Source organism: Rattus norvegicus, chromosome 7 (assembly GCF_021556685.1).
Source record: "Rattus norvegicus strain SHRSP/BbbUtx chromosome 7, alternate assembly SHRSP_T2T, whole genome shotgun sequence".
Lineage (NCBI taxonomy): Eukaryota > Metazoa > Chordata > Mammalia > Rodentia > Muridae > Rattus > Rattus norvegicus.
Genome location: NC_141540.1, coordinates 95,155,303 through 95,227,391, shown reverse-complemented (window position 1 = coordinate 95,227,391; position 72,089 = coordinate 95,155,303). Strand labels below are relative to the sequence as shown.

Below are 72,089 nucleotides of genomic sequence, written 5' to 3'. Positions count from 1 at the left end.
ATTTTTTTTTTGCACAAGGTTTTGTTAAAGTTAAATTTTCTTAAAATTTTTTCAATCAATTTTAATTATGTTTTGTCCATTCCCTGATTGCCCCTTTACTTACCATCCTAATTTTATGTTCTCTATCCTTTTTTAAACATGTGCGCGCACGCGCACGCACAAACACACACACACACACACACACATGCACGCACACACACACTCACAAATGAAAATCAAAAGAAACAAGCAGAAAACCAGTAAGACAAAAACAGTCAAAATACAAGTATCCACAAACAAACAAACAAAGACATTGAGCTTATTTTGTGCTAGCCAGCTACTACTTCTGGGCATGAGACGTCTTCTGAAGTATGACTGATATACCCAGTGACATTCCATTGAAGAAAATTGATTTTTAATTTACCATCAGCTACAAATAACATCCTGATTAGGGATGAGAGCCCGTGTCTTTTTCCTTCTCTCAGTGATGGGACTCCATGTGCAATGAAGCTGTACAGGTCTTGAGCATGTTGCCACATGTCTGAGTTCATATGTATGTCAGTCCTGTTGTGTCTAGAAGACACTCTTTCCTTAGTTTCGTTTATCCCGTCTGGTTCTTACAATATTTCCACCTCCTCTTCTGCATAGATCTCTACGTCATGTTAGGAAGAGTAGAAGTAAGTCCTTCTGAAATCAAGCTCCTGTTACAATTTTAACCAGGCCATATTATCATAGTCATATATGAAGTATGTGGGTGGGAGGTAAGAAAGGGGGAAGTGAAGGGGGGAGGGGGAAGGGAGGGAGACTGAGAATTCTTTTGTCTCTTCCTCTTCATTTTTCTTCTTTATGGCTAGCTACAGGCCAAAAAAATGGGAGATAAACATGAAACTTAGACAATATAACTGCATTTTCCAAATTGAATGTCACATATATAAGCACATTTACAAATGTTCATATGAAAAGAAAGAACAAGAAAATGAAGAGGGTAATCATGGAGGTCACAGAAAGTTTCTTTTCTCCTCTTTTGTTTTCAAATGTAACAAATTTTAAGCTAATGATTAAAAATGCATTATGAGAAGACATTGGCAAGATCATTAGAAAAGAACATGAAATATGACCATCTCAAGTAATAAATTAGGAACATAATTAAATAACTGACTTCTCACTTCCTCAACCTTTAAGCCAAATGCTATAATCTGGGATTTAAAATTAATAAGGAAACCATAGAAACAGATACTGAGGAACACTTCCAAAGAAACCTTGCTTCATTTCACTGTAATCTTAAAAAGTAGAGATTTGAGTGGGCAGTGAATCAGATAAGTACTCTGAAACATGACTTTAATTTATTACCAACCAGAATTAAATAAGCTCTTAAGGAGTATATTACAAGAAATTGAAAGTTGGAACCAATTAGAGATGTTCCTAGCTCAAGGTTACCCAATTCCCCTAGAGGACCTATAAACCATCAGGCAACATTGTGTTCTACAATGTGTCAAATCAAAATGGAAATATAACTGGATATTGTGGAACACCTTTGGAAAAATGCTTTATGAAAATGCACCTCAGTTGTAGGCCAAATCCTCTATTAAGCAAAAAATCTATTTGTATCTTTCAGCAATGGTTTGACTCAAATTTATAGATTCTTTCCTGGGTCCGAAGAAAAAGCTATCACCATGAAAGGAGCTTTAAGAAAGGCTTTACTCCTAGCATAAAAAGTGACCTACTTCCTTAAGTTCAGATCTTACTCTATTCTTAGAACATCATTTACACATAATTGTTGTTAGAGATAGATATTATGAAGATAGATATAAATATTCTATATGTATCTGTGTATATGTGTTTGTAAACATATGTTTGCACGAGAGCAAGAGATAAAAAGAGAAAGGCAGAGAGCAGAAAAGAATTAAAAGTGAATTCCCTCAGGTTGGGGATTTAGCTCAGTGGTAGAGCGCTTGCCTAGGAAGCGCAAGGCCCTGGGTTCGGTCCCCAGCTCCGGAAAAAAAAGAACCAAAAAAAAAAAAGTGAATTCCCAATTGAGATGTAACTCACGGTCATGGAATAGACATTATACCTAATCCCTGCTTTCATGAATCTACTTGACTTTATTTCTATACCCTTATACTGTTCAAGAACACTTGCTCAGAAAAATGGTGGCACCCAGAGTGCTGGGTCTTGCCAGTGACTGGCCCAACTTGAGACCAGCTCCATGAGAAAGAGCCAACCCCTGACACTATTAATGATACTCTGCTATGCTTGCAGACAGGAGCCTAGCATAATTGTCTTCTGAGAGGCTTCATTCAGCAGCTGATGAAAACAGATGCAGAGACCCACAGTCAAACAATAGGTGAAGCTCGGGAAGAATTATGAAAGAGTAGGGGAAGGATTGAGGAAGCCAGGGACATCAAGGACAAGACCTACAGAGTAAACTAACCTGGTTCATGGGGCTCACAGAGACTGAACCACTAACCAAACAGCATCCATGGGCTGGACTTAGACACCTTATACATATGTAACAGACATGCAGCTTGTTCTTCTTGTGAGTCCTTTAACAATGATATCAGGGCCTGTCTCTGACTCTGTTGCTTGTCTTTGGATCCCTTTCCCATAGTTGAGCTACCTTGCCTGGTCTCAGTGGAAGAGGATGCACTTAATCCGGCTTCGACTTGATTGATGTTCCAGGGTGGGTTGGTACTCATGAGTGGGTCTCACCTTCTCTGAGGAAAAGGGAAATGGGGAAGAGGGTGTAAGGTTGGAAGTGGGAGGAGAGGAGGGGTGTGTGTGTGTGTGTGTGTGTGTGTGTGTGTGTGTGTGTGTGTGTTGATCAGGCTGTTAATTAATTAATTAAGGGAAAAGTTTTAAAAAGAATCAGGATAATCCTCTATAAGCATTGTCATGAGCCTATTTAATCTAGTTACTATAGTTTTAATATTTTCTTCCCAAGTGTTTCTCAGTTATGTTGACAGTTAACTAGGACACCAGTTACCTTTCACTGAATCAGTGAGCAAATCTCCTAGCTGCTGGGAGCTTGGCTGCTAAAAACTTTCTCACAGAATTATCATTGAATAAGAGGGGCCCAAGTATGACTGAGAGGGGAGTACTCTCCATTGAGAATTGATTTAAGGCCATGAAGACCTAGATTCTTGACTGCAGAGGGTAAAAGCTGTAAGGTTGTTCACAATCTACAACTTCTCCTGGAGGTGAAAGTGAAGTTAGACTTAGACAAATCCACATTTTTCGTTTTGTTTTGTGTTTTTTTCCACCCTAAGCTGCTTCCTTAAAGTTCTGTTGACCCATATCTTCCAATTCAGGCTGTGATTTTAAGAGATTTGATTTGATCTCAGTCATAGCTCTAAGTGCACTGACTCCTCTAGAACATATATCTGAATTCCCGTACAAAACTAGGAGATACATAAGAATAGAATGAAGACACCCAATGCTAGATATAGAACATTAACTTTAGTTCCAGATAGCAAACAGCCAAAATATGTTTGTAAATGTGAGTTAGTATGTGAGTACATTTCCTCGCTCATTTTGTACTCAGTAGACGAATACTTAAGGAAGAAAGGGCTGGATCTAGATATTTCTGTTATCCTTATCACCTAATACCACCTTCTCCAAGACCAATACACCATAAGTCATTGGTTGAAGTCATCACATCACAGTGGGCAGTGAAAGTGCACCTCCCTGGCCCCTTCTGTCCCACAGTGATGGAGATAATTAAACGGCAGCTCATCTTTGAAGGAATGCTTCTTTTCTAACAGTTATCAGAAGTTCATAACTGTCTCACCAAACACAGTTTCTCCTTTTCCTCTAACTTTTAGCTTTCCACAAGAACACTTTCTATTCCTCTCTTTCCTCCTATACCCATAGTAAATCAGCATTAGGCTGGTGAACAGCAAGCTAGCTCTAGGAAATGAAGATAGGACATTTTCCCAGTTGCTGCAGTTTATCACCAGAGATTAAAACAAATGTGAGTCTCAGCTCTCTGTTGTATCCCTCACAAATGATCCCATTGCTCTTCTTTAAGGAAGATATATGCATATCAGATTCCACCAAATGAATTAACAAATTCATCTAGAAGGACAAGGACACTTACATTATTCAAAAGCATGTGATATATCTAAATTACTCTAAAGGCACAAGTTTTTTTTTTTTTTCTTTCTGCATCAGCCCATGTCTTCCTAAAGAAGTTTCAGGACTTTGATGATTTAAAGAATGATACAGTTCCCTCACTGTTCTGATTATCCTCCCATTAATGAGTGATCATTTAATGTTGGGTCAAGAAAGCGGAAAGACAATCAACTCCCCACAAACACAGTCTTTTTAGGATAGACATAACCTTTTGATGAGAGAAGGCTCATTAGGTTTCTATTACTCAAACTCTTGTCGAGTGAGTGAGATCCACTCTTAACAAAATAACGTCACTCTATTACCATTTCTAACGGGATTAAATATTTAGCGAATGTTCATATTTGATCATTTGTTCTGGCATCTTGCAGGCTTCATTGGAATCTCGGTTACAAGGCTATGAGCTCAATCAAATATATCACAAAATTGACAATGGGCAATGGGGACACAGTACAAAGAAATGTCTTATGTTGAATCTGTTTTCCATTTAATCCAAGTTAGGTCATTGGAATGTTGCGTAATCTCAATATGTGTCCTGTCTGTTCAGCTGACTACAACAACGTGCTGAAGCCTAGGTGTCTCTGAAGCTTAGTGCTGTCAATTTGGCACAGTGGTGAACCACCTGGGAAGGAAATCTCAATTAAAATTTGTCTAGATTAGATTGTCCTGTGGATATGTCTATGGGAAATTATGTTGATTACTTTAATTGGTGTGGGAAGATGCTTCCCACTGTGGCTCACTGTGTTCTAGACAGAAGATTCTAGACTGTTTCAGAGTGAAGAAAACAAGCTGAGCATTGGCATGCAATGCACATGCCATTTCTAATCTCAGATGGGGAGTAGGGTTGCAACACTATTTGGGGAAAATCACTAATATTTAGTCTATTACACAATATTAAGATGAATACTTTTGGCTGGGGATTTAGCTCAGTGGTAGAGCGCTTACCTAGGAAGCACAAGGCCCTGGGTTCGGTCCCCAGCTCCGAAACAAAAAAAAAAAGAACCAAAAAAAAAAAGATGAATACTTTTTATCATTTTCTACATATGGTAAATGGTTTTTTTCAACATTAAGTAAATACCAGTTACATGGCTACTAAATGGTAGAGTAGAATTCCCCACAAGGATTGGGAGATCCATTGTACTCCATAACCGCATTCAACTAGGTGCTATTTACTAAGGGTTTGGTTTTGCTAATATGAGACCTAGAAGAGGTGTATTGTTTTTGATTGATGATTTTTCTAAATTTTTTTCCATTCCTTGTAGTTTATGTTCCTCAAATCCTCTGCATTGGTGAGCCACATTCCTAGCCCTTAAGCTGGGATCTGAATTCCCAATGCAGAAAGAGTTGAAAGGTGGAACTTTAAAAAAGTAATTGACTGACAGATTACTGCTTCTTTCACAGAAGAGGGGTTATTAATAGGGCGAGTTTGCCTTCCATTCTCCCAATCTCTTTTGCTCTGACCTTCACTTTTGAGCTTCTAGCTCTTGAAGTGGGATGATGCAGACAGAATGCATGAGACTGATGCTGGGTCCTGAATGCTCTTAGACTAGCTAGTCTCCAGAACTAGAAGGCAAATGCATTTCTGCTCTTAAACTATATCTCAAATGTTCTGTTCCAACATCTGAAAAAGGTGTAAACACCCTAAATATTTACAATACCATCACCTCCCTAATATATTACCTACAAACTACTAACTAATAAAAAATTTATCTTAAAGTCTATCTGTACCCTAAGGGTGCATGCCATGTTAAAATTATATTAAATATATGTTGAAATCAATAGTAAAGGTTGTAAAAATATCATAGATAGGTTGAAGATATGCTAAAGTGTTGGCATATATCGATAAATAAAGACATTGGGTTTAAGCAAACTACCAGTCAATCTCAATGCAGCAGCAAGCTTAAATGTCCAAAACCAATTTAGGTCAATGGGGGAAGTTCGAACATTACTGTGTAGACCTCTGAGAACACAAGCGAGAAAATCTGAGTTCCACTTTCCTCAGAAGTGAGGGTTGCAGTATTAGTCTCTTTTCTGTATCTTATAAATACATTCTGTAGTTATAAGAGTGAAGGGTAAGAAACAAAGATAGGAGAGTATAAAATGAGTTTTAAAAATTAAAATAGAATTGGACCAACTTTCATGAGAAAATGATTAATAGAATTTGGTTTATTAGAAAATCATAAAGTTATGTCATTCAAGCCACTGTGGTGTCTTATTCAATTAGGAGGCAGAAGCAGGAAGACTGACATAAGGTTGAGGCCATTGTGTGATACAGGGTGAAACTATGAAAGAGAGGAAGCTGTGGAGGTGGGCAGGGAGAAAAGAAATGACCTGTCTCCCCCCCCTCTGCTTTTAGTGGGCACATAGTAGGTACTCTACAGATAATGATGAATTGGAAACCTCAGAAGAAATTCTAGTGACCATTTTATAGTGGGAGCATCCACAATACAATTTGGAAAATAAATTAAATTTTATGAGCAGAATTGAAAAGAAATTTACTAACGCCTCATATCTTCTCACAGAGCTTCTACTCTCTGACCTATCTTCTCCTGACGGGACTTCTTTCAAGATGAGAGAAAGTCATCCCATTTTCCCACCAATTACTGCCCACCAGCTTCAAATTATTTTGCAGAAAACTCTATTATTGTAGAGTATTCTGGGCAGCAGCAAGATGGGAGATTACAGGTCCTCACTAGTCAGGTACATAGTGGCATCATGCTAATTTTAAAGCCTGGGAATCTACCTTTTCTTTGGGCCCTCATCCTATTCCTCTTCATGAAGATGGTTGTTCTGTGTTTGGCTCCTTTTCCTGTCACGTACAAGCAGAAAGAAAAGGGAAAAACAATGTGCCATGTTGGTCAAGCCTAAACTTTCAACCTTAGTTTGAAAATCTCCACATAGGAACCAGTGTTTCATGCAGAAACATACTAAATCTATTACACACACACATACACACACACATTTGGTATATTAGAATGTGAGTGTGTGTGTGTGTGTGGTGTGTGTGTGTGTGTGTGTGTGTGTGTGTTTGCTAAGGACACAATTTTAACATTTTTTTTCAGAGTTGAACCATAGCAGATTGCTTCCATTTTAAATAGTAAATTCACTTTCCCAGTGTGCGGTCTATATCTCAGTAATCCATTTGAGATTTGGGGGATAATACAGATCTGTCTACATTTGCAAAATGAAAGACATAGTTGCAATATAAATTAAGAAAAAGCAAGCAGTGCACTTTAGAATAGCATGGAAAACCATCAAACCAGAATTCATTTTAAACAAGTCACTGCTGGACAGTGGGTTGAGTGTGATTCCTAGTTCAGGGATTCCATTATGAAATAGATAAATTAAACATTGCCCCAGAAAATTGATACATTGAGGCAGATTCATTTATCTATTGAATGGCAAATAAAGTCAATTTTGGTAAAGAGAGTTGGTATATCTGGGGGAAAGACTTTTTTCTAAGGAATAAGTGAGAGCACACTATATTAAAAATTAAAAAGCATAGAGTAGTAATATTAAACAATTATTCAGAATGTTGTAGATAAAGGGTGTGTCTACATAGCTCAATTGGGGGAAAGTTTATTAATTCCTGCTCTGCATTGTTTTTAGTCAACATGAAACATCCACATTCTTTTTGCTCTCTGAAGTTCAAAGCAGACAAAGAGGCTCCCTGCAGGTCTTTCCACATGGCTGGTTATTGTTAGCTTCCTGTGTTGGGGTAGCATCCCTCCCCTACAGTTTCCACAGCCAGATGCTCATCTATCATTGCTGGCTCCTGTGCTAGGTATAGGTTTCGCTTGATGATGAATAGTATTAGGTTTCCCTGCAGGATATCCCACAATCGATGCAGAAAGCCAGTGGGGACTGCCATAGATTTTAGCCTGTCTTCATAAGCTCCAGTCAGCCTTGAAGGCCCTATTTGTTCTGGCTTTAGTCATTTGGCATCCATCCTTCTCAGCATCTTGTGGACTTTGGTCTCTACCCTCAGAGTCAGAGGAAACATCCTTATATAATGGGTTAGCTCTCCCCACAACAGTTTAAATCCAGGAATGCTTTAGTATAAGGTAGGTACGGCATGGCTTTGGTAAGAAGAGAATCGCATGGGTCCTGTCCCAGGGACAGGGCCAGTAGGTATGGGCCTCCATAAGTGTCCATGGCTGCAGTTGGCATAAAGCTTGTTTGCAAAGTAAAGTATGTGTTTTTACACTCCTCTGAGGAATGTCCTCCATTTTAATGTTAATAACTCCATGATAATCAGAGACACAGCATGAGTAAAGAAGGCAAAGGTGTGGCAAAAAGTCTTAGCAAAATGGTAAATGTGGGACACTCAGGACAGCCCTTAAGACTGTGGCAAAGAACTCTAAAATCATGAGTTCAAAATATATATGCAACTATGCAAAAAAAGCATGCATATTATGAATTATATGTGGGGCTTTACAAATCTAAAGGAACAAAAGCAGCTTCATTAATGAGACAGCTTGTCAGAAAGATACAAAGGCAGGCAGATTCCAGAGTTCAAGGTCAGCCTGGGACACAGCAAATGCAGGCCCGGTGGGAATGATAATTTCAGGGCAGGGGACAGGGTCCCACCCAACTAGTTTATCATCTGTGCTTAACAGAGGCAGGCAAATCTCTGAATTCTTTTGCAGTATTAAAAGAAAATGAGTGCTTGCTAAGAATTAAGGGGCTGGAGTCATAGGATGTTGATTCATAGGATAATCAAAAGGAAACTGGGAGTAAATGACTGGATTGATAAGTAAAAGAAAAGACTGGCTTTATGATCTGCAAGAGATGAGCCATCCAGAGGATTCTTTATTTTTCTTGATTTTTATTGGATTTTTTAAAATTTACATTTCCCCTACTCAACCACCCACCCCATATCCCTCCCTCCCTTGACATTCCCCTACACTAGGGAGTTCACTCTTGGCAGGACCAAGGGCTTCTCCTTCCATTGGTGCCCAACAAGGCCATCCTTTGCTACATATGCAGCTGGAACCATGGGTTAGTACATGTATATTCTCTGGGTAGTGGTTTAGTTCCTGGAAGCTCTCATTGGTTGGTATTGTTGTTCTTATGAAGTTGCAAACCCCTTCAGCTCATTGAATCCCTTCTCTAACTCCTCCAACAGAGAATTCTTTAGAATAGAGAGAACTTCTTGAAGAACTGTCTTGAGCAGAAAACAGAGAGAGAGAGAGAGAGAGAGAGAGAGAGAGAGAGAGAGAGAGAGAGAGAGAGAGAGAGAGAGCACGCTGTCTGGAGATCTCCAGAGAAAGCAGAACAGAGTAGTCTGGAAAGCTGCCTTATCCAGAACATAGGCCAGACGAGGCTTGGACCCGTGATTTTATTTCAATTCATTTGTTTTCACCCCTTGCAGACACCCCTTCTCTCAGAACCCCTCTCCAAACTGAGACTAATCCGTCGCAAGTATACTAATACATAGATTAAAATTTGGGTTTCCATGGTCTAGCCTGGACAGAAACACAGAATGTCAGAGTGATGAGAACAACATTTAAAATTCATTCAGAAAGAGTATCTTTCTTTCATTACTCCCCTCCTTAACCCCTTCTTCTCCCTTCTATATTGGTGTTCCCTTCCTGATCCTCCTCCCATTGCTGCCCTCTCCCCAACAATCCCATTCACTAGGGGTCCAGCCTTGGCAGGACCAAGGGCTTCCCAGAAGAAGAACTTTCTTAATCAAGATCTTAGCAGGGCTTTTTGTGGATGTTTGCCACATTGTGACTTTCTCTTCCATTTTTGGTAACCAGATCTTACTGTATTTATTTTATACCACACCTTGACCCTACCCTCAGATTAATTGAAACCCTGTCTTGTTATTCGTTCGATAAAGCACCGAGAGCCCAAATGGGCCAGACATAGTATTAAACATTAAGGCTAATGAATAATACATGGAATCTGTCCACAATGAGGTGATATTTCTAGTACAGGAGATGGTCATGTAAAATAAAATTGCTGCAATACTAATATAATTTGAGAATGTCCAAGGACAGTGGGGAGCAACTCTACTGGGAGAGAAAGTAAGACAGGCTTCATAAAAGCAGCTTCATTGCAGTTAAGACTTGAAGGACAAGCAAGACTTTCCAAGGAGAAAGTCTTGCAATAGAAGTAACAACATGAGCAAAAGAATTGTGACGTAGAGCAGCCTCGTGCTCTGTAAAGATAGTAGTGTGCTTTATTGGAATAAAGAGTAGGATAAATGCCATCACAATCATGCCCAGCAGTTGTTTCAGTTGGACATTGGAAGGTGGACAGTGACAGAAAAAGTTTCGCATCATTTTAGAGTAAACTAAAATTTTTATTAGGGGAAGGAGTGGGTGGTTGAGTAGGGGAAATATAAATTAAAAAATCCAATAAAAATCAAGAAAAATAAAGAATCCTCTGGATGGCTCATCTCTTGCAGATCATAAAGCCAGTCTTTTATTTTACTTATCAATCCAGTCCTATGACTCCAGCCCCTTAATTCTTAGCAAGCACTCATTTTCTTTTAATACTCCAAAAGAATTCAGAGATTCGCCTGCCTTTGTTAAGCACAGATGATAAGCTAGTTGAGTGGGACCCTGTCCCCTGCCCTGAAATTATCATTCCCACTGGGCCTGCATTTTTATCAGGAGGACAATGGATGCTGTTATAATATTTAGATAGGGAAAATGCATCCTTAAAATTTGTCAGTCTGACACCTGTGTGTGAGAAATTACTTTGGAATCAGAACTGGCCCAGAGTGGTTCATGCCTGTCACACACTAGTCTTCCAGTGCACGTACCCTCAGATGGTCCATAAGGTCAGGGTTCCACTCTACCACCTTCATGCTTCCTAGAGCCTTCTGTCTAATGCATTCTCTGTGAAATCGATGTGATGAGCTACCAAATTTCCAATTTTTACATTCTCTGTGAAATCTTTGATTGAAGTCTTTGTTTTACTATTTTCTTTTGTTTGTTTTTTGGGTGGTAAGGGGGTTGTTTTTGTTTCTCAAAATGTCCTGAATTGCCTGATTTGGGTGTCTATTACTTCTTTCTATTTTGATATCTTTTGAATTTCAAAATCAAATTTTGATTAATACCAACCGTTCTTCATTTGGCCCAAGATAGCCTCTCTAAGCCCAAGTTATGTTCAATGGAGTCAGAGAAATGTTTTTCTCCACTCATTTTAGATTCTTAGTGGCAAATTGACAGTAATCTTGGCCTATTTCATATATATATGTATGTATATATATACATATATAGAGAGAACATACACATATACACCTAAACATTTATATATACATATATAATATATACGAATAAATATATGTGTATAAAATTAAAACAATTATGTGAAATCTAAACATAAAATTGCATATATAAAATTATACATATGTAGAATACATGTATGCATGCCCACACACATATATACATACATACACACATACATATATACATACAAAACTAAAGCAGTTGAAGACCTTCTTAAGAATCCATATATAACAGGCAGTTGTAGTTCTGAATATTGTATCACTCTTATTTTGATATTTGATGTGGTCACTAGAACAAAAAAAAGGAATCATTTTCAATTGAAGTGATTTTAAAACCCATATATCAGTTAGTTGTTATTTCTTCGTAATTAAAGGAGAGCTTTAGCCAGACACCATCCTGTTTCTTCAATTCTTCCTTTAAAATGTGTGAAGCTGTACCTAGCTAAAGGGTAAAACTGTAACAAGTTTAGAAACAGAAAACGGTAATAGGTCATATACTAAGGAAATGGTGATGCAGGCCATATCATGCAGCTATTGACAGCTGGGCAGCTGCAGCCCAAAAAAGAGGTGAAAGGTTTCATCTCTCAAGAATATGTGCGTTTGGAGTAATAAACTTTTTATAGTGTAATCCATGTATCTGAAAGTCGAAACCTTTTTTTAACATGTCAGAATAAATAAAAAGGAAAAAAATCAAAAGAATGAATCAAATACTAGGTTGCAAAACTTCCAAGTACTACCCAAGCGCCAGAGAGGAAGTGTGATATTTTAATGCAAAAAATCCCCAATGTACAATACCTAGAATTTTCATTTCAGCAATTAACTCTTCAGTATGAAGACCCTTTGTCTATTCTAAGGTGTTATGACAGGTAGAATTCTACCTAAAATCCCCTCAAGTTTCCAGTTCTCTTGGGCACTTCCTCCTTAAAGTACTGACTGTTGCTAATCAATGGCACCACATTATAGCTTCCGTGGAAGTCTGAACAAAGGATCCATTTCCCAATGGGTTGTAAAAATTAATGAAACATGAAGGAAAGTTATACTTCCCATGATGGTAAAGCCTCAGAATTTTAGTGCCTTGCAAGGTTGGTTCCCTATCTTTTGCAAATAAGTTAACCAAGAAGCAGGGATGTTAGATTGTTCTAATAAGGATCAAAACTAGCCCTGTTTTACAGGGGCATTAAGCTAAAACAATTTGGAACGCCATCTTTAAACATAAGATAAAACTGTATACAGGATTGTGGGCTTGCGAAAGTAAGGCATTAGTAGTCTAAATGTCATAGCTAGATGGAATGAAATCTAACTTGAGCCCATGTGAGCCAAGTCTGTGTTGAATGGTTAGTAAAATAAAGAGGGGCATCAGGCACTTATGAAACCAGAGACATGGCCTCAGTAGAACCACTTCTGACTTTGCCTGGAGGTCTAGAAGTGGCAAGTCATAATGCCTAGTTGGGGCAAAGACACTCTCCCCGGGACAAGCTGAGTTCTGGATAACTACTTCAGATGGTACAGCACAAGTCTATCTTAATATTGCTAAAGGGGTAAAGACAAGAGAAAAATGGAACAAACACTTTCACGCAGTATGGGAAAGGGACTTTGCCCAGGAGAATTGAAATGAAGACCATGCCATAAGGAATTTATTTCACGCTGAACAAGGCAGTGGGTGGATGACTCAGCAGCATAAACTTAAAGGTTCCTTCCTTTCCAGTATTTCTACTTTCGTGTTTTCTTTAAGCATGATAGCAGACATCATTAGCTAATAAGTGTTCTTTTCCTGGCTTAACATTTCTGTCTTTTTGCCACAGAAAATTAACAAAATACAAAAACAAAAACAAGATCAAACAAAATAATCTTAAATTTTTCCAATTCAAGAGCCATTTAAAGTTCTTCTAGAAGATTGTTATATGCATGGATTCTCATTAACTAAAAACCTAGGACATTTTGATTAACCACATGTTTAATATTAATTTGTACTGGGAACTGTCCTTTCCGAGTGCTTTTGTGATTTGGTGGTTTATTATCATACTTTATCTGCATCACACCGACTATGCCGAGATGAATTTATGATGCAATGCCTTGATGTGTAAAGAGCATTGCTACTCCAAGCTATCACTTCTTAAAGACACATTTCCTAAGAACAAGCAGCACATTGCTAATAGTTCAGACTTGAAAGTTCCTGCAGTAGGAAGTTCCTATTGATTTGCATTTCCTACTTAAGTAATTCACTATTGATTTATAATTCTTCACTATAAACAAGTGCTTCAATCATTAGGAATATTAAAATAAGATAAATTGAAGAAAAGAATTTTGACTGACCACATTATAACAGGAAGAAAGGCTTAGACTTTCTTTTTCCTTCTCCCACTCTACTTAGTAGTGTCTTTTATTTTATTTTACTTTATTTTATTTTATTACTTAAACTAAAACATTTCCATTTTCTAGATGGGTTCTGGAAAGTCTTCTTTTTCCAGTTTGAAGAGACTACTGGAAATAATTTACATAGTGCCTAGACTACATAATGAGCTGCTGAAGCAGGGGGGAAAGTTTGGAATTTTCTAAGGGATTTTAGTTTCAGCCATTTCTTGTCTCAACACATGTCTGGATTGGGTCCTTCATACAAACCTGTTGGGGCATGATCATGGCCGCATACTCTAAAATTAAACCTAGTCACCCTCCAACAATTCATGATCACATTTGAATATTTGACAGTCCACCTTCTCACACAACAGCATTACCTTGGGGACATCCTTTTATAATGAAAACCATTTTTCTTCTCTCATAAAAGTATGGTATTTATCACATATATTTATACTTCTGCTTCTTGATTCTTTCAGTTTTCACACTGATATTTTTATATGAATATGATTCAAAATAATGTTTCATTCTATTTACTAGAACCAAATGTTGTCACCTGCCCTTGGCTCCATTTTTTCATTGCACATCTAGTCTCAACCTATGGCCAGGAACAATGACTTCCAGTAGCCGTGTCACCTCAGAACATTGCCTCTAGCTTTTACATGGGTCTAGCTCGTTAGCAGGAGACATCCAACCAGAATCAGAGGAAGAAATAGAGACCAGAGTACTGTTTTCTCTTCTAACTGGGTGATATATCTTTCAGGGGATATTTCTGTAGTGTGAGTGACCAGGTGACCCAGTCCTATTGCTACAGCTCTCCCCAGCTTTCAAAATTGGCCTATGTGTCTTGTACACATTTGTCTAATTCTAGTGACTCTTCTGGGTGCTAGTAATCTCAGAAGGCTTTGGCATCTTTGAAACCTTGAACTTCATGCATGCTTTACCAAAGAGTATGTTTAGATTAGCCTAAATAACTCACACATTTGTTCATCTCTTTTCCTTGTAGGACTCTGAATAATAAAATTGAAAAAGGAGTATCGTTTATTGTAACACTGCATTTGAAGAGCCACATACTTTTTACCATGATGACATGTTGCCAGTGCAAACTACAAGAACAATCCTCTACACACAAATTAGTGTATTGATAGGAAGTAGTGTGTTGCAGCAGATCTCTGTGTGGACTATAAGTTCAAATGCTGTTTCTTCCTCATTGTGTATATTTGAACACAAAGCAAAATCTTTTTAGCGTGTGTGTGTGTGTGTGTGTGTGTGTGTGTGTGTAAAACTCTTGTGTACAGGTGTCTAAGGATGTCAGAAAAGAACATCAGATCCCTGGAACTGGAGCTACAGGCATCTATGAGCTGCCCACCATTGGATCTGGGAATTGAAAGGTGACACTCTCCAGAAACAAGTGCTCTTAACTGTCAGCCATGTCTCCAACCTCTCAGAAATCTTTTTTTAATAAAATGAGTCTAAGAATTTTATTTCCCTTACAGTTGTTGCTGGGATACCCTGAGACAATTTAGATTAAACTTGAAACACAACATGTTCGTTAAAGGATAAGGGGGTAGAAAGATTTTAAGAGCTAAAGGGATTGGGAAGTTTGCTGTGTCTCCTAGTAATGCCAGAAGCTAGACCCATAAAGTCACTGCGACTGCTGAACCATGAGTCAAACAAGGACAACAACAGACATACTAAAGTAGACAAAGGTCCACCATGCCTTGACCCAACACAAACAACTACAGGCAACCACAGAATGCTGAGAATACGAGAAGCAGTCTTCCCCAGGCAAAAGCACACCAATTGGTTATACGATACCAAATATTCAGCCCCCAAAACATGTATAAATGTATCACAATACAGATAGGGCAGGGTGTATTTGTGTATTTGGGAATATTTTGTATATATGTGTATATATATGCATATAACAACAATTAGTAAAAAAGAGACCATGAAATTGATAGAGAACAAGGAGGGGTATGTGGTAGGGTTTGGAAGGAACAAGAGAGATATGATTTAATTATATAGTAATCTCAAAAACTAAAATAAATAGATAAATACCCTTCTATGTGACATCTAATTCTAGCAGCAGTGTTGAAATGATGCTTTGAAGGGTGGACTCTCAAATGAGAATCATCCAAACCCTTAAAGATCACTCTTAGTGACTTAGGCACTAAGAAATTTCACAGCTGCTTTACTTAACCTATAGATGTGCACATCACTATTGTAAGTGTCCAAGAACCATTTAGTAGCATCCTGAATTACTTCCTCAGTTGAACTCAGGGTAGGTGAGTTTTCCAACTTTGAAAGATTTCCCTCTATGAAAGATCATATGGAGATTAAAATGATGATAAACTATGTGGTGGTAATGAGGATAATTTCCTGAGATTAATTAAAGGCTAGAACTAATCTTAGTATTTTATATATTTTAAATATTTAAATATTCAAGACTATCATTTAAGGCACTGTTACTAATGTTACATTTTACAGACATGGAAATTGAACAATGGTTAAGGAAGTTACCCATGGGAATATCTAGTCAATGACAAGAGTGAAAATCGAGGATCCAGCTCTAGGATCCGGGTCCTAATAACCTTGTGTCAAGATAATATACCTTGTCATTTATACTTTATTTTCCCTATTTTTGTGTGCCCTGGACATCTGTGTTTCATTTTTACAAATCCAAGAGCCTTATTTAGAATAATAATATCAAAAAATGTCAAGTAAGTACTTTGCAGAGTGAATATTAGGTCATTTTAATTTATTATTGAATTTTCTATTCAGCATGGCTAAATGATTGCTTTTTATGTTTACTTTATTGAAATTACATTAATCAGTATAATTGTTTTGTAAACTGTGGACTGACTACTGGATTTATTGGATAGTCATTCTGTCTATACCAAATGTGATGAAATGTAACTCAAACCATAGGCCTTTTTTATGGTTATTGTAATTGAATATATTAACATATTATATATCTTATATCATATTATATCATTGCAATAACATGAATGTGAGGCTACCATGTAATTCACATGAATTCAGTCAGGTTGGGTAAATAGTAAAACAAACCTAAGCCTTTCAGGGGTTCTCTATATCCATCTCCATGGATTACCAACTATTAAAATGATTTATGCCTGACAAAACAAGAAATTGGCAGTGATTCCTCTAAGAAGAAATTTAAGAATTAGTGAGGAAGGGGTGTGGATGGGAATCATATTATTAGCCTAATGCCAAAATATCTCTATACGAATTATAATGATAAAATATTCCATTATTTTATACTGTGGTAAAATTAAACAGTGTTACCCAAATGATGACTCAGCTTCCTCAGGTTGACCTACAGGAAAATTGTCCTCAGACGAACAGGAACACATGTCACTCATTTGATAACTCACATAGTACATTCTAACCTGAGTTACATTGTACAGCAGCAGCAGGTGAGAAGGCGTGTATAGAACGAGTGACTTCCCATCTTCCACACCATATCAGTAAGGGAAGACACTAAGCCACCAAGGAATGGGAAAGAAACAGGACAGCATGGAGAGACACATGATAACTAGGTGCGGTCCATCACCCCAAACCAGATCCTGCACTGGAAGATACCTGGTGGACCAGGCCTACGGACAAACCATTCTGACATCCAAAAGAACAACCTCTAAGTAATAAAATCCTCTTAGGAAACATGCCCTAAAATATTAACTGCATTTACATTGAATATATTCAAATATTATATATCTTATAATATATCATATTATATCATTGCAATAACATGAATGTGAGGCTATCAGAATAAAATCTGTGTGTGCCTATCTTTAAAAAAAGATACCATTTTTAAAAACATGGTTATGAGACTTCTTTCAGGTATGATCTGTTTCAGGATCAGAATTTTTATAAGAATATGGCTGGAAAGACTTAGAGAAACTGACTGAAATTGGGAAAATTGCTAAAATCTAATGGAGAAAGAATAATAACGTTACAGCCAGCAATTTGGAATTTCCACCAAATCGTAGAAGTGCTGCAAAAACCCTCCAATTATTTACTTGCTGATAGGAACTGCGTGCTGTGTGTATTATCAACTTAGGCATGCACACTACTGTGCAGAGGCATTTACTAAGTACCTTATACACTGTATTTATGGGCAATTTAAGGATTTTCCATGGTAATTCTTACTATGAACAATTTTCAACTTATTTAAGATCTTAAATCCATTTTCTAAATATCATTCCAGCATACTTCTAGGAAATCCAGTTTGTTTGCTTCTTTGTTTGTTGGGGTTTTTGGTTGTTAAATTTCAAAGATCTAAAACTTTAAGAACACGGGTTATACCACTCTGAGGTGTGTAAATCTGTTTTTATGATCGGAATCTAATGGCTGTAGATGAAGCTTCCACAGCTGGGGACTCTGGATGGAAACAGGTACAGGCAGAACATAGTGGAGATGGGAGGGAAGAGACGCACTCATTCCAGAGCCCACCTCAGTACCTGACAAGAAAAGATTCTGTTCCTTTGTGGCAGTAGCATCTCCTGGGTGACCTTCTACACCTATTGGTTTGCAGCTTACAGTAACTGTGTTTTCAAATGCTGGCTTAGGAAAACGTTTTTTAGAATAATGTAGTAAAAAGGCAAAGCTGGAATACTGTTTCTATCATAACTATAACATTAAGTGTGGTGATTAATCTTCATTGTCAGCAAGATTGGACTAACAAATGCCTAGGATAATAGGGAGACACCCTTTGGAAGTGTGCCTATGAGGGTGTTTCTAGAAATAAACAAGGAAATAGGCCCATAAAATAAATAAGGAAGTAGGCCCACCCTGAGTGTAGGCAACATTATCTAATAGGAGTCCTGGGGTAAATAATAGAGGAAAAGAGAGATGAGCCCAGATCTTGGCATTTCCATTTCTCCTTTCTTGGAGCCATCCAGATATGAGACAGCCATCTCATGATCCTACCACAGTAGCCATGAGTAGCTCCCAGCACCTTGCCTTCCCCACCATAGTGAACTGTGTTTCCCTTTACATTGCAAACCAACTTTAACCCTTCCTCCTTTAACGTGCTTCTTAACAGATATCTTGCCATTGCAACAATACAAGTGACTTAAAAATAGAAAAGAAAAGTAACTAATAGTGCTTGAGTCTTCTCAACATCTCCGTGGAGGCAAGACAGTGACAATTCTATGGATTTGTAGAACTACATAGGATGCATGTTATTTAATGTGTGGTGTGCTAGACTCTTTTTTCACTCTGAGAAATGTTTCTCAAGCCTTTTCAGGGAAGAAAACTATATTTCACTTCTTGCTTTCAGAGATGCTTGCTATTCCTAACACAGGCCTTCACAGATTCTTGGCCTCTATATAGCAAAGCAGAGCATCACAGGGGCAGAAGCACTTGTCACAGTCCACTTACCTCATAGAAGACAGGATGTAGAGAGATCCCATCACCCGTGCTCCTAGAACCTTCATCTTTAAGCTGGATCTCTCACCCTAAAGTATTTTCCACTTTCTAAATTACTGCTACCAGCTAGGAGCAAGACTTTATAAACTTGTGGGAGACAATCGGGGTCAAGAGCTAACATCAGGGCTTGCTTATCACTGAAAAAAGGGTCACAATAAAATAATTTAGGATTGGCGGGTCCAACATGGGGATTTTAAAATCACCTAAGAAAAACGGAACCATTATTTGGTTACCTTCACTGAATCATCTATAATGATAATTTAGATGGTAGGGTTTAGGGATGAATGGGCTTGTAGACAAATTTAAAGCAGGCAATGGAGTATTTGAAACCTCACTTCCTTAGAGAAGAGCAGTCTGAAATAGCAGCCCTGTATGTGCCGTGTAGGCGGTTTCTGTTCTCGGCCTCCATGTTTAGGTCTAGAGATGGTAACAGCTCCTCTTTTTAGCCCAGAGTGCTTGACCATCTGTAGTCGGTTTTCTGTAACTCTGTCTAACTCACTTGTAGACAAAACTTTTCATTAAACTCTTTCCAATAATTCCATAAGAATATGCCATCTGTTTTTTATTGGGAACCTAACTGAAAAGGGTATTTATGAGCTCAGTAGACATTTGTTCTCGTATATGCATTTATTGTTCATATTGGACATCAGCTTTGCTAGTGTGTGATTCATCATCACTGTGCAGACTGAAGACCCTGACTCTTCCTTCAACAAGAAGTGAATCACACAGTGATTTTGTACCTGCACTCTACTTGACATGAAGTGTCTCAGCTTTCATCTCTTGTGGGGGCCCTGTGGGGGCAGACGATGGTGGTGTGTCTGTTGCTCTGGAACTGCAGCACCCAGGAGGGCTAGCTCTATTCTTTTGGCTCTTGCACCCTGGTTCTTAAAACTGCAGTTCTTTGCATTTTCTTTGAGGCTCCATTGCCATAGTAAGAACCTGCCTCGGGGCTCCGAAGTGTTTTATTTTGGCCTGTCTCAACTGCCAAGAACTAGAGACCATAAATACTTGCCAAGTACAAGGGCAGCTAGGAGTTGATTTCTTGTCTGTTGCTGCTGGCACATGCAAATTTCTAGCATAACTCTGAATCTTGAGCTTTGTAGTTACCTTCTGCTGTGAACATGTATGTGCAAGTCTTTTTGTGTGGATGAGTGTGTGTGTGTGTGTGTGTGTGTGTGAGAGAGAGAGAGAGAGAGAGAGAGAGAGAGAGAGAGAGAGAGAGCAAGAGAGAGATGGTGTGTATATGTACATGCCTATGTGCGTGTATGTGTGTGTATATGTGTGTGAGATGATGTGTGTACGTATGTGCATGTGTGTGTGTCTGTGTGTGTGTTGAACCCCAGGATCAGTACTTGCTCACATTAATTTCTGACCACTAAACCAGTCTGTGTGGTATCAATATCCCAGGAATTTAGTAGAGAAAATGAAAGTCATGACCCCTTTAAGATATTCACAAAGGAAAACTTCAGAATAACTAAAGTTTGAACAAAAGATGGAAACCATTGACTTAAAGGCTGGAACTATAGCACAGTGGTATGAGTGCTTGCCTAACATACATGACCCCTGAGATACGTCTGAAGGAAGGAAGGAAGGGAGGGAGGAAGGGAGGGAGGGAGGGAGGGAGGACGAATGAAGGAAAGAGAGACATAACTAAATCTTTAAAAGAAAATTAACCAGAAAAATAACTGCATTTTAAAAATGTATTCTTGAATATTTCTCTAGATTTTCTCCTCTAACTAAGATGCCATCATCTTTTATATAGGGATTGTGAGAACATCTAACAAGTACTATATTGAATTATTTTGTATAATTTAGTGGGGCTGCTTGTTCTGTGTTAAACCTGCTTGGAATTAAATACAGGAAAAGACACAAGGCAGACAAGCAGGAGCACAATGATAAGCCAAGCACACTGGGTTCCATCCCTGGCTTTCATGCCAGGAACTACACACACACACACACACACACACACACACACACACGTACTAGTTAGTTATATATTAGTTAAGGCAGATATAAGACATATATTTATTTCATCTCAATACAGAACTCATGGGACACATATCCTCATACTTTTAGAGAGAAAAGTATATCCAAAGCCTTTTTAACACACAACTGTACCAGCACTTTAAAAAACGACTGTTTTCTGAAGGAGCTGTTGTGAATATCCAACACAGAGGCGGGAAGTGTGCAATCCTGGGACTTCAGATCAGACTCCGCCCTGAGACTGCCGAGGAGCAGAAGGGAATGGTTTCAGTGACTCCCCTGGTTTCTTACAGGATACATGACAGATGCTCAGACTTCCTGCTGAGAACACACATTTACTTCTTATTTAATAAGTTACACACCCCGTCTTATCAGAGGTAGTGACTAAAAGCCTTGGAATTCAACTTACACAAGCCTGGGTGTGAATGCCAGCTCTTAGCCTGGCTATGTTTCTAGCTTTTTGTAAATTATTCATTTCATTAAAACTTGGTTATCTCAGTGGAAAGGGGAATGATGCAAACATCTACTCAAAGTTATTAAAGGAGATAGTGCATGGGAGACACAGTAGTATGTTTCACATGCTCTGTTCCTAATACTGGCTTGCCCTTTGAAACTGCTGTTATCACAGGGGCATGGGAATGCCAGTTTTTCAATTTGACTCTATTATCTTTCTTCAGAGGAGATCAAAGAAATTGTACCTTCAAATCCCTAGTGCTGGCATTAGCCCATATTCAAGAGCCCGCACGGGATTTTCTTGTGGAAATTCAACCAGCACACTCTCTTCTTGATGTATGTGGCCAGCTGAACATGCACTACCTCAAAGGTATTCTCCTTACTTGTGACCATGGAGCTGGAAACACCTGTCTTCATGAAGGCAGCTAGAATAATGATTCTAATTTAAAAAATAAAAAGTAAAGAAACTGCAAACAATAAATGAATCAGACACTGCATTTCTTCAATGTATCTATATAAAATATTCATATGCAAACATCTCCTATTATAAATATAGATAGATCTGTCATGACTATTATTCACTCATAGTTAATGATTATAACTTCTAACATGTGAAGTCAGTGTAAAGTTTTTTAAAAAACAGATCCTGTTTTAGAGCAAACAAATCAGCCTTTTGAGTTTTGACTTTTTAGATTTAACATCCTTCTTCAACTTCTTGGCAGTAACTCAGTTAAGAAAATAAACAAAATGCTTTAAATTTGTTTACTGTCCTAAGATTTACCAACATGTACCATGTATGAGGAGCTTTTCAAAGAGAAAGGAAGGGAAGGTAACATTAATACTCTTGTTTCCTATATAGTAGCAAAGAGATAAAGAACTCAAGTTTATTTTTCCTCATTAAATAACTTTTCTATGATTATGTATCAGATAATTTGAGATCTTGGGACTAAAGGAACAAATGACTCAGGGGAATTATCTTTCTTACATGTTGTCTTTTTTGCCAAAGTAGGTGGTTTAATTTTTATTTTAGAGGTAGTAATATTGTATACTTCTGGGGTATAATTTGATTCCTTGATATACAAACACATGATAGAAAGATTCAATTAAGCTAGCTACTACATCACTTCACTCACTTATTTACTGTTTTGTGGTGAGAACATTAAAACCTGCTTCTCTTTTTCAATGTTTCATTGAGTGTTGGTGTTCTAGAACATTCTCTTAGATCTAGGAGCTGGAGTTTGAATATTCTACCATTAGGAAAAGCACCAATAAAGAGGTATAGCAGAACCTTAAGAGAAGTGAAGAGGCAGCCATCATGTCTGGAAGAAGACACTACAAGGAATGGGGGCAGCAGTGTTTAGCCTGATGTAAAAACTGTCATGCCATGAAGAAATGGTAAAGTTTCATAAGTACAGGATCAGAAGCAGATGGTTGTACCTATAAGATAGGGCCTTGAGGGCAACTGGGAACACTCTGCGATCTTCGCTGCCTTGATAATATTAAGCTGTCTACTGTTAAGTGGCAGACATGCAACACAAACTCAAAGACCTCGGATTGCAAATCTGAGATGATATTACATGAAGACAACTTTGAAGGCAGGCAGAGAAGACCTTGAATGACCTCTTTAAGCCCTATGACAAAAGCAAGGCCATTTTTCTCCTTGGCTGCACCAACCTTCCAGACAAGTACTCTCTGTGTCTGCCTCTAATTCTCCTGCCAAACTAACCCCAATCTCAAACATTCTGGGTGTGTAGTTAAGTTGGATGGTTGAATTTGCTTGGTCTTAGGTTCAGATTCTCATATAATAGCCAAGTCAGGGAGCACAGGCCTGTAATCTTAGCCCCCACAAGACAGAGAGGAAGGAGGATAAGAAGTTTGAGTCACACTTAGCTATATAGTGAGCTGAAGGTCATCATGTGACACATAAGACCTTTTTCTGAGAAAGAAATAATAAAAAATTAAATGTTTCCTCATGAAGCATGAAGGTAGCAGAGGGGCCACAGAATACATTATTTCCTTTGTTTTCTACTGTAGCCTCTCAACAAACCTGTGTTGAGGTTAAACTCTTCCACTTTCTACCATTGTGTTGTGAGACAGGACACTTAGGTAGCTATTTTCCTCTCTCAGCAAAATGAGCTTCTGTTGATATTTTCAGAGACTACTGACAGAAACACCAGCGACTATATATACAACTGTGTTTGCTGCATTTCCCGGACAATGACATGCCAATAATATTAGCTTCAGTTTATGTCACAATTTATGTCAGTACCATGGAACACACACAACATTAAACACTGAAGCCTTGGCCATATTGGAAATCAGAAACTTGTTTAGGCAGAGAATGGACAGCATTAGAGTCCACAGTTCTTAAACATAACTTCCGGGTCCCAGTGAGTCCCCCATACCCTTTTCATGGTAGCTTCCAATGGGGCCCATCAGTTCATTAATATCTGGGTGGGCTTAGGTATCTGGGAATTAATCAGACGCATCAGACTTCATATCCCCCCTCTAGGACACATATGCTTTTGTACCTTTGTTTAAACTTCATCAAGTTTCTAGGAGTAGAGTTTTCTTATCTTGTCAAGGAAATTAGAAATCTGTGGTATTGATGCATTTCTGAGCTGTTCAGCAAATCTGGAGATATGGCTGCTTTCTGGAGGTTATTGAGAGTACCTGACCCACCCAAATCTCCCTCTGCCCCTGCCCAGCCCAGACCAAGAGTCTGTTACATCATCAAGTTGCCATCATGTCACTTCTTTGAAGCAAAGACAGTATGTCCATTGAACCTCCTTCCTCATTAGAATGCAGGTGTGCTGCTTAGAAGTAAGCCATTAACTTACTAAGTAAGTTTAAACTTAGTAAGTAAGTTTAAATGAATTGGGTGCCAATGATATATAATCTATTACTTTGATGCCAAAGATAGGGGTTTTCAGAAAACATCAATATGAAAGGTTTGCAATGTTTGGAAAACCTACAGAAAAAATATCCATACAAAAGACCTACCATTGTTCATGTACAAGCTGAAAATGTATATCTAAGGTGAACTTCTCAGAGGCACCACGGGAGTGGAAGCAAAAAAAGCCCACAGGAACATCTCAGTGGTGCCCCTTCCTAAGGCAGCACTCATTCCTAAAGGAGATAGTGCCAGAAAGGTTCTTTGTAAGGGTATTGAAATTATGATCTAGGATGTGAAAGTGCCCTTCTCAACTCAACCCAGCAGATCAGTGACAGAATACAGGATAAATTGCTAGCTTCTCCACTTTCCACCTGACTTGTTGAATTGAAAAGGGGGATGGAGTGCAGAGAGGAATGTGTTATGGTTGCTCTCAGGATTCCTTAGTTAGGAGCTTTCTGGATTCTATTTTGGAACATTTTTAGTTCTCGAGTTAAAGTTTTTTTAGTTGTCTACTATGAATGTTAGTTTAGGAAAAGGTTTTTCAACAAGGATCAAATTAGAATTTAAATGCAAAAAAACTTGAAACCCTGGCAGAGCATGTGTTAAAACTCAAAACTGGAAACGTCCTGGTAGATCAGAGGTTGGTACACTATGGAGACACGTTTCCTCTTTTCCTCCTACACTCTAGTCTTAAAAATAATACCAGACAGTAGGAGACATCAAAGCCAGCCGGCGGAGACAGGAGGAACTGACTGTTCAAACAGGGAGGGATTCAGCAAGGTAAGTCCCTAACAAATAAATGGGGTGACAAAGGGGACAAAGCCATCAGTGAAGAGATCAATATCTCAGAATAAAAATGTGGATCCAGTCCAGACACCATGAACAGTTTCCTGATCATGCTAGCGATTAACTCAGTTTTGTTAAAGAAAGATTACCTAATGTAAACAGCCAAACATTTTAGGTATTTCTTTTTCTTTTTTTTCTTTTCCTTTCTTTCTTTCTCTCTTTCTTTCTTTTTTTTTTCTTAGTTCAAGAGAAAACAATGGGAAAAGAATAGTGAATAGCATTTCTGTCATTTTGTTTTATTTTTTTTGTTGTTGTTTGTTTGTTTTGCTACAGGATTAAAGAGTCAGTATCAGAAAACACAGCCATGAAAGGGCAGGATTCTGGGGGAGGGGAGATGGAATGGGGGGTTTGCAGAGGAGAAACAGGGAAGGGGGATAACATTTGAAATGTAAATAAATAAAATAATAAACATATAAAAAAGAAAGAGCAGGATTCAATATTCTTGTGTTCTATATATTTATCCAATATTTGTTTTTCAGAGAAAGTGTGGCCCTGTGGTTAACAGAAAAAAACTAAGGAGATGTGGATTCTAAACAGATCTGCTCTATTTGATCCCATTACTGTGGACAATCTAATACCTTTGTCTCTCTTGAAACAGCAACAGTAAGAAATGACTGAGAGGATTGTCACAAGGATTAATTAAAAAAAAACTAAACATGTGTAAAGCATCTAATATAATGTCCAGCATAGAGTGAACATCCAACTTAGTATATATCCCTGTTCTTTCAAATGTTCTCCCAGAAAAATCCATTTCCTATATAAAATATTTATGAAGGCCCAGGCTCCTAAGCATCATTTCAATATTTTCACAGTTGAATGATTTCTACCATAAAAAATTCTTCTGTGATTGAAGAGGTAGCTCAGTAATAAAATGTTTGTCTACAAATTTTATCCCTAATATCACATTCAAAGAGAAAAATAAGACAAATAATACTAATACTCCAAAGCACAACTCAAACATCCTTTAAATTGTTTAATTATTATATTTTTGGTGCATGTGTTTACACCTGTGTGTGTGTGTGTGTGTGTATGTGTGTGTGTGTGTGTTCATGTGTGCCCCGTGCATAGTTGTAGAAGTTGCTTTGCTCCTTCTACTGTGTGAGTCCCAGACACTGGTCTCAAGGTCTCAGGTGAGCTGGATGGCCAGCCGGTGTCATTACCTTCAGAGCTATATCATAGGACCCTTGTAACATTAAACCATATGAAAAATAAGTCATGTATTTGAAAGTGATGGGCATAGAGAGATAGAAACATGAAAATTCTTACCATGAGGACAGATGCTAACAGCAAAATCAACTTACTGGAAGAAAGTATTTGCAGCATAGTGGTCGACAGTCCTGTTTAATTTAGATCAACATAAAAAATATAAAAATCAATTCAAAACTGGTAAAAACAAAATCTGTATAAAGGGGCACTAAACGTATATAATGATGTTCAACTCTATTAGTAATGAAAGGAAAAGACAGGAGCTGTGGAAGTCTAAGTATTATTTGTTTTATTTTTCTTTTTGACTGTGATATTAGGCATAAATTCATTAATGAATACATGGATGACATTGAGATTATTAAGATTAAATAGCAGAAGAAGGTAATTTCTTTGGAGAAACTGTGGTGTTTTCTTTATGACTTTAAATTCCTGAATTCTGTGATTTATAAATACAACTATAAAAGCATTGAGACATATCATCCCTTAAGATTCACACACACACACACACACACACACACACACACACACACACACACACACAACACCACATGAGTGTGTTGTATGTGATACTTGAAATATTAAAACCCAGACTTACTTTCCTCTTTAAAAATCCTATATTTTAGCCCTTAGAGGAGGCTTTGAAACAGAAGAAAACTCCAGGGCACAATCTATAATTTACAGGACAACTGTAGATTTCTGCTTAGAATTCAGGTAGTGAGGAGTCAGTGCACTCTAATTAAAACTCTTAAGGACACACTGAAACATGTGGGAACCGACTTACTATTTTATTTATTGTTGTTGTTGTTTGTAACACTTTACTTTAAAAAACAAACCATGGTTCTGAGAAACTTAAATGACTCTTGTAGCTAAAGAGAATCTTGTAGCCACTTCCTAATATATAATCCAGTGGCTTAACAGACATTTTCAAGGTTTTAGCATGGTCATCGCCACATTGTTTATAGACTTTTTCCTCACCCCAAATGGAAATCGCATACTCATTAAGTAATCACTCTCTGTGTCTTCCCTCAGCCTGTGGCAGCCAAGAAACTGTTTTCTGTCTCTACCAGGTGTCCTGTCCTGGATATGTCATATCAGGGAAATAATATACCACGCGGTCTCTTGAGTCTGGCTTCATAGATCATTTAACTTGAATCTATTAAGCAGCTGTATGCCACTTTATCTGAAACTAGTTTTATTCAGAAAAAGGACTTTCAAAACAATTTTCCTCCATGCAAAGAATCAGAAGCTGCATACCCTTTAGAATGGGCAAACATGTAAATAGATGTTTCTAATAGCACACAACCAGTGGAATGATACATGTTTGCTTGAAGCATGTTGGGATTATGAGGAAATGTAATTATCCTAAACTCAGCTGCCAGAGAGCAATTCCATTGAGGTGATACAGGTTTCTATAACCCTAGTGGTTGAGGCTGAACCTCAACTTGACAGAATCTAGAATTGCCATGGAAACACATTTCTAGGTCTGTCTGTGAGGGATTTTCTAAATTAGATTAACGGAGGTAGGAAGAGCCATCTTAAGTGTAGAGGACACCATCTCATAGGCTGGGGTCCTGGACCGAATAAGAGAAGAGAAGGCAAGTCACAGCATTCATCCTGCTCTGCATCTGGCTTCTCTGTGACTTCCCGGCAACAATACCTGGACCCTCAAACTCTGAGACAAACTATACACCTCCTTCTGCACATTGCTTATTTTCAGGTGTTTTGTTAATCTGTCTGACAATGAGAGTGGAGACTAATGCATTATTAATGGATTACAGCATGTTAGTGAAGCAAAGTGGTCTTGGAAAAGAGAAAAGAAGGCCTTCAGAGGCAGAAGACATTCCATGAAACACAGGTCTTCAGAGGCTTTATGCAAATTGGTACTTCAACAACCCAGTATGTGAATTGCAATTCACACAGGACCACAAAATAAGAGGGACTAGACCCAGGCCAAGGCAATGGAAGAATTCAGTCAGCTGCTCAGGTCTGCATTCAGTTAAATCCCCAAGTCCTCAAAAACTTTGGTAACAACTGATTCACACATATTTTAAGATGTGAGGATATATTGACCCATATTCCTCTTTACTCACATTTTATTTCTGGTTGCCACAATCAGTTACTATCTCATTTAAAGCAGAGACACATGGAAGATGGTGTACTAAGTCATAAGAGAATGCCAACACTCCTCACAGACAAAATACAATAAGCTCATCAAGAAGCCTGTGAGAGGGAAGTATGCTACTTAATAATACAGTAGATCATAGCCAAGAATGAAGGGAGAGATGAACAATAAAATTAAATCACTGTGGTCCATGCCTGAACTGAGTGGGTTCTCATCTCCAGGATTTCTTCTCTCTTTGCTAACTTCAATATGTTTCTACATCCTTCAGTGTCTGCCTTCATTGGCCCAATTCACTCAGGGCTCCCATATTGTCAAGCGAAGATGCACCTAAGCCCAGCTGTCTGCAGTGAAGAGCAGCTTCTGTCAGGGGTCACTTTGGGAACAGCTCAGCATCTTCCTGGGGTTCTCTGGGCAGATGAGAACCTAGGTCCCATTTAAATCTGTGGAGAATATCTGGGTTTGTATCTGCTTCTACAGAAAGGGGTACAGCAGTAGCCAACTCTCCACAGACCTTGGGCAAATAAAAGCCCAAGTCCAGGTTTACCTTACCTCATGACATTAATCCTAACTAACACTTTCTCTCTTGTATGTTCTCTCTTGTATGGAGAAATCTATCTCTTGTTAAAAATACGAGAGAGAGAGAGAGAGAGAGAGAGAGAGAGAGAGAGAGAGACAGACAGAGAGACAGAGAGACAGAGAGACAGAGACAGAGAGACAGAGAGAGACTGAGACAGAGACAGACAGACAGACAGAGACAGACAGACAGACAGACAGACAGAGACAGAGAGATCACTATTGTGTACACCCACTCGCCCACTGAATCAGGGTCATTTTTACTACTGTACACAGAATAATCCTAGATGAGTCATCTTTTAAAAATAATTAATCATTGTACACCACACACATTATACCCAACTGTGGGTTGATGGCTTTTAAGATGAGTGGAATAAGAGAAGACAGACAGGCATTTTTTTTCCTTTCTGAAGAACAAAGAAATTATTCAAGTGGAAAAACAGACCTGAGGAATGTGGACTCTTACCAAATTCTGAGTCTTATAATAGATCTAGGTAGTTCCAGAATAATATTTTCTTTTAAAACATTCGTTATATTGCCTAGAGACCTGAAAAGTACTTCTCTGTTGGCCAAAGAAAGTAGGGGAAGAATGTTGAATTTCATTTGAATCTATTTCCCAATGCATATAGTGTTAGATAACAACAATTAGTTTCAAAACTACCTATCACATTACATTCTTAAGGAAGATAATATACAAACAAATAACCGTCTCCCAGGAGCCCATGCCAGAAGGAGTGTAACATGAGACATCTGGGTTTTATTCTGCCATGAGGAGGAGGAAAGAAGAGGCCTGTGGCAGTTGTGGCCATGCCTCTCCTCACTCCCTCAACAGAAGGTACCACATCTTGGGCACTTTGGCACGTGGAAGTTTGTGCTTCAAGCAGAACAACTAAGGCTGGAGATCAGAGTGAGCAAATTCAGAACTACTGCTGTAACCTAATACCAGACAAGTTTCATGTCCATAAGCTTCGCTTTTTCCATTTGTAAAAGGAGGACCATGGAGTCCTTCCTATTGGATATAGATTCTTCCACAATTTTTTAATTACTTTTATGAGATCAAGAGGCTCATTAACATGCACTAGTTAAAGAAGAATCCTGAACTCAATGCCTTTGCAATCAAATATCAAATACATGGCTTCAGTGATGACTACAATGTCTTAGTCTTATCTATCGAGCCGAAAATTTGAATAAATTCATGGAATATTTTTTTCTTGCTAGTTAGTAAAAAGACAATTTTAGCTTGCCTTTGTCTCTTTACCATTATAAATATTATTACTCTAACATTTTGTCATAAAATATGAAATAGTCTTGTATTACAATGTCAGAAATTACCCAAACCTCAAATTCTCTATGTATTTCCTGATGCCATCTTTGAGCCATCAGACAGCAAAGAATGAAAGTCAGAAGAAACCTGGGTAAAATTTCCTTAGAAACAGTTTGTTGAGTACAAGGGAAATCTTAGAGAATTTAAAGTTCAAAGAGGCTGGACAAAGTCACAGGCTCTTAGGCCTGAGGAGAATCTCAGAGGTTATTTCTCAGCTGTCCTCTGAGAATTGAATTCTTTTTTGTACCAGCATCATTTCTCCCTATCTAACTGTCACTTTGGTCCCTGTTTAAGCCCAACCAATGATAGGAAACTCATTCACTTGCCAAGGATGCTGTCTCATTTTGAGAAAGCATCCCATGGTGCTAAACTGTTTTTGATTAGAGGCCAGAGGACAAACCTTCAGATTGGGTGGGCTGTGTGCAGTCCTCATGCGACACAACCATGTCTCCTGCATTGGTAACGAGTTATCTTACTTAATATATTTTTCCAGTTCCATTTTCTAATTTTTATACATGTACATTTACATGAGACAGAGCATGTGTAAACTTGGTGAAACTAGAAAGGATTCCATGAGTCGAAAATGAGTTTTGAATGGTGGAGGGGAAGTGAAACGTGGAATGGTGGTATCAAAGTAGAGGAGGGACTATGGGGGGCAGATAATCTAAGCACAGCAGAAATCAGAGAGAAAGGGAACAGGAAAAGCAGAGAGTCAAGCAAAACTAATGATATAACCTTGAGACAGCTTTATATTCAGTAAGCTAATAAAAAAAATAGGCATTGAACAAAATCCCTGATGCCTTAGTCAACACATATCAAAATGTTTCCAACCACTAGCCATAGTACCCCTACCATGACTTTATATTTCTATGTGTTTATCATTCTATGAGCTCCGTGAAACAGGTACTACAATCAATTCAATATACAATCATGGACATTTGTCTGGAGCAATCTTGCCTGCTTCTCTGGAATTCTGCCTGCTAGGCTGAGTCAAGGTAGACCAGGGTCTCTTGGCAGATTTCCCAGCCTGCTAATGCCTGGAAAGACAGGAGGAGGTATACTTGAGGCTCGAGGCAAGAGGTTAAAAGTTATCTCATGGAGATAGGAACATGGAGGCCACTGGATAAGAACAGATGTCCTGTGTATATTTCAGCAATTGTTTCAGTTAGTTTGTGGGTTTGTTTCCCATGATACTGTGGGGTATAAAAAGGCTATGCAAAATCAACTTTAGGCTGTTGCAGTACTCACGGGCAGTCCTCCCAAATCTACCTCCTGTCTTTGGGTCTTTTTTCTACCTTTCCTATCTTTAATCCTTACCCCCTCAAAGGCTGTTCGACTTCACGCCAGGGGGTCTGGTGCAGAAATTGAGACTCAAGATGGCAACTGCTAGTTAGGATGAGAGGAGAGGTAACATTAGGACTCAGAATACAAAATTAAAGGTTATGATGGCTTTGCTTTAATTCATGGTAGACAAGACGTCTGGTTTTGAACTAATTCTGTAGCTCAGGGTGAACTGGAGTATACAATATTCATGCTTCAACTACCTAAGTAACTGGGTTTGTTGGTCTGGATATAGGCCCAGTTGCTAACCAGTGCTTACAATGGCACTTTCTGCTCTGTAACTCCATGTCTATTCCCAGAGAAGCTTAAAGAAACGTACAGCATCCACTTGTGTTTCAGGTTCATGAAAGACCTGCACAAACCTCCCTTTGTCATAAGTTCCTGTGGCTCTGATAAGATGGCTTTCAATCTCACTACAGTCCTCACTTGGACTGAAATAAGACCTTTAAGATTTATGTAATAGTCACTTTTAATACCGACTTTTCACATTTTTACTGATCAATATAATTTTGTTCCATATTAATATAGATTTATGGATGTGTACAATTCGGTACAGGATTACAATAAATATTCAGTTCTGACTACTTTTCTAATACACAAGGCAGTGATATTCAAAGCTCTGTCTTAATTGTTATAGTCTATGCCTGTGTAGCTTTTCTATTTCCTTGGATAATTATGAGATACATAGTGAAAAAAAGCAAAACTATCCTACAATCCTCAATGGTCACTCAAAATTGGGAGACAGATGCTTAAAATACTATCATTGTCAAGGAGGTAGACACTAGAGAATGCCATGTGGAAAGATTGCAGACAGCCTCCAAGGTGGCTCACATCTTGTTTTGCTGTGTGATCCTCTCTGGGATCAAGTGTGTGGGGTGGATGAAATGGAAGAGAAATAGAATACAAACATTGACAGAATACATTATCATTTTCAAGACCGATTACAAAAAAACCCAAAACTGATTTCCACCTCTCTCTCTCTCTCTCTCTCTCTCTCTCTCTCTCTCTCTCTCTCTCTCTCTCCCTCCCTCCCTCCCTCCCTCCCTCCCTCCCTCTCTCTCTTTCTCCCTCCCTCCCCCCACCTCTCCCTTCTATGTACTGTCCTCTCACTTGGCTATAATGGAGCCAAGGATCCTAATGTTACTTTTCCTTGTGGAAGATTCATGTAGCAATGAAGAAAGGTGGGCTAATGCCACCAGCCTTTGGTCAAAACCCAGCAAAGAAGGGAGATTCTCCCTCCAACATCCTGCAAGGAAAGGAGTGAACAACCAGGTGAATGAACTTAGAAGGGAGTCTTCCCTCTACTAAGTCTCGACCTGATAACAGCCCCTGTCACTTAAGTTCAGCCTTGTTATACTTTGGACAGAAGTCTTAACTATAGATTCTTGTCTCTCAGGTTCAGTGAGACAAGAAATGATTAGTAAGATAATAAGCAGCCTTGTTTCTGAGTCATTTCATACACAGCAATGAGTAACTAACATAATAAGCATTTTTATTCTTAGCACGAGAAATGAGCCTTTTTAGAGAATAAAGAAATGTCCTTCTGTGGTGATAAAGCTGGTTTGGAACAGAGTAAGAGCAACGATCCACAGCATCAAGACTATCCTAATATCCTTGAGCCATAAATGTTAAAGTGGCCAATTTTATGTTTTGTGAATTTTACCTCAGTATCTTTTAAATCATACAACATAATACTTAACAAAAGGGAAAGGAGGAATAAAAACAACCTTCAGGAAAACATCCAGCCCAACAACTAAGTTGTCATTAGTGTGTCATTTTACCTCACACATGAGTCCCCTTCCCGCCCAGCCCAGGTGAAGAGAGCCACATACAGCTGACACAAAAGCATCATTGCTCAACAAAACCCAGGACAATGAGATAGGATGAGAGATATGAAGCCTCTCTCCTCTTCTTAAAGAATTCTATGAGAATTTAATTTTATAAATGTTTAACTTATGTGAATACATACTTTGATTCAACAGTAACTACTAGGCTCTCAAAAAAGGGCAATGAAAATATTTTTAGCTTTTACTTTGTTATTTTTGTGGGACTCCTGATGATGCTGAGGACAGTGCTCCTTGGCCTCTTGTACATGCTCTTGGGACTCCTTTCCTGTCATTGGGTTGCTGTGTCAAACTTGGATATGAATGCTTTTGCTTCATCTTATTATATTTTCTCATGTTTCATTGTCATCTCTAAGAATATTGCTTTTTTCTAAATGCAAAACAGAAAGGGAGTGGATCTCAATGGAGAGGAAAAGAGAGGAAGGGAGGGGAGGAGAAACTGAGAGGAGAGAATGGAGCAGCTATAATCAGAATTATTGTATGAGAAATAAATCTATTCTCAATAAAAATAAAACCCCAACAAACCCTGTGAATAAGAGCAACTAGTTCTGAGTGTGGCTTTGTTTTCTTCTATGACAAAAACCTTCAGGAAAGAAACTGAATCTTAAGTGATTTTCCTCAAACATCGGTGTGCATAGGCCATACTAATTAGAGTATACACACACACACACACACACACACACACACACACACACACACACACACACACACACACTGTAGTCAATGCCTCTGAATGTGGGCTTCCGTAAGTAGTATTATTTGATTGTCTAATTTGATTGTCTATGAAATGGGATTTTTGGTTGAAATTTATCCTTGGAATATAACTTCATACTCTAACAATGTTCACACAAACAAGTCATCAAGGTCAACCTTTTTCCTAATATTTTGATGTTGAATGCCTTTAAAAGCAAGAATTGTGCCAAGACTTTAGTGGGGAAATCATTATCCCAGGCCTAGACAGCAGTCTGTATGGCACTCAGTCAACCCTGAATGAAACATCTCTGCTTTTTACACTTGTGGGTAGTCAAAAACACATTATCATTCTCTCTTTCTATAGGTTCCTTCTTCTCTATCTCAGATAACAGTTCACTGATACTTAAGACGGAAGTGTTTTGGGTTTGGGGTTTCTTCTTTTATTTCATTTTTTGTGTTAGATGGAATATCATAACAAGTTAAGGGTGAATGTGTGTTTGGAGTTTTGATTCTCTTTTTCATTTGTATAATAAGCATAGCCATATTAATTGTGGATGTCAATGAAAAAAGAACTAATTTAAGTGAAGCAAACTCAAATACCTTGAATCAAATTCAATTGAAAAATTGCAATGTGTAAAAGTACCTTTAATAAAGATTCTCATTCTCTCTCTCTCTCTCTCTCTCTCTCTCTCTCTCTCTCTCTCTCTCTCTCTTTCTCTCTCATACTCACTCCTTGCTTGTTACATATTAAATTTTCCCCCAAAATTGTGTCTCATCACAGCCTAAAAACTATTTATTAATAGATGATCGGCAAGGCATATCCACTTGTTGAGTGCCAACTTGGCGAGGGACAAGCTTGACTCTTAGGCTGACTCTCTTATTTAGTCAGAGAAAACTTCATTGAGTCTGGTGACTGGGTGTTCACTTGGAGGCAATTCTGGGTATGAGACTTATTAGAAACATGCCTTATGGTGGCCTTTAATTTAGTCTATGCATGGACTGACCTTAAAGATAGACCCATTCCCAAGTCACTCTCTGAGGATGAAGACACCATTTCTTTTCTTCCTTGGAATCAGCTAGCCTCTCACCAGTGTTACAAAATACCTTAGTAAAACAACTGTAGGGAAGAAGTGTTGTTCTGACTTAGCTTTGCAGTTCCTAATTCATGGTCAGCTGGCTCCATTGCTGAGTCTGAGGTACAAGTAGGCATCATAAATCCAAAAGATAGTAACACAAAGCATCTCACTGCATGGATGACAGGAGGCAGAAAGGGTAACAGCTAAGAAGGGGCAGTAGGCTAAATTCACCATTCAAGAGTACAGCTACCAATACCTACATCCTTTAATGGGGCCATCAGCTTCCAAGTTTGTCTATACATTATGAATCCATCAAGGGAATAATCTATTGAATTCACCAGTGAACCCAGAATCTAACTGGTTCTCGAAGGCCCACCAGTTGGTCACTAAACGTGATACATGAATCTTTAGGGGAATACATTGTATTGAACTCATAACACCTTGGCTTCTCTATGGTCTCTCTAGATTACCATTTCTATTCTCATCCCATCTCCTGCACAAAGTCCTTACATAATAACTCTTAGTAACAGATTGGGAAGGTATGCCCATCTTATAGTAAGAGCCTAAACTACTCAGGGGAAGTATGCATGTGTCCTCCCAAAAGTTCAGATGTTACAAGCCCTACCACCTCAGAATGTAACAGCCTTTGGATGTAGGGTTTGATATTGAAGTGGACACATTTGGGTGGACCCTAATGCTTAGAAAGTTAATGTTGGAACAGTTAGATAAGCACAAAGAACAGAGAGTTTCAATTTAAAAGAGGGCTATGTACAAACTTCAGGGAGATGCTGGGAACAAACTCATCCATGGTCTCTCCAAGGAACTCTTGGTTTTGGACATTTATACTAGATCTGTATGAAGATAGGTCTGTATTATTTCTACCACCCAACTTGTGGGAATCTTTGCATTTCCCCTGGAAAGGCAATAGACTGTGCGGTTTCATCCAGTGAGATAGCTCTCATTTAAAACAATAGTTTCTAGATTATGGGATAATTGCCACTTTACTCCCAGATTAAGTCAAATAATTGATTCTAATGCAAGAAAGAAATATTAATTCTTCTCTGAGAAAAACTGTATTTTAGTATGAAATTAAGTCACTCTGGTGTAACAGATTTTTTTTTCTGCATGGAGATATCAATACCTTTAGGAATAGCTTTTTGGGTTTGAGAACATTCACATCCAATAGTCTAGACTCTGCACTGATAATTACATCTCTTGACTGCAGCCATTCATAAGTGACTGGATGGGAACTGGTTTGCAGAGAAGTCAAATGAAAGCTTTAGCACTCTCGGTCTCATGCCTGGACTTCCTAGGACAGAAGAGAGGTCAGAGACTGAATTCAATCACCAATGGCCAGTGACATAACAATCGTGTTACTTAATAAAACCTACATAAAAGCATTGAAGTCCAGGGTCTTTTTCAATTGGAAACAGAATTGAGGTGCTAAGACAGTGACACTCAATGGAGAAATGAAAGCCCCAGGCTCCCGACTGTGTCCATCTAGTTTGTCTTGAGATATATCCTGTGTTTTTTAAAAAAAGTAACAGTAAAAAAAAGATTTTTATGGTATTTTTGAATTTTCAATTAGACTACTAAATCTGCTGCTGATGTTTGGGGACCCTTACATCTGTAGCTAACTCACACAGAAATGCAGGTAGTCTGGGATGATGAACTAGAGCTTGGTATGTGTGAGACTGAGCTCATAAAGCTAGATTTCTCACACTATATTGGGCAGCTTATTTTCAGTAAGCTGAAAGCAAATGGGAATGACTGAATATCCAGAGGACACTTGGAAAACCAGAAAGCAACACACAAACATCAAAATCCTATAATCTGTATCATCTATTCATCCATCCATCCATCCATCCATCCACTCATTCATTTATTCATTCACTCAGTGCCATCTAATAGTATTGCAAAGAAGAGACATCTGCTTCCTAGAGAATTTGAATCCAGAATCCCCAGATATCATTTTTAATACCTATATAATACCTAGAACATCACCCAGAAATGCTGCTTGCTTTCCTCAGAAGCCTCTGCCTGGGCCTCAGTGGAACTCAGACATGAGTGGGAGAACGTGGTGAGAACAGGAAGGAAAGAGTCCTGGCCTTCACTCCCACCAGCTCTTCCTTTCTTCTCCCTCCTACTCCTGTTCTTCAAGGTCCTTTGCCCTCCCTTTGGACAAGAAAGAAAGGTAGGATGGGATACAAATTACTAGCTCGAGGCCACAGCAATTTTCCAGCCTCCCACAGTTCTCACTTCCGGTGCAATCCATTTCCGTGGGCCAAGTCATTTCCCTTTCACCTGTGTTATACACTTACCCTACAAAAGCACCCCACCCAATCCACATACCCACAACAACACAAAGAGCACCTTTGCCTTCTCTGCTCTTCTTACCATGAACTGTTTCTTGAACCTGCTGGGGGAAGATATTTGAGAGTTGGTTCTTCAGTTTTGTCAGGACTTGCATTGCAGTTTGGGGCAGGTGGGGAGTTTCTGAGCCAGGACTGAAGATCCCGCAGGTATGGATTGAATTCCCCTATCCTTCTCATCATCTTGGGTGTTCTTGGATAAATTGGTTAAAGCTTCTGAACTGGGTCCCTCTGTGCAAAAATGAGGATCTTAGTTAAACAAAAGACCAAGTGTATGCAAGGGTAATCGGATTTCCAGGAAGGCTGGAGCACTCACATAGTTAACAATATGTAATGTTATGAAAACCACAGAACAGCCTGGGCCCCCATAGAACCTAAACAATACTAAAAATGCTATTTGACTATTTTCATCTTTACAATACTTTAATGTATTATGATTTATAAAGTTAATGTTATCCTTAAATGGAGTAAATGACACAGGCAAGAATGCTGGAGGATCCTGCAATTATCCTTGCTTACTCCCAGGACTTCGATGAATTTCAGAGTAGAGTGGTTACCTACTCAGACACCTTGAAAATGGATTGTTCTTTGTCTATCTTAGGTTTTCTTTCCTAAACTGTAATGTACAAATACTTTATAGGTTACATATCAAACATCACTTGTCAACATAGTTTGTAAGTAAGTGACTTCTGAGATAACTCTAGCTCTATTGATTTATAATTCAATTTTAATAAAAGTTTATTGTTGCAGTAAAATGTATGAAGTTCAATATAAATATGTATTTCACTAATACAATTTAAATGTTTTCAAATATCTTCAGTAATATATTCTTGTTACACATAAATATGACACTGTAAAAGAATATATAGTATATTCTCTGTCTACTACTGTCTTCACTAACATGCACTACACACACTCATACACACATACACACACACAAACATACACACACACACACACACAGAGACAGAGACAGAGACAGAGAAAAAATATGTTTGTGGGTCCTTTCGTTCGACTGTCACTCAAATTTACTCATTTGTACATAGAACTTTCAATAAAATAATATCGTTTGTAGGATGAACATTTATATAATCATTTTCACATATATATGTTCATTATCACGAATGTAAGGCAAAAACTATAATCTAGATGTTTAGATTCACTATTAAGGGTTCTATACTAACAAATTAGCTAGATAAAAGCAGGCAAATTTAGTTAATATAAGTCCTATGTGGCATGAAAACCATCTCAATTAAATTAGGAGGCAAAGAACAATTACACCCTAATATATGTCATAACAGGCTTGGTGAAAGGTAGATAGCCACGAAAAATTTTGATAGGATAGATAGGTATAACCATATGGTAATAAAAGGGAGAATTTATCAATGTCTGATTGTTCTGATTCCATTTGGTATTGCCCCCTTTAAAATCTCTCTCTCTCTCTCTCTCTCTCTCTCTCTCTCTCTCTCTGTGTGTGTGTGTGTGTGTGTAGTGTGTTTGTGTGTATATCTCTGTGCACACTCATGTCAATGTAGTGTGTATGACACTGCATGCATAGGGAGGTCAGAGGACAACCTCAGGTGTTGCTCCTTAACTTTCAGTTTGAGATATTTTGTTATTGTTGCTGCTGTTGTTTGTTATTGCTGTGTCACTAGGCTTGCTCATCTATGAGCAAATATTCTCCTGTCTCTACTCTTCACCTTTTGTAGAAGTGCCTGAGATATAGATATTTGCTACTGCATCCAGAGTAATGGAGGCTCTGAAAATCCATACTCAAGTCCCGTGCTTGCTTGGCAAGCAATGTACCCCAAGAGCCACAGCCTCAGCTCCCTGTCTCTCTATTTTCAGATAAGATAGCTCTTTCCTCCACATGTTTGGAAGACTGAATGAATGTGGTGGGAGGGGCTTGGGGACAGGAGCTCACATATGAGGGCGTTATGACATGCTTCATGGGAAGGTTTTATAACCTGCCCAGAGGAGAATAGTTTGAGAAAGTGAGGTGATCTTTCTGCTTCTGATTTCTCAAATGCTGATATGCTGTATTTTGGAGATTTACATGACACTTGTCATCATTAGTAATGTTATTGATTCCCTTAAGACTTACAAGTATATTCACCTATATAAAAAGATTGTGAACTCAGGTTTATTTCAATTATTATGAGAAAATTATTGTTGCTTTCCCTCCCCCCATTTATCTCTCAGCATGACTTATTTTTGTAGCCCTTACTTTTCCCTGCCTAATGTTAGACACATTTTACTACACCTGATATAAAGATCTTACCCATAATTTTGTGTTTCTAAACATTTTAATTTACATCCTCATTTAGAACTCTAGTCAGCTATGATTGTCAGTTTAAATCTTTTTTTGAAATTTTTATTCTTTAATCTGTTTTACACTTTAGACATTATTCCCTCCTGGTCTACCCTCTGACTATTCCTCATCTCATATCTCCTCTCCTTCTCCCCTGTCTCCAAGAGGAGGTGTGAGCACTCCCACCCCTACATCACCAGACCAGTCTCTTGAGGCTTAGGTGTATCTTCTCTCACTGAGGCCAGACCAGGCAGTCCTTGGGTGTATATGTGTCAGGGGCCTCATATCAGATAGTGTATGCTGCCTGGTTGGTCTGAGAGATCTCGGGCATCCAGGTTAGATACCCTCCTCCTCACCTTCTTCCAGCCTTTCCCTAATTCAACTACAGGGATCCCTGGCTTCTGTCCATTGGTTGTGTTTAACTATCTACATCTGACACTTTTAGCGGCTTGTTTGGTCTCTTGGAGAACAGCCATGCTAGGCTCCTGTCTGTAAGCACACCTTAGCATCAGTAACAGTGTCAGGCCTTGGAGCCTCACCTTGAGCTGGATCCCAATTCGGAGTCTGTCACTGGACCTCAGGTTCTATTCCATTTTTTGAGAAAAATGAAAATAGATCCATATTTGTCACCTTGCACAAAGCTCAAGTCCAAGTAGATCAAGAACCTTAACATAAAACCAGCACATTGAATCTAATAGAAGAGAAAGTGTGGTGGGAAGGAGCCTCAAACTGATTGGCAAGGAGGGGCATGAATTTCTTAAACAGAGCTACAATGGCTCAGGCTCTAAGATCAAGAATTGATAAATGGGACCTCATGAAACTGAAAAAGCTTCTGTAAGGCAAAGGATATAGTCAATAGGACAAATAGGCAACCTACAGATTGGAAAAAAGTCTTCATTATCTCCACATCTGATAGAGGGCTAACATTCAAAATATATAAAGAACTCAAGAAGACAACCTCCAACACCCCCCCCCCAAAAAAACAAATCAAAAATGGGATATAGAACTGAACAGAGAATTCACAATAGAGAAAACTTGAATGGCTAAGAACCACTTAACGAAATGTTCAAAGTCCTTAGTGATCAGGGAAATGCAAATTAACATGACCCTGAGATTCCACCTTATGCCAATCAGAATGGCTAAGATCAAAAACTCAGGTGACCACACACGTTGGTGACAATGTGGAGAAAGAGGAACACACCTCCACTGCTGGTGGGATTGCAAACTGGTACAACTACTCTAGAAATCAATCTGGAGGTTCCTCAGAAAATTGACAATAGATCCACCTGAAGACCCCCTATACCACTCTTGGGCATATACCCAAAAGATCCCCTACCATGCCACAGGGGCACATGTTTCACTATGTTCATAGTGGCCTTATTTGTGATGGACAGGAAATGGAAACAACCTAGGTGTCCCACAATAGAAGAATAGATATAATAAATGTGGTTCATTTACACAATGGAATACTACTCAGTTATTAAGAATGAGAACATCGGGACTGGTGAGATGGCTCAGGAGTGAAGAGCACTGGTTGCTCTTCCAGAGGTCCTGAGTTCAATTCCTAGCAACCACATGGTGGCTCACAACCATCTGTAATGAGATCTGATGCCCTCTTTAAATAAGACTTTTTACCAATGCAATAAAATAGTAACTTTATTGCTGCAAATTCAGAAATATTAGGATTTATTTTATTTATTTTATTCCAATTATTAATTTATCTTTTTAAATGAGAAACTCTTACAACATTGTCTATTGTCTAGCAAACAATTTCTTTCTTGTATTGCTTTGTCAAGATTTTCCTGACTGATTTTGGAGCAAGATCCATCATAAAATGTGGTGAGATAACTTAGTCTGTGAGCCTCAGAATCCATGTACCACCCAGGGTATGATAGTGTAGTTTCATATCTTTACCACTAGGGAGATGGAGACAGACAGATCCCTGGAGCTCAGTGGTCAGCTAAATTAATTTTCTTTACCTGACTAGTTCCAGACCAGTGACAGAACTTCTCTCAAAAGAAGAGGCATAGGGCAACTGAGGGCAACATGTGCATATGTGTGCATCCCTCCCCCACAAGCCCCTCCCCTTCTTCTCCACCTTTCTCATACACACACACACACACACACACACACACACACACACACACACACACACACAAGATCCTTCATGAAACATCCAAGAACAATCCTTACACCTGTGATTGGAATTTGTATTTTTTTGTGAGAATAAGAACTGATGTTTTTATTTGTGAAAGTTATCATCTAAGAGTGCTTAAGGCTGTATGTCTAACTGTTGAATATCTGTTTATAGTTTTCAAGAAGAGAGTTTTATTTGTATAATGCTTGCTAAAACAAAAGTTCACCATCAAATGTCATGTCCCTGAAGTGACACCTTCTGTTCACACAGTACTTGCCAAATGAAAGGGACAATGGAAACACTTGAAGACGAGGATGCTCAACTCTTCGTCTGTGGAGACACAACTTTCTTTTATGTGTCCTGGGAATTGTGAGAAAACTCATGGTATCTGGAGCTGAATTTGTGTCTTTCCCATTCTCTATGCCGACTATTCCTTGAAAGGTTATTCATGCAAAGAAAAAGCAGCTAAGGTATGACATCACTATGTAGATAATACAATATTTAAAGCTCCTCTCCCCATGGTAATTGAACACAGTACAAGTCTTTGTAAACTCTATATCTTGTTCACCAATTATGACTGTTCTCTTCAGTCTCTCAGTAACCTCCTTTAGACCTGGGTATAAGTAAGATGTAGAAGCTACATTCTTTTTCCTATATACTTCCTGCCTAACTTCTCTATTAACTTCTGTTTATAGTTTTTTCAAAACTTACTCCTTAGTACCTCATAGTTTGTTCACCACCATGAACAGAATACGTTCATATTATAATTCTACATACTACCAGCATAGAGAAACATATGGTTCTGTGTGTGTGTGTGTGTGTGTGTGTGCGTGCACATGTGCTCTCATGTGTGTGTGTATTTCTGTCAAATGTCCCTATTATTTTTATTTGCCATAAGCACATTTTTAGTTGTGCAATTTTGTCTCCAGAAACAAAGAAACATTATACCAAACTTTTCAGTCCTTTAAACATTCATTAGTTGATATGACTTTAATCCTTGATGATTTAGAATAATGTTTGAGGGTAAATACTTGTTTGCTATTCATGTAAATGTTTTTATTACTTACAAGATTTTAAAATTAGTGTTACTAGTTGCCATCAATTAGAACACAGCATAAACCAAGTTTCCTCTTCCCAACTCCTAATGTTACATTTATATTTAAATAGAAACTCCCATGCATCCACTCACTAACAACGAAAGCAGCAATTCTGAACTTTCTTTTCAAAGTTGGTGAAGTTCAAAAATCTTGTCAACTTTTAAAAATTACAAAAGAGTCTGCCTTAAGATTCCAAAACTAACATAGGAAAAAGTATAAAGAGTACCTTGCCCAAATGGTTCTCTATTACACAGATATCACAAAAATATTTTAATCATAGGATCAGCTAATCACCATATTGGATCAAGCAGGAAGCAGAGACTTAAATAGGACATTACGTGCAGAAACCAGCTATAAAGGTGTTAGGAAAATAATAAGGCCTTTTGCCAACAGCTTTATGAACAAAACAGCTTAAAAGTAGATCTTTCATTTTTTCATTCTCTTTTTCTTCTTGAGAGTAGGAAGAGTGGAAAGTTTCAGCTTTCAATAAAAGTAAAGAGAAATAGTTTTTCCATAGAAAACAAAGCAAGGAGATGTGAGTCAAGGTTCCAAACTGAAACATTCTGACACCACCGTACAGCCACAGAATGTAGAAAGCACATACAAATTACTCTAGGAATTTCCCAAACATGAGTAGAATTTTTGACTTTAGTAGCAATTAGAAATATCCTAGCTTATACCCAATTGAAATCTGGAGCATGTAAGTACCTAGCAGCACAGGGTAGGTGAGATGACATGGCGCTTTGGACTCAGGTGAGATGATACGGCTATTTCTAAGAGTAGGCAAATTCCTGGGCTCAGCAAAACTGGAAGATGAGGGATGAATGAGACTTAATAGGTGGCCCTTGAGAGAGTTGCAGATGTTGAACAAATTGTAGGGGTCTCTGGTGTTAGAAGATGCACACAGGCTACCATCAATCATACTCTTAGGAAGTTAAATGTCATCAGTATTTAGAACTCATCTGAGCTAGCTGGGAAACAAACCGATAAAGACACCAAGAAACCCCTGATCTGCCCCTGATCTGTGTTAGAAATGGATGCATAGCTGGCCTTGAGCGGCACAGGCAGAAGTCTCTGGCATGATTAGTACTAATAAACCCATATATTTCTGCTTCACATATATCTTTTACCATTTCCAAGGCTTAAAATATTTTATTTAATATATTTTGCCTTCTAAGGGCTGTTTTCTTTCCATAGCCAAACGGAGTGTAAAGTACAGCGTCCTTATATGTCTCTCCCTTGCAATACACTGTCATATTTGCTTTTTTAACCCTTAGTTTTCAAAAATAACATTGAAACCTTCTTCAAATTTCATTTGAGAAGTTTGTAGTCATTCTGGGCTGGGAAAGGTAGCCCTATTATGGGTGACATTGGAATATAGAGTAGTGACTCAGTATTTGACCTTAATGATGGCCTCATATTTAAATCATCCAGACCATGACATCCCCTCTCAACACAGCAGAAAGTAGGTGAGCAGTGCATCATGGATTTTAGTTTTCTAGATGATTCTAAATGTGTCAATTAGTACCAAGTAGATGGAGGTTTGTTCTACCACAATAGGGAAGATGGAACAGGGCTTAAGGACTAAGTAATCCTGCTTATTCTTCCTTCTGGGGTATTCTCTCAGCTTAGATCCCATTGAGGTCAATATGCACGCAAGTATAAGTGGAGTTACTAATCAACCCCATGAGGTCATATCCTCCCTGTCTTGCTGGCCACCATCAGAGTGTGCCGTTTATAAATTATTCTTTTGGCTCTAAGAAGGAGCTAGTTGCTTTAACTTTCAATCCTTGAGACTAATTTCTTCAAATAGAGCTTTGATTTTTCACTTTCTTCTAAGAATTTTTTCAGCCTGATTGACAGGATGGCTTAGGCTTTGGTGAATCTCTTTGGAGCTTTAAAATCATGGATAAACTAGTTATTGCTTGGCAAACTCCCAACAGCTGCCTCTTTAGTTTTAAAGGGTGGCAGTAGTTAAAGAAATGGGAAGATGGTCCAGACACCCTCTCAATCTCTATTTGTGTCTCAAATCCTCTGGATTTCTGAAGCCATATATTTTTAATCCCTAGAGGTGCCATTGAAAGTGGATTTGTGTTTTATTGTTGAGAACTTTAATGTCTCTTTCACTCCTTTTCCTATCCAGATGTATGGTCCCAGTGGTTTGACTACGGGCATTTATATTCTGCACCACGTGGAACCATTGGTCTGACTTTTGGGTTGTCTTGATTTCTCTAAAATTAGAGAAACTTTTGGAAAGAAAGAGGTCAATTTATGAGTGACTAAAAATGGATAGGTCTCTGGCCTTCCTGCCTTTTCAGCAACAGCTTGTGCCCTGTTGTAGAGGCTACCAGGAAAACCAGAATACCCACCAAATGAGGGCCTACACTGGGTGCTGAAGGACAGGAGCAGACAGGCACCTTGTAGTAGCCTTTACTACCGCTTAGTGAGCTCAGGCTATAGAAGTTCCTCCCCTCCATCCTGTATCCAGTCTTCATCTAGAGCCCTGAGTTTTGTTAGCAAGGCCTAGCTATGCACTTCCTGAAGAAAATATCCCAATATCTTCTCTATCCCTCATAAAAGAATGAATGTTTGAAAAAAAGATGTCATTTGCTTCTGGGGATTGGAAAATTTCACTTCCTAGCTTAAGGCTGATGATCACAAAAGAGTAGTGTGCAGCAAGTAGCCCCGTTGTCCATCAGCTTGGGAGTTCTTGTACATACTTGGGGTCAGGTACCTATTAGTATTTATGGGATACAAGCAATCACAACTGACTCATTTCTACATTAACCTTGCAGGCCTACTAGCCTATGCCATAGCTCTGCCCCATATTTATCATGTCCCATATTTATCATCTTTAATAGGGTTAGTTTTTAAGTCATAAAAGCCTTCATTTTTTACAAGAAAATCTGCATGACTAAATTAAGACTTGAACGGTATCTTCTGTTATTTTTTCTGTTACTTTCAGTATCCTATACTAAAACCATGAGAAATTGCTTTTCTTTGACTAACTTTATCACCGAAATGTTTGCATTGCACTTGAGAGCTCAATGTTCATGTAGCAGATGAAGACAAATTGCAATCAATGTGTTTTGAATCAGTCTTTGTTCTTGAGTTCACTCCTTCTTCTGTATCTACTCACTCACTGTTCTCCCTGCTGCAACTATATTGTCTTCAGTGCATTCGGTGCATTCACTTAGAAAACTTACAGTGCTTAGATATGATATAGGAAAATTCTCCATACTCTACCCCTGCCCCTATACTGGCTGGAGCAGGACAAAACGAGAAAGCAGCTTAGCTAAGTCCTAAAAACACTAATGCTGATACAGGCTTCCATTGGCTTTTATGTACACTGACAGATATTTTCTTGGAGCTTCTCTTAAGTTCAAGGCCCACCCATGGCCAGTGCTCTCTGCTCTCCTCCATCCCCAGAGTAACTTATTCAGTTACATCCTATTCTTAGCCTAGGTAGTGATACTCAATATTCAAATTTAGAAGTCTTTCATGCCCCATGGGGATGGTGGGAACAGAGAATACTCTTTTGGTTCCTCCCGCAAGTCAAGGTTATTAATCTTGTCCTAGGCTTATTAATCTTACATGGGAATACATACATGGACTGTATGGTCTTCTGTTCTGCTTGCTGTCTCAAGCAAGAGACAGCTGTATCTTGCTGTATCAATTCAAGAGAAATTTCTGGGAGGAAACAAAATTATCATATGATGTGTGGCATTCACTTTTGCCAATTCATTCTTTGTTTGCAAAGACATTTTATCAAAAACCAAGGCATTAATTTAAAAATGACTGGAGTGGAATGTCAGAGGGGGCAAGCTTGCCACAACAAAACCCACTGAATAAACTAACCAAGGCTGATAGGGTTTCACAAAGACTGAACCGCCAACCAGGGGTCTTGCATGGGACTGACTCAGGCCCTCTGTGCAGGTTATAGTTGGGTACCTAGGTCTTCTGTGGGACTCCTAACAGTGAGATCTGGGGCTGTCTCTGAATCTGTTGCCTGCTTTTAGGACCTTTGTCTCCTGCTGGGTTGCCTCTTATGCCATGTCCAGATGATACCCATGGGAGGCCTGGCCTTTTCTGAAGAGAAAAGAAGGAGGAGTGGGTAGGGGTTGGGAAAAGATGGGAGGTGGGAGGAGGTGCTGAATGGAGGAGAGGGAGGGGAAACTCTTCTTGGGAGGTAAAATAAACAAACAAACAAATTAAGTACTGGAATGGACTACCTTAGAGCAATGGTCACATCAGGGGAGGTATTCAAGGGCCATTTCTAACTTTTTTTTTATCAGAAAAGCAGCAGGATTGATGTAGAAAGAATGTGTGTTTTCATGGAGTTTACCAAAGCACTAATGTAACCTTTTAACAGATAGGAGATCGGTTAAATATCGTATATTTAAACAGAGACTGTGGATAAAGTGACACTGTTCTTGTTCATGGCTGAAAAACTGACTCTCGCATGCTAAGTGTATGTGGTGGCCTGCTCCACTATTTCATGAGCTGCGCTGTAGAGGTATCCTATGCTGATGTGGTAGAATCCAGTGATTTCATCATTGTTTTCATATGGCTTGTCTGTTGGGCTGAGACAATGTCAGTCATGGCTTGGAAGCTATAAGAGGTTTGAAGTGGGAGACACCTGCTGAGCAGGGCAGGAACCATGAAGCATCTGTACTCACAACATCTGCGTAGGTACAATGGCCCCCAAACAAGAACCTCAGCAGAAACCAATGCTTAAAAAGAGGCAGTAATAAAGCTATAAAAATGATTCTATACCCAGCTACATTCTTTAACTGCTGTACTTATTTATAATTTAAATCCAAGCTCTACCTGAATTTAAATCTTTGGCTCTCATGCTGGGAAATCAATAGATAGTATCTAATGTTGATGTATGAAGCAGAATTATAAGCATATTATTATTCAGAATGATTAAACTAGTAAACTAGTCCTTAAAAATAAACACTCAGGAGTGGAAATAAATTTCATGCAATTAAGTAGGGTAAGAAAATTTATACACTGAAAGTGGACAGAAGACATTAGGAAATATCAAACTGGGAGCTTAATACACTATATAACTTTTATAGAGAACATTCTGGAAATTGGAAAAATCTCTAGTTTCAATTTTTAAAAAACACACTTCAGTTAGGAGATAAATATTTTATTGTGCGTTTAGAACTCTTATCTGCATCTCTTACTGTTACTTTCTGTTAAAAATCTCAGATGTCTCTTGGAAATGATAATGAATCAACAGGCCTCCCAAACAGCTAGTCAGCAGTTGGAAAAAGCACAGACATGGGGCTTCAGGGACCAACCTTCTCACCAAACTAAAGTGAAGTTAGCCTGATCTTCAGCACTGAAAACTTGTAGCTTAATAGGAGTCCTAACAAGAAGTCATATTAGAAGGGAGATAAGTCTAGATTTAGTTCTTCCAATCCCACTCTTTGTTCTTGTTTTTGTTTTTCTACTTTCCTGACAAGATCCAAGGAAATGGTTAATCTAATAGCTTTCAGAAACTGTGATGATTCCATAACTCACAGTACTCCTTTCTATAGACCATGCATCATCTGACCAGTCATACTGAAATCACCAGGGGACAAAACAGAACTGTTTTCTAATGCAAGCATGTTGGGCCAGTTTAAATCTTGAAGAGCAGCCATTACACATGTCCTCATCGATCAGTACTGAGGCTGCATGTCCAGATGATATTGACAGTATAGAAAGATGCCTTTCCTGCTCCATGGCCATAAGGCTGTTGAAAGTTCTCAGAGCTCCATCTGAAACTCAGAATGAATGAAGAGCATTTTCCTATTAATCAAAAGTTTGCTGAGAGAATGGGGATGTATGCCTGGTCCCCAGAAAACAGCCCATAACTGGAACCCCAACTCTGAGGATACAGATACATAAGAAAATTCTTGCTGCATGCTGGCCAGACAGTCTAGCTTAATTGATGAGTTCAGGCCAATGAGAGATGTTGTCTCAAATGAGGTAGACAACATTTGTGAGATGACAGGTGAGATTGTCCTTGGGTATACATGCACATACACATATGCATGCACACACACACACACACACACACACACACACACACACACACACACACACACTAAAATCATTGTATAGTGCTTATTGTATATAAAATAGTATGTTGACTGTCTGACGTTATATATTCTTACACTTAGACAAAACTAACTTGTTTTCTAAATATTAGCATGTGATTTTAAGGAGTTGAGGATTTAGCTCAGTGGTAGAGCGCTTGCCTAGCAAGCGCAAGGCCCTGGGTTCGGTCCCCAGCTCTGAAAAAAAAAAAAAAACATGTGATTTTAAAAGTAGATCCTGGTTGGTTGTTCAATTTTATATTCATATAAAAGACTAAGTAGGAAGCACAAAGAGTACTAGGAATCTACTCTATGCCTACTTTGCTGTTACTTATAACTAATACTACTATGATTTTATTTTATTAGTTAATAAATATTAAGTGTCATGGTGGTAAGTAGAGTTCACCGTCTACTTTTATTTGCTTACTTTTATATCTTTGTATTCCTTTTCTTCACTTTCTGTTTTCTCCTTTTTCTGGTCCAAGTTTCCATCCGGGGTATAGCATTGCATTTAATTCTAATATCTCATTAACCTCTGAAAGAGTCCCCACACCTGCCTCGTGTCTGATGGCCTTGAAAAAGGATCCTGCTAAAAATGCCTGTGTTAGAATTAGGTTGATATTACAGTCTTCCCATAATGAGACTTGGACTGTGAACACTGGGGATAGCTGTCATGGAGATAGGCCTCCTTTTCATTCCGTGGCATCATGGACATATTCTGTTAAGGGGACATCACTAGTGAGTGACTCTGATCTTACTCAGTTGCCTTCTCCACTGTGAAGTTCAACAATTTTACTCTCCACAATGTAGTAAATGGAGGAAAACCACCGTTCTCGTCATGATCTAGTGAAATAGATGCCTTTCACCCCTTTGAGGATAGAATAGTCCTTGTGCGTTCTTCAGAGTTCTTTCATGTTGGAGTCTGATATATTCTCCCTATTTCCTTATTAATCAATTTGTTTATATACACATTTGTATGATTGTAGTTGTTAATTTTATGCTTTGGGTTATAAACCATGATGTAATCTAGTATAATCCAAATAAATATTTCTGCTTGAATTATTCCAGCTTTGGATATCAAAGCCCTTCCAATTTGTTCTTCTGCTACTCAAATGTGTTTCTGTGTACCTTTTTTATGAGTCAGCATTAAATGTTGAGATATTTAATATATTATTCCTAAAGTATGTATATATATATATATATATATATATAATTAATTTAATTGAATTTTAGACAAGGTTTGTCTGTATAGTCCTGGCTGCTGAGATTAAAAGTGTGTACCACCACATGAGGCTTATAGAGACATTTTAGAATGTATACTTTAGTGATTGTTTTAGATTTTTAACTATATTGCATAAACATTACATAAAATTCCAGAATTTTTCTATCATCTCCAAAGAAATTTCATGCCAGCTAATATCTAGGCTAATCTCCCCTCCCCCCAGGAGAAATCACTTTTCTATTTTATGTCTATATATTTGCATATTTTAGGCTCTTCATAAATTTTTTTTTGCATCTAACTTTTCAACTTAACGCCTCTACCACTTTCATCTATGCTATGGTTCAATTCTTATGGCTACATAATAGTTTCTTGTAATGGTATACCACAAAGGACATAGAGTTGTCCCTGCATCTGAGATGGTCAGATATTGTGTTCGTGAGCAGATCACGAGCTGAATACATGCATGCTTTCTATTCTCTTAAGTATAGACAGCACAGTGATGGAACCATCTCCATCTCCATGTTTGTGCAGGAGCTGGCATTCAATTTTAAGTAAATTAGATACTAATTATTCTGTATGATTTCTTCACTTTATGTATTACTCGGAATTCTCTTACAAAATAAAATCTGAGATGTTCCACACTAAAAATAATAAAACTGTTGTTTTGAAACTAAACACTGTGGAAGAAAATAAAAAGTAGGAAACACAGACACTTCTTTTGTAACTGGGGACTATTGGGACTTTTGAGGAGAAAATAAAAGCCATGGACGTAGCTAAAGAGATGCTGGCCTTTAGGTAAGGGGGGTTCTTTTATCGAAGTGTAGAATGACATGGATTCAGTAATTACATTTAATTTGGAAGAGTTCGCCAGACATCGCTACCCCAACCAGCTACAGAAATGGGGTCTTGGGTTCTCTAATACCTCATGTCATAACTATCACCCAACTCTAATTTACTACATTAAAAACACAAGGGCACCTAAAACAGATGGAAGGAAATCTTGGCTCATAAAATCCTACAGATATAAACTAGTCCCCAGGGCATATAATACACCGGTATGGCCCCTGCCTAATGCCACCTTCCCTCCCTCCCTCCCTCCTGTGATTGCTTTCTATAGTCTATTGTCATCATAGTGGGAAGCAAGCACAGGAACACTCAGGCAGGCGCAGTGTTGTTGGAGCTAGGAGTTCTACATCTTGTTCCAAAGGCATCCAGGAGATGATTACTGTCTTCCAGGCAGCTAGGAGTAGGATCTCAAAGCCCACCCCCAAAGTGATACATTTCCACCCAACAAGGCTACAACTCCTAATCGTCTCACTCCCAGCGCCAAGCATATTCTAACCACCACATGGGTGTTTATTATATGAGGATAATTAAATAACCTCAAGCACAGCGTTGCCACCTCACTTAGGAGTGCAGGAAGCTTTGTGTTCTCATTTGCTAACTCCCTGTTCGTGTCCCACGTTAATGCAATGGATTCCTGTTGGCAAGATGAAATATTGAGCAGAGTACTAGAGACAAAGAAGTTCTGTTTCAACTCCATTCCTTACAGGAAAATAAAGGCAAGTTCGAATAGTTAAGGGCTTGAAATAGGCAAACTTGAACACACAGAGGGGAGGATATCAAGATGAGCACTGGAAAATTTATTGAGATGATAAGTTTTGTCTCCCTGCAGCTCCCAGTGACCCCGATTCCCTTTAGTCATGCTGCTTCCTGATCCTGATGTCTCATGTTCTCAGTAGGTCCCACTAGGCTCATTAACCTTGCAAAGACTATCTTTCAAAGGAGCACTAGTTTATTTTTGGATAATACTTATGGCGACTGTGTCCCTTGTGGATAAAGGGGTAGAATATAAGAATAGAACACCTCTGTAAACCTTAAGCTGTGTGTCTCACACTAACAAAAAACTTGAAATTGGGACTCTCAGTTCTTTCCCATAGGTGAAGTATCTGGAACTCAGTACAGAGATAAATAACTGTTGTGTACCACTAACAGCAAGCACTCAAGTAGCAAAGCAAAACTTACATTATGTCTTTCTGTAGCACAGCTTCCTGGGTTATTTTACCCTCTGTCTATTAAATGATACATGCATCCAGGAATTTCTTCAGGCCTTACCATTACTAGCTATAATTTCAGACATCCATCTAGTTTATTATGACACATCTTTCAAAATGAGGAGGTCCATCACTGTCCATTAATCAGATCAAGTAGGCATGACATTCTGTCCACCTATGCAGGGGTGCCATTCTAAAGGAGGACTTTGGAATATGAGCCAAGGGGACAAGTATTGCTAAGGCCAAGTGTCGATAAATCTATTCACATTGAAACACTGTAATCACAAGCTGAAGCTGAAGCCTGACTTGTTTTAATATGTCTAATAGCATGACACATCAGTTTCCTGCATATTTTCTTTGACCCTGAGTCATAGAGTTCATAAATGCAATGGGTCATCTGCTATTAAATCTTACCTTCTATGGGAGCAGAGATGAGAATAGTTCTCTGTGCTCAAAGGGGAATACCCAGAACACACAGAGGTCTCCAAAAATACCTCCATTATAGATTCCTAATTCATAAATGTACTTTAATTGTTCACATTTTCAAATTTTTATACATGCATACATTTTTTTTGTTTTTCAGGCTGATTATGATTCCCTAGTTTATGACTCACAATTCTGTAGTACATACTTGTCTTATAATTGTACACTAATCTCTGTATCAACTGCATCATCCTGCATTCCAGTGTAAAGATTTTGCTCTTTAGTACTGGCTTGAAGTGGCAGTAGTTGAAAATTGGAGGGTGGGTTAAGATCTATAACCCTTTACCACTACAGTGTTTAGCTGTCTTGTAGATGTCATGGTTTCACAAAGAGGCTGGCACTGAGTGCAGAAAATAATTAGCATCCTAATCATTGACATTTTAGGTTGATGATACAGGAGAAATCTTCTCTCAAGGTATTTTTCCTTTGAATACCTGTGGGAATTCATAAAAGTAGGAAATGCAAAGCTTTCTGTGCCGTGGCCACGATGCCTTCTGGCAACTATTTTCACTAGGAATAGTCACATTCGAACCTGAAGAATCTTGAAGTTGAAAGAGACATTTGAAAAATAACATCTTATCCATAGCAGAAATTTGACCTTGTAATATTCTTTACTCAGAGAAAGTCATTCTCCCTATATCTGGACCCTCTACTGACAAGGTTTTGATTAGCTTTTAAGGCAGCCTTCTCCATGATTAGCAAGTATTGTGTGCACAGACTTGCACTTTTTAAAAATTAAAACTATAGACTCATAATAGTTTCTTTAATTTAGCAAAAGAACTAAACATCAATATTCATCATGCATACTATGCCAGGTCGTGGAAGTACAGTAACTGCCACAATAGTCACTATCTATAACCTTTAAAAACTCTACATCTAGTTTAGGATTATTCTTCAAGAGAATCACACTAAATGAATAGCTTCTTTCAGAGGATAGCTTTGGCATTGAAGGTGATCACATTCCCACAGGTGTTTAAAATGCCTTTCTCTGAAATGTTTCACTAACCTGACACCTAGGCCTTGCCTGGGGCAGGGGCTACAATTCAGTGGCAGAGCCTTGACCGTGTGATGCACAAGGCTCAACCCCCAGTTCTGAGACAAATTATATAAATACATAAATAAATAGCCTTGACTAACACCATAGGTGTCTATGGGAAGGATGGTGAAGAATTAACTTAGTTTTCCAAACAGTGAGCCAAACCTAGCAAAGCCCACTGTTCTTCTGCACTGGTACTGTTGTTCTTGGTGATGGTACTATTGAATTGCCACTGCGGGAGTAAGACCATTGCTTCTGAAACAAGATGCCCCATTCAGTCTGGACATTCCCAAGCTCTAGACTCTGAACTTAGTCACACCCATTGCTCACATCTTCCACCTACTTTATTCCTTCCAAGATTAATGCTCAAACTTCCTGAATGGTGAAGAGAGGAGGAGGAGGAGGAGGAGGAGGAGGAGGAGGAGGAGGAGGAGTTGGATATGTGACAAGTCATTCTATTTCCTGTGGTTATCTGGTATAAGGCTGATGCCTACAAGGATCCATGTTGAAATGAGATCAATACAACTGACTTTTAGAGCCGAGTGGCTCTTCAAAGCTCTTCTGTCCTCTAGAAAGTCTGGGAGCCTTTTATCTCCAAGATTGATCAGTCATTGAACATAGACAGGCCTTTGGTAAGAATGTGTCCTTGGACATGGCCATTGCCAACAGCTGGGGACAAGTCTCAATAGCTGAAGGTATTGAGGACTGTACAGCTATGGGTAGTGAGCCACAGTATCTTCTGCAACTCCCATGTGACTACATATCTATCTATATACCTCCTATCTACATATTATACCCAACAAGGGAAGGAATAGAACAGAACTTCTATCTACCATTGAAAGTCACAGCCATAAGTCACATGCTTGAATGCAATCTTTCTGTCTCTATCTCTTTCTCTGTCTCTTTCTGTCTCTCTGTCTCTTTCTCTGTTTTTGTCTGTCTCTCTCTGTCTATCTGTCTCTGGCTAGCTGGTTGGCTGGATGTGTGTGTGTGTGTGTGTGTGTGTGTGTGTGTGTGTGTACATGTTTAATTCTAATGTTGCATAAAGTTGTGTCCTGCAGCCTGCCTAGCCACGTCAACTGTGCCTACAAAAGGTTGTCAAGAAATATAGGAATAAATGTGAAGTCTTTTTTGTGATAGGGTGCAGCAGGAATGGCAGGGCTGCCTTTATGTAAATGCTGGCAGCTGTGCAGCTGCAAAAGCATCTCCTGCAGAAAGACCTAATTGAGGACTGCCTGAGAGAACAAATTAAGCCAGCCAATCAGAAACTGTTGTTTAGAATAGATACTTTCTTGGGACCAATAGGAACGTGGGTGGAGGGTATTAAAGGAGCTTGCTCCAGTGCTCAGATGAGCTTGCTGCATTCTCACCTGCTCCCATAGTTTATGTCATTAACTCTGCACCAACTAACACCCAACTCCCAAGGGCAAGTAGGGTCAGGCAGAGAGCTGTCCAGGCACAGGCAACATCTAACACCCAATATGGTCAATGGACTACTTCATTGTTCTCATTTTGTGGCTGATTGTGAACCTCCTTTTCCAGGGGCTCATTTTTGCCTCTTGCTGCAAGGATTCTTCTAGTGATTTGTCCTGATCTGCTTTTCTTCTCATAGCGGTGCTGCTGTTGTGCCCCCTTCAGTTGCTTCTTCAGTGAGTTGGCTTCTTAGTATTTAATGTTGTGGATCCCATGAAGGTGAGTGTATGGACCTCATTTCTGTCTTCTGGTCAGTTCAAGAGTGAGCATGTGACGAGCATAAGGCAAGTGTGAGGCAACTGTAAGGCAAACCTGAGGCAAGTGTGCAGTGAGCGTGGGGTGAGCTTGCAGCAACCATCTGTCTGCTTTTCTTTGTTTTTGATTGAGCGTCCTGTGGCAAGAGTGTAGCAGGCATGCAGCAAGCATGCAGCAGCTATTTTGGTTCTTCTTTGTGTTCGGGTAATCATGCTGAGATTAAGTGTTTGGCAGCCATCTTTTCTGTCTTTGTCTTTGTCTATTTTTCAGTCTTGGTCTGGATTCCTACTGGTACCTGATGCAGGGGCTGGTTTCCAAGGCTGTGGCACCAGGGATCAGGTCCCAAACACCTTTTCCTTCTTAGATACACCATAAAGCCTTTGAGCTGTACCTGGGAGAGTTCTCTGCTTAATACACCTTGACTTTCATTGCCTCTTCTGTCTTATTTGTCATATCTGTTTATTGTTTGTTTCATCTGTGCTCCAGGTCATCATGGGTTCTCTCCCCTCTACCATCAAGGAACCCCAGATAAGGACTCTGAAAACCCTTCTGGTTACTCATGGTCTCAAGGTTAAGACTCACAACCCGGACCAATTTGGGGAGGAGGCTGCTATTTTGGTCCTGTGGATATAACTGGAGATGATGTAGGACCCTGACCTCTAGATGGGTGTTTTCTTCCTTGCTCACAAGCTCAGGGTACAGTCTGGGATCACCCGTCCCTTGTACTTTGTCCCCATCCTCCTTGAAGTCACTGCCAGTCTTAAGAAATATTCCCCAGAGGAAGTGGTGGCCGCCCATTGTCAGAATCAGGCTAATATTCACCTTCCCATTACTAACTTTGTCCCACTTTCTCCTGGCAAACAGGTTAATTTTAACGATGAGGATGAGGGCTCCTCTGCTCCAGCCTTCCAGCAGTCTGGCTCCAAGCCGGCCTCTAGCTCCATAGTCCAAGGTCCATCACTCACTAGCCCTTTTGCTCCAGGGACATTGGAGGTACCACCAGCTTACCCTTGGTGTGATTTTAGGGGAACATTGCCTTTCGGCAGTCACTCCTGCTATGGTTGCTTCTGCAATGCCTGTCTCTCGTGCTGGACTGACTCTGCTCCAGGGGCCTCATTCTCCTTAGATACATCATGAGGCTTTCCCATCAATCTTGGCTCTGATGGGGTGACTAGGCCTTGGATTCCAACTCTTCTGGCACACTTGGCAGTAATCAGAGAAGCTGCCAATGATTCTGGCCCAGATTCCCCTTATTTTGAATAGGTATTGAAGCAATGGCCCATGCACCTCCAGACCTATTATGATTGGTATAATCTCCTTAAGGTTGTACTCAACCTAGGTGTTTTTCTTAATTGGAGGTCTGCATATCATCACTTGGCTGAGAATAAGGCTAGGATTAACCTAGAATATAACCTTAACATTACCTTTGACATGCTTACTGGCCACAGGGCATACATTAACCCTGTCCACTCAGGCCACTGTTGTACTGCATGCTTACTTTAACTATGTTGCTGATCTAGCCCTTAAGGTCCTTAGGACCTGCACTCCTCGGATCCTTCTGCTTACTTTCACATTATTGTCCAGCAGTCTGGGGAGTCCTTTACAGATGTCCTGTCTACTGTGACTGAGGCAGTGGGAAGGTGGATCAATGCTGGCCCAACCAGAGACATGCTCATCAAGCATGGGAGGGTCTTAACACCCTCCCCACTCACAATGCTGTGACAGCCATAAGGAATGATGATATCCATAAATGGGTTGTTGCTGCTTGTGATTTGGACCCTGGTGCAGGTTCCATTGCAGCCCTGACTGCCTCCATTGATGCCTTGGTCATGAATCTGAGAGCCATTAATGAACACATGGGAAAAATGGGGACTACTCGAGCAGGACTGCCTCATATTAGTGCTATCCCACCCAAGTACCATGTGATGATCCTAGTTATTAAGGGTGGCTTTTTCCAGATCCCTTTGGCTCCCCAAGATAGATGCCATTTTGCCTTCACAGTATGGGAGCCTAATACTATTAATAAGGTAGCTGAAAAATATCAATGGAATGTCCTGCCTCAGGGCATGAAATATAGCCTGACAATTTATCAGCTATATGCGGCTGAAACCATACAGGGAGTTCCTAGAGATGTCCTTATAGTTCATTACATGGATGATATTATGCTTGCACACCCTAGCCTGACTTATCTTGAAAGAATGTCCTCTCAATTGTTACTTAACTTGAAAAAACTCAACTTGAAGGTTGCTCCTGAAAAGATTCAGAATGTTCGATGTATGCCTTCCTGGGCTTTTCTATTTCTGACAAGATTAAGCACTTGGCCTTCTCCATCATGGCAAAAGAATCCTACTACCTTGTGGAACTACAACAATTGTGTGGAACTGTTATTGGCTCAAGCCTTTCCTGTCTATTCCAGACAAAGAGATGAGGCATCTCTTTTCTCTCTTGGAGGGGCCTAGCAGCCCCTCTACCAGGATTAAACTAACATCTGAGGATAGTAACCTATTACAGAACATTATGGTGCTTCTTTCTGTATCAACTCTGGAAAGGCATGATCCAAGGAAATCCCTCCTGGCCATAGTTCTGTGGCCCCTTGAGGAGGTTCTAGGAGTGTTATTGCAGAATGGTCCCCTCATTTGGTTGTACCAGGCCCACTCTGATTTACTTAAGGCTACCTCAAAATTTGACATTGCCTTCCTCAATACCACCAGGATACCTGTGCTTTCTCTAGATGCTGGATTCTTCAGAAAAGTGTGGGATAATATTAAGAGTATGTTTGATCCCTCATGGATAGACACTTATGCTATGATGGGAGAAATGGTCATACTAATAATTATTTTATTTTAAGTGTCTTGTACAGCATATCTCCAGGCAGCATTCCATAAATAAGGTGACCCTCCAGGAGCTGATGGTTCTTGAAAATCCTTATTGTGCCTCCCCTAAGGAAGTGATTGAACCACGAACGGCAGAGATCTGTCAGACCACCATGCAGTCTGTTCCTCATCTCCTTCTTGTGTGGCATGCCTCTGTAGTGATTTCTATGAGGACTGGAAGTGAATGACAGGTAAGATCCTGGAAGACAGGACAGCCTAAGACAGGCACAGTCCAGTATACTGGGAATCCTCTGAGGTGGGGTTGACAATGTCAAGACATTGGCACCCTGGCTCCCACTAGGCTGTCAAACTCTGAAAACAAAAGGGTGGATACATAACCAAAATGCCAGGGCTGCCCCTAGGTAAACACTGGGGTCATGTAGGTGCATGTCCTGCAGGAGGACTAATTGAGGACTGCCTAAGAGAACAAGGATTGCTGATGCAAATAATGGCAGCCAATTAGAAACTGCTGTTTAGAATAGATACTTTCTTGGAACCAATGGGGGCATGGGTGGAGGGTATTAAAGGAGCTTGCAGCAGTGCTCAGATGTGCTTGCTGCAGATTTCTCACCTGCTCTTGGAATGTGTGTCATTGACCCTGTGCCAGCTTGCTCCCAACACCCAAGAGAGGTAGGGACCAGCTGTCCATGGCACAGGCCACAATGGGGCATTTTTATTTCCTTAGATGCCTGTATTTTTGTTCCCTTTAAGGTGGGTTGCCCTTGAGAATTGCTTTTATCAATGGTGTTGACTCTCAACTCCATGTCTGGCTCTCAAAATGGATTCCTTGCATAGTAGTACAAGATTATATAGGAACCTATCAGAAATGCAAATTCTCAGTTCCATCCCAGATCGATGAGATGAGAAGTCCTGGCCACAAGGCCTAGAAATTTGTGCTTTGGTAACCCTCCCAGGTGATATTGAATCATGCTGTTTGATTATTTCTAATTCACTCCCTCACTTAAATCCATATAAAACACCTTTCTTAAAGCCAGAGCTACAGACCAATTGAGTGACATTCGGCTTCTAAGCTACCATCCAATTTTTTATATATTTTTTTCTCATGACATGTTATGATATGTGAACAAATATGTTTTTTTTCACAGTCTTTGACCTTCTTCCAGGCAAGCATTAGATATACTTGTTATTTTGTCCAATTATTGGCACATATAAATAGTCAACAAACATATTTCATAAGTAAATGCTTATTTAGGAACTACTATTTGTTATGAATTTTTCTAAGTATTTCCAAGAGCTTCTGTCAAGAAAAAGACAAATAACCTTAAAGGACGTGCAATAAAGTAACGCAGATGCCATAGGCAAAATAATATTAGTGATGATATACTGTGAGCCTGGCATTCTTCTAAGAGGCTTGTAAGTGTTAATTCATTTAATCCTTTCAGTAATCCTATGAGGCATGATTCTAGGAAGGGAACAAAATCCATCCTAAGGAAAAATTGCTCATTTTGTAAGCTATCATTATTAATGAGACTTTTGTCTGTATAAGACAAGACAATAACCCTGTATGGGACAAGGAAAATAAAATAAAGCTAGCTAATGTCAAAGATGATAAAAACATCTGGTCTCCTACAAGCCAAGGTTTTTGTCATTGAGGTTTTGATTTTTTTCCTATTTCATTTTAAATGAACATGTGAAAGGAGGAAAGAAATTAACCTTATATATGGTAAATTTCTTAAAAATAGGTTAAAGTTTTAGCTAAAAAATTACTCTTTAAGGGTGAAACTCCAGGTTCTGACACTAGGAGCTGGGAGACCAGTCCAAGGGACTTTTAAAATCTTAATAGTTGATAGGATAGGTTATTTCTCTGCCAGTGAAATGAGTCAACTTAAGTCACATTAGAATATATTAAAGGCAGGTTTATTGATGAGTTCACTGGCCCCAAGGACTGAGGCCAGGAAAGTCACCATGGGGACCGGATGGGAGGAAGATAGGAAAGGGGAGAGAAAAAGGGCAGAGAGGAGAGAGAAGAGAGAGAGAGAGACAGAGACAGACAAAGGCAGAGAGAGACCGAGAGAGAGAGAGAGAGAGAGAGAGAGAGAGAGAGAGTCAGACAGACAGACAGAGACACAGAGAGACAGAGACAGATAAAGGCAGAGAGAGACAGACAGAAAGAGACACAGAGAGACAGAGACAGACAAAGGCAGAGAGAGAGAGAGAGGGAGAGAGAGAGAGAGAGAGAGAGAGAGAGAGAGAGAGAGAGAGAGAGAGAGAGGCACCAAAAATGTCTAGGTTACATAGGGAAGAGACTCTGGGGGAAGGAAAGTTCAGGGTTTTCAGGGTTGTGAGGAGGAGTTCAGGTTAAGACTGAGGGATGCTGGGAGAAACTGGAGGCCAGGTCTGTTATATGTAAAATATGCACCTCAGTGAAACCAAACCTAATGCATACTTTAATGTCATCTTGTCATGTTCCAAATTTCTGCTAAACATTTTCTTTTCCTATGGCAGTTCAAGAAGAAAATGGTAGAAGTTCCTTATAGAGTGTAAAAGACTAAGCAAAACAAAAACAAAACAGGATTTCCACTGTCCAAAGCTAACCCCTGCTGAGGGTGTTGTGGTAAAAGGCAAGGTGTGTATGTGTGTGTGTGGAGGGGGGTTGCTACTTTTGATTGCTCAGGGCTGCACTCCTATAAATCTACTTTTGGGTTAGACAACTTGAAACATTGACCTGACTGGTTTAGTCTTGATGGTGCAGGATTCTAAATGTATTCACATAAATTTCTAATTTTTAATAAGTTTGGTGGGGCATGTAGGGAAAAATTTTAAAAAATCAGTTAAATTATGATTTATGGAAGGTCAATAATAATAATAATAATAATAATAACAATGTATAAGTAAAGCTCCTTAAAACAGGATATTAACATTCATAACCCATGATAATGTTTCTGGAGTTTCTGTTCCCAAACTTACCTTTCAATTGATTCATCGCTATTCTTTGAATTATTCACCTTTATCTGCATTCAGCTCCTCTCTTCAACATGGCTGACCTCATCTGAAAGGCTATATTATCAGAAAAGGGGAAAAATCTATAATACTGTGCAATCTAAATGATTTTGTCATTAGTCTGACATGAGTTTTTATAATGCTACATTAACTATAGCAAGAGAAAGATTAGGAACAAATTGGAGCTCAAAGTATTAAGTAGATTCCTTTTTAGCATAAATGGAAAGTACCAGGCACCAATGTCCATCATAATATTTATATCAAAATGCTCATTCTTAGAAGAAATAGAAAGCTAGAAATCTGAATCAAAATCCAAGAGTAAATAGGTCATGTTGATGGTCCAGTTCTTCATGTCTCTTTCATGTACCCTCCAGGATACGAATCATAGTACTTCTCCTAAAAGGGGCAGGGCATGTCTCCTTTCATTCTGAGCTTGAGTTTATCCCTACAGATTGTTTAGTCAATAAAGTTGTACATAGTATCCATGGCAACCCTGGGTCTGGACAATGCAAAGCTTCCTTTCATTCTATTGGTTCTCTTGACTTGTGTTACATCTTAATGATAAGAACATGCACAGGCCACACACAAGATAACCCTAGCTAGAGTCACAGGAAGCAGTTGCTCTTACCAAGCTCTTCCAAATGTGACAGCCTCCAAATGCTGGAGACTCAAATGTGGTGTGAGAAATAAATGCTCACTGTTGAATACGATGGCCATTTGTGTAATTCCATACCATAACTGTGACCATGTGGTACAAATGAGTATCCACTCTTCATTCAAAGACGACCTTAACTACAAACCCCATGGCTGTCCAATGATCATTACTTAGTATCACCTTGAAATGTACCTTAAATAAGAAATCTAAAAATATGAGGACTAGGACAAAAGGAGAGAGAGACAGAGAAAGAGAGAAAAGAAAAAGAGCTAATGAAATAAATGGCCCCTTGAGTTAGCTTTCATTTCTAAGATAAAAACAGGACTTGGTCCTCTTTGACACTCAGGGACTCTAGCTTGACACTTTTAATTAAAAAGACATTAAAAAATTAACTCAGAACTCTTTTCACTTTGCTCCAGGGCAGCTCATGAAAGAACGCTGCTTTGCTATTGGAATGCCTAATATCTGTGTCCAGACTCCTCTGTTCCCCCTCCTTCCAGAAAAGCTGTGAATGTCAGTGACTACCTAGAAGCTGCCCTAAAAGGGCTTAATTTCCTTACTGTTGATAAAACTGATCTGGCAAAATAAATTAGTGCATGAATCCAAAGCCCACAGTTTTGATCTTGTGCCATATATCTGACAGAAAGCATAAGATTCAAACATCGTTTTGCCATCAGGAATGTAAAGAGGCCGATTTGAAATGATGCAATTTTCTTTCTTCATCGAAGAAAATGTATATGGTAGTATGAAAGCATGGCATTCTGGCAGTGTTCCTATGTTGCAGGGTAACCGTGTAGTGGGGGCTTCTGGATTTCTGAAGAGCTCCTGTATGCAGCAGCTGTTGCTCCTGAAACCTTTGGGGACTAAACTTGGTGAATGGTTCCTGTTAAGAAGTTATTTGGAACTTCAGTATTCATGAACCAGTCAGATGCCAAGAAAAGAGCCGACTTCAGAGATTACTGAGTTGGTTCAATGGAATGCTTTAAATCATGGTACTCCTTGGCCTCCTTAAACAATCTCTTTATTACACCTCACCCAGAACTCTTGATTTGATAATAATACTGCATAGGCACTATTGAAGGGAATGAAACTAGAGATTGTTTGGTTTTAAGTGAGCAAGGACTGAGCACATATTTACACATCAAAGAAGACCTGGCCTCCAGATTCTCCCAGCACTCCTCAGTCCCTACCAAGTTTACCCTGCCTCCAACCATGCACTTTCCACTCAGATGCTGGCTGCCCTCTCTTCCTAGTCTCCCCTAAATAATCCACACACTTTGGCTTCCCCTCTCCTCCTCCTCCTCCTCCTCCTCCTCCTCTTCCTCCTCCTTTTCCTCCTCCTCTTCCTCCTCCTTTTCCTCCTCCTCTTCCTCCTCCTCCTCCTCTTCCTCCTCCTTCTCTTCCTTCTGCTCCTCCTCCATCCCCTCCTCCTCCTCCTTCTTCTCTCTCTCTCTCTCTCTGTATGCATGTGCTCTGTGTTCTTTCTTTTCTTCTTTTCTCTTTTCCTTTCTTTTTTCTGCTCTTCTCTCTCCTTTTTCTTCTTCTCCCTCTCCCTCCTCCTCCCTCCTCTCCCTCCTCCCTCCCCCTTTTCCCCTCCCCCTCCTTCTCTTCCTCTTCCTCTTTTCTCCCTCTCCCTCTACTCTCCTCCCCTCCCCTTCCCTCCCCTCCTCTCCTTTCCTCTCTCCCTTCCCTTGGCCACTTCCCTGGTCTCCTTCCCTGGGGCCAGTGAACTCAACTCTCTGGAGAGAGCAGCTTCCCAATAATCTTTCATTTAACATAATCTAATCTGGCTTGAATTGGCTCATTTCACCAGCAGAGAAAAATAATTCATCAGCGATCATTTTACAGCCTGGTCATGAACCAGTAAAGAAAGCTCCCATCTTGTAATTTGGTGTAATGCTAAGTAATTATAATATTTTCCCTCTAATTCCTTGACATATTGTATATTTGGCAAACAAATTATCAGCACTTATTTTCTGGCTGTAATTTTGTGGCTCAATGTTTTAATTGTGAGGAGACATGGAAACAAGACCTTATAAGACATCCTGGTTATTTAAATGCTAGTCATTCCATACTATTTTGCTTAGAGCATGTTTTGCTAAAATTCTGGTAAGAGTTTTGAAATATTCAAATATATGCTTTGGCCTCCCGAAAGAAGCTAACTAACGTCTGGAAAGTTCTGATCTCATTTTGTCTGTATGGTATTATTTTCCAATTAAATCTGTTTAGTTAGGAATTTTGAGAATTGTGGAACTGAATGCATTTCAGGAGACACTGAGTGTTGTAGAATCAAGGACTCTTCCATACATCTTTTAGCAGCTATCTCAAGCAACTTCTCTGCTATATGAAAGATGTTATGTAAATTTAGCACATTCAAAATTAGGCATTTCACACTGAAGCAATAATTGAAATAAGTTACTGGTAGAATATTTTGATATCAATAAGATGAAATAAAGGCAAATGGTATGACTGTACTCTCCACAGTGTATAGAGTTGGGATGCAAGGAAACGGTTGAAATGCTGGGTGCTCGAAAGCAACTTCTTAATTTTTGAACTTTTGGAAAATCATTCATAGCACAGAGCCTCAGAGTAATCATCTTTCTAATGGTATTAACCATATTTAATTGAGAAGGCTAAAGAGTCTGGTCAGCAGAGAAAAACATTTCTTGCTGTTGCAGAGGACCTGGACTTAGTTCCCAGTACCTACCCAGTGGCTCACAACCATCCTTAACCAATGCCCTCTTCTCACCTCTTCAGGGACCAGGGATGCATGCAGTGCACATACATATATGCAGACAAAACATCAAGACATGTAAAATAAAACTGATATATCTAAAAGGGAAATTAAGATATTTAATGTAATATATCTGTTCTAATTTGGGGAGAAGATACCTGTTCAATGCTTCATGGCAGTTCTTTGCTATTCCTTGGTCATTTTTCTTACCCATTTCAAGAAACATACGAAACAGCTAAATCTGAGAAAAAGTAGAGAGTATGTGTTCCTCCACATGTAAGAATGAAATTGGAGCTGTTTTTTGTCTTAAAGCTGTTTTAAGATCAATCATTACTCTACTTTCCCAGTAAATTCCATTTTGCCCCACCCAACACCTGCTGTCGTCCTTACTCTTATCCTCATATGACGGGTGAGCTGTGTTTACTTTGAAGAGGCAGAGTCGATGATGAGGCAATTCCATGGAATTGGAAGGCATCTTCCTCCTTTTCTCTTTGTCTCTTAACTATGTCACATCAATCATCTGCCTCAAGAGCTGCCTGGACTAGTGACCACCAGCCAGGATCCTTAGATGCTACTGAAGCCTGAAGCTATGACAAAGCACACAGATGTAGGCTTCTCAGGAAATCAATTATAAGCATTGGATTCCAACCCAGGGACACAATTTTACTTTTTATCTTTGAATACCAGCACTAAGCTCCTCAAAGGTGACAGGTTTTATATAATTATAAGCATTCCTATTATATAACTACAGAATTGCATCTGGGGAAAAGAGTTAGCCAATTTATACATAACTTCTTATCTTGGGAAGAGGTCAAAGAAGATGTGAGGATAAGAGAACTCATATTTTATGAGTTACTTTGATCTGAAGTCCAATCCCATAAAGTCGGAATCAAGTCCTCTTTAACTATTTCTGCCAGACTCCAAGGCTCACTTTCTCTTTTCTCCTTTCACCTCCTCATTCCTACATCCCAAGTCTGCTACATTAAGAATAAATGAGTGTAAAACCTATTCACTTCCCTGATTCCCTGTTTAGCTGCTTATTCTAAGTATACTTCGATGTATTAGCATTTACATTTTTTTGGTGAAACTCAATTTTTACGGTTAGGAGACAAAGTCCTTTTGCAAACCACATTACAATAATCTCACCATATTGCTACCTCCTTTATTCTCTTCCTTACCTCCATCCTTCCTCAAATTAGGAATAAGAAAATCTGTCCCATTACACACCACAGAACAGTAATGCTCCTATTTAAAATCAATGGGGCTAGCCTTCCATTCTAAGTGCTTTCTGCAATAAGTATAGTTGTTTTCCTCTACAGTTGCATTCCGAACTAATTGTTCTCCATGCTAACATGGTTTACTCATGGAATAAAGGACATGGCTGTGGTTTTGCTAAGTCCATATGTAGCAAGTTTACCAGGGCAGACCACAGGAATCTTCATTTTCCAAACTTTTTCAGAGGTAGATGTATAATAATATACAAGAGAGAGAAAAATTATATAATTTTCAGCTGATCTAATAGTTTATGATTTCACATTCATACTAAGACTGTTTGCATAGATGATCTCAGAAGAAGTTAATTTCTCAATACTAGAAAGCTTTAGGTACTTAATTAACAGCAGGGCAAAGACAAGGGATTGAGTCTCTGACCCTTGATCTGATGTGCTTCCCACTGCATACGACATTATGCCCAGTGTCCTTGCTCAGCTAAATAATAAGTATGAACCTCTGATTAGAGACCAGGAAGTACTTTCCTTCTTGATCGAGGTTGACCTCAAAGCTCTAACTCACTTATTTCTATTTTTGTTCTTCCAGAAAAAAAAGTCATCCTTTTCTTTTTAAATGATGCAGTGCTTGGAAACATCCCCAAGAAGATTCCTCTCTTTTCTCAAAAATAAATTGCAAGGTCTGGTTTAGTTTGTTTGCTTCCTTGTTTTGGGTGAGGTTGTTCTTCAAAAAGACCTGGTGCACATTGGCCTTGCAGCCATCTGCCACTACATGCTCTAGTACTGTGGTTTTAAAAAAAATCTGGCCACCCTTCCTTTGATATAAAAGAACCACATGGGGTTGAGTCATATACTGTGGAGAGAACACAGCTAATTATGGGATGTGCTGGACTCAGGGAAGATGTTAACTGCTCCATAATTACAACTGTAGGCCAAGGGGAAAGAGTCATGGAGAGACAGTTAATATAAGGAAGGAAGCACCATTGTATCCTGGGCCCCAGGCTACTAAAAAGTGGTCACGTTCACACACTTTTGTTCCCATGAACTTTCATCTGTAAGAACTGATTGGTTTTCAAGAATGCCTATGATCCTGAGCCAGTTTTAAGTAAACTGTTGTCTTAATAATGTCAGGGTTTGGTTATTTGGATAAAGTTAAAAGATGCATAAAGAGTTCTCAACTCTGTTTGCTTTATTAAAAAGGCAGAGGGAAGCTCTGTTTGTATCCCTGAAGAAGAGACAAAGATGGTTCAGAAGAAGAGATCCTGGGACTGAATGGCTCCTCATCGAAGGCAGAAAACCTTTTGATCCTCAAGTTCATGTAACAGAAGTATTTGTAATCTGAAATGTTTCCTTTCCCCTCTATTTTAAAATATATCAAATCTTCTGTTACAGTGTTTTTAATATGTAAATTATATTGCCATGCATCAACTCTTATATTTAATATAGAAACGTAGCATTTGGAACTAAAAGATAATTAAACATAGTATAGTGGCCAATTTTGTAAAGGATTCCACATTCTCAAAATGTCCTATAGTTTAGAAAGACCATGCTAGTAACCTAACCATGTAGACAACAGACAAGTTTTAACATTTTATTTAGATTTCAATTCAAATTCTGATTAATGTAAATAACTTCCCACAAGTGGACACAGACTGGGACAAAAGTAGTCATGCAGCTTTAACCAGCCATGCTTTATGATCGTGAGCAGTGATATAAATATGTCCTACACTGGTAGGACACATTTGCAACACACAGTTCTAATTCAAAAGATCCAAACTGACATCTTTGACTTCCTTAATAGTCACTCTACTGTGACATGATTTATAATTACTCTTTAAAAGTATACAACTCATCAGGCTTCATGGCACACACCTTTAATACCAGCACTCAGAGGAAGGCAGAAGCCATCCTATGGTGAGATGAGGCTAGTCTAGACTACATAGCTTAGTGAGTTCCAGGCCAGCAAAGACTACATAGTGAAACCTTCACTCAATAAATTAAAAAAAAGGTGTGTAACTAAGTGATTTTAAAAGGATATTTGAAGGGTTTTGCAACCATCATCACTATCTAATTTCAGAGTATTTCATCCTCGCCCTGCAAAATCCTACTTGGGATCATTAGCAGTCACATCCAATTCCTCCCATGCCCTAGCCTTTGGCAACCCCAATTCTACCTTCTCTGGTTGTGTGTTCATCTGTTCTGTATCTTCCATAATACATGGAACTATTGTTGCTATGCCTTTACATGACTGGCTTCTTTCACTTAACGTGCGTTCAAGATCATTTTGTTGTAGCATGCATCAATATTCTATTACCATCTGTGATTGAGTAATATTTTGTTTAATGAGTATATTATGCATTGCTTATCCATTTACCAACTACATATACTGGCATGATTTCCTCATTTTGACTGGTTATGATAAGCATGTCTATAAACATGTAATGGTATGAAATGATAAAGATAGATAACTAAACAGAGGTGGTTCAGTACATACAATAACACACATAATGTGATCCACCTAAAATGTGTGTTTTTGTATGATACACATAAAAATATACTTACTTAAATAAATTAAAAAATAAAAATGAATATATAAGATAAATAATCACTAAATTTTAGATCCAGAAAGTCTAAGATGGTATTACTACCTCATACATATTTATACTATTTGAACTTCTTACAAGAGTTACTTATCAGTTTTACAATGAAAAACAAAATCTTAATGTTTGAAAATAAAATTTGTGGTCTGTTAAAGACTTCACTTCTTGCAAAAGTCCCCTTTTATCATCTTAGACAACAGTGAATTGACTATAATTCAAAAACCATGGTTCTTTTTTTTTATTATTAACTTGAGTATTTCTTATTCACATTTCGAGTCTTATTCCCTTTCCCGGTTTCTGGGCAAACATCCCCCTAATCCCTCCCCCTCCCCTCCTTTATGAGTGTTCCCCTCCCCATCCTCCCCCCATTGCCGCCCTCCCCCCAACAATCTAGTTCACTGGGGGTTCAGTCTTAGCAGGACCCAGGGCTTCCCCTTCCACTGGTGCTCTTACTAGGATATTCATTGCTACCTATGAGGTCAGAGTCCAGGGTCAGTCCATGTATAGTCTTTAGGTAGTGGCTTAGTCCCTGGAAGCTCTGGTTGCTTGGCATTGTTGTACATATGGGGTCTCGAGCCCCTTCAAGCTCTTCCAGTTCTTTCTCTGATTCCTTCAACGGGGGTCCTATTCTCAGTTCAGTGGTTTGCTGCTGGCATTCGCCTCTGTATTTGCTGTATTCTGGCTGTGTCTCTCAGGAGCGATCTACATCCGGCTCCTGTCAGTCTGCACTTCTTTGCTTCATCCATCTTGTCTAATTGGGTGGCTGTATATGTATGGGCCACATGTGGGGCAGGCTCTGAATGGTAGTTCCTTCAGTCTCTGTTTTAATCTTTGCCTCTCTCTTCCCTGCCAAGGGTATTCTTGTTCCCCTTTTAGAGAAGGAGTGAAGCATTCACATTTTGATCATCCGTCTTGAGTTTCATTTGTTCTAGGCATCTAGGGTAATTCAAGCATTTGGGCTAATAGCCACTTATCAGTGAGTGCATACCATGTATGTCTTTCTGTGATTGGGTTACCTCACTCAGGATGATATTTTCCAGTTCCAACCATTTACCTACGAATTTCATAAAGTTGTTGTTTTTGATAGCTGAGTAATATTCCATTGTGTAGATGTACCACATTTTCTGTATCCATTCCTCTGTTGAAGGGCATCTGGGTTCTTTCCAGCTTCTGGCTATTATAAATAAGGCTGCGATGAACATAGTGGAGCACATGTCTTTTTTATATGTTGGGGCATCTTTTGGGTATATGCCCAAGAGAGGTTTAGCTGGATCCACAGGCAGTTCAATGTCCGATTTTCTGAGGAACCTCCAGACTGATTTCTAGAATTGTTGTACCAGTCTGCAACTCCACCAACAATGGAGGAGTGTTCCTCTTTCTCCGCATCCTCGCCAGCATCTGCTGTCACCTGAGTTTTTGATCTTAGCCATTCTCACTGGTGTGAGGTGAAATCTCAGGGTTGTTTTGATTTGCATTTCCCTTATGACTAAAAATGTTGAACATTTCTTTAGGTGTTTCTCAGCCATTCGGCATTCCTCAGCTGTGAATTCTTTGTTTAGCTCTGAACCCCATTTTTAATAGGGTTATTTGTGTCCCTGCGGTCTAACTTCTTGAGTTCTTTGTATATTTTGGATATAAGGCCTCTATCTGTTGTAGGATTGGTAAAGATCTTTTCCCAATCTGTTGGTTGCCGTTTTGTCCTAACCACAGTGTCCTTTGCCTTACAGAAGCTTTGCAGTTTTATGAGATGCCATTTGTTGATTCTTGATCTTAGAGCATAAGCCATTGGTGTTTTATTCAGGAAATTGTTTCCAGTGCCAACCATGGTTCTTTCTACTCAAGCATTGTCTACAGATAAATTTCAGTATCATCATCTCCATCACAAATATTCCTTGAACTATCATTTAGTGCTGGCCACAGAATTAATTGTGTATGTTATCTCACATCTTCAGAATCGTTCTTTGAGGTGTTACCTCTTCTTTACATGTGTGAGAACAAGAATCTGATCTAATTGGGTCCCTCTCCAACTGTCATGGTGGAATACCCAACCAGAGTTTCATCTTAAACTCCATTTTTCTTTTCTATTTAAGTTAGGAAGCAAACTGAAGAGAGTTTTCAGATTTCAGAATTCAAGAGCATGGCTTCTTTTTATGTGTGTGTATGTGTGTCTATAAGAGTTCGTGCTGTGTGTGGTTGGGTGCCTGTAGAGGTCAGAAAAATGTTCCTCCTTCATAGCAGGAGTCAGAGATGGCTCTGAGTTGCCTGACTGAGTGCTGGGAACTAAACTCAAATCCTTTGAAAGAATAATAGTTGCTCCAGACTGCAGTATCCTTCCTTTAGACACCTGTGTTTCTTCTGAACATTAATTTATAAAGTTTGGAAACTGAATTACATGGTCTCAGGAAAGAAATTCCTTCACTCTAGCCAAGGAGAAATATATCCCCCACATGTCTCAATCTAATGTAAACCATTTATTTTTAAAATTGACGTTATAATAATAAAACATTAAAAACAGCTCCAAGATAAGATTCTTTTGGCATGCTGAAGGAGTTTGTCTTAAAGCTCACTGCTTGAGGTTTGCTGAGCTATGAAAATAGCAAGAGCAATTCATTTTGCAAAATAAATCTTTTGGAGATGGGAAGTTGTGTTTGTGCTTTAGGACAGAATTGACTGAACATTTCCACTGGTTGAGAATATGGACTGGATTTGCCTATGGACTATAAGAGAGTTTGTCACATAAAACTAGATACATCTGTAAGAGAGTTAATTAAAGATGTGATTGAAATATTGTGAGAGATGTAGAAAACGGTATCTATCAGTTCAATGAAGCTCACACTGCATTTATATTGTGTTCTTTTTGTTTAAAATATCTAGACTCTGATAACAAGTTCAGTGTAGAAGTAAATGTAGAATTCTACAAAGCCAATGGGGAAGTGGATTCTTCCCTTGGCCCACAAGGTAAAAGTCAAGTGTGGACTGTAGCCAACAT

General features: G+C 39.0%; 1 long non-coding RNA gene across 1 annotated transcript; it reads left to right on the top strand.

Annotated features, from left to right (window-relative positions):
• The first annotated feature begins 37,866 nt into the window (after positions 1 to 37,866).
• On the top strand, positions 37,867 to 68,743 carry LOC148004795 (uncharacterized). The gene is made up of 7 exons (XR_015624813.1): positions 37,867 to 38,038; positions 42,607 to 42,806; positions 55,936 to 56,015; positions 58,900 to 59,115; positions 61,391 to 61,511; positions 67,090 to 67,180; positions 67,701 to 68,743. It is a non-coding gene; the product is annotated as an uncharacterized LOC148004795 (long non-coding RNA).
• The last annotated feature ends 3,346 nt before the right edge of the window (positions 68,744 to 72,089 follow it).